This window comes from Oncorhynchus gorbuscha, linkage group LG26, assembly GCF_021184085.1.
Source record: "Oncorhynchus gorbuscha isolate QuinsamMale2020 ecotype Even-year linkage group LG26, OgorEven_v1.0, whole genome shotgun sequence".
Lineage (NCBI taxonomy): Eukaryota > Metazoa > Chordata > Actinopteri > Salmoniformes > Salmonidae > Oncorhynchus > Oncorhynchus gorbuscha.
Window position 1 is genome coordinate 17,489,894 of NC_060198.1, and position 72,089 is coordinate 17,561,982.

At 42.7% G+C, this 72,089-nt stretch overlaps 2 protein-coding genes and 2 long non-coding RNA genes across 6 annotated transcripts; 3 read left to right on the forward strand and 1 right to left on the reverse strand.

The window, feature by feature from the left end:
* Positions 1-2,012: 2,012 nt before the first annotated feature.
* On the forward strand, positions 2,013-5,051 carry LOC124015823 (zinc finger protein 189-like). Its single transcript, XM_046331313.1, has 2 exons — positions 2,013-2,564; positions 4,001-5,051. Exons 1-2 carry the CDS (start codon positions 2,225-2,227, stop codon positions 4,306-4,308), a joined length of 648 nt encoding a protein of 215 aa, XP_046187269.1. The 5' UTR covers positions 2,013-2,224; the 3' UTR covers positions 4,309-5,051.
* A 21,539-nt stretch (positions 5,052-26,590) lies between these two features.
* Positions 26,591-29,596, reverse strand: LOC124015839. The gene is made up of 2 exons (XR_006835228.1): positions 28,288-29,596; positions 26,591-26,797 (listed from the first exon to the last, which is right to left on the reverse strand). It is a non-coding gene; the product is annotated as an uncharacterized LOC124015839 (long non-coding RNA).
* Positions 29,597-36,401: 6,805 nt separating this feature from the next.
* Positions 36,402-38,108, forward strand: LOC124015851. Its single transcript, XR_006835240.1, has 3 exons — positions 36,402-36,426; positions 36,748-36,850; positions 37,985-38,108. It is a non-coding gene; the product is annotated as an uncharacterized LOC124015851 (long non-coding RNA).
* Positions 38,109-49,246: 11,138 nt separating this feature from the next.
* On the forward strand, positions 49,247-64,322 carry LOC124015810 (gastrula zinc finger protein XlCGF17.1-like). 3 transcript variants are annotated; one of them, XM_046331295.1, is made up of 3 exons: positions 49,247-50,452; positions 60,804-61,424; positions 61,739-63,488. In XM_046331295.1, the coding sequence occupies exons 1-3, from the start codon at positions 50,167-50,169 to the stop codon at positions 61,810-61,812; spliced, it is 981 nt and encodes a 326-aa protein (XP_046187251.1). In that variant the 5' UTR covers positions 49,247-50,166; the 3' UTR covers positions 61,813-63,488. The 3 variants fall into 3 exon arrangements, with proteins under 3 accessions (XP_046187251.1, XP_046187250.1, XP_046187252.1); XM_046331294.1 differs by having other exon boundaries at positions 60,804-61,497; positions 61,728-63,486; XM_046331296.1 differs by lacking the exons at positions 60,804-61,424; positions 61,739-63,488 and adding an exon at positions 63,551-64,322.
* The last annotated feature ends 7,767 nt before the right edge of the window (positions 64,323-72,089 follow it).

The following is a 72,089-nucleotide window of genomic DNA, read 5'->3' on the forward strand; positions in this document are numbered from 1 at the left end:
CATCACACCTGCCCAGACCCAGTAGAACACACCCCCATCTCCATTAACTACATCACACCTGCCCGACCCAGTAGAACACAGCCCCATTTCCAGCGCCCGCATCAGCACCATTTTATTTCTCTCCGACACTTTCAACTTTTAGATAAAAAGAATTTGACCTTTCCGTTGTTAACACAACGGAGGATTGTTTGATTTCCAGGCTTTAATTAAGTATAATATTTAAGATGATCGACGAGAAAAGTATCGTCCAACTCTGGGGTATCTCACTGCACACTCAAATGCCATGTCCTGAAATATGCAGACAGACAGATTAAAAGTAATTTTACATTGTATAATTGTACTTCTGACAGACAACTTTCTAACTCCGCCCATAACTTTATGACGTCATAACATTCCCAGAAGGATTGTTGAGTCATTGTTAGTTTTACACTGAAGAGATAACTCTGCCGTTGTGCTGTAGAATTGTATAATAAGGGACTATCATTTGTCCCAACATCACTGGCCACAGACATTGATGCAGTTAAAGACTTCCAAAAGTTTTTCTGCAGTTTGAGATCGACTGAGTTTTAAAATATTTTTTACACCTGCCAATGTAAATCCATTGAACGAGACAAGTTACCAGACAGGACATATTGCTAATGCTCTTCCCAACAATAATCTGAATGACAATTAACTTGTGGGCGGTGGTGGTGATGACGTCCTATTGGATGACATCGTCTATCGGGATTCCCCCAAAAAGAAGACGCTCTGGATTGATCACTGGAGTCAGATGTGAAGGAGGAGGTCGTTCATCAGGAGTCAGATGTGAAGGAGGAGGTTGATCAACTGGAGTCAGATGTGAAGGAGGAGGTTGATCAACTGGAGTCAGGTGTGAAGGAGGAGGTTGATCATCAGGAGTCAGATGTGAAGGAGGTTGATCATCATGAGGCTGATGTGAAGGAGGAGGTTGATCATCAGGCGTCAGATTTGAAGGAGGAGGTTGATCATCAGGAGTCAGATGTGAAGGAGGAGGTTGATCATCAGGAGTCAGATGTGAAGGAGGAGGTTGATAATCAGGAGTCAGATGTGAAGGAGGAGGTTGATCTTCTGGAGTCAGGTGTGTTGGAGGAGGTTGATCATCAGGAGTCAGATGTGAAGGAGGAGGTGGATCTTCTGGAGTCAGATGTGAAGGAGGAGGTTGATCATCAGTGAACCTCTAGGATTGTGGCTGGGCTGGCATTTAAACTTCCAGCTTGGTCAAATAATTTGATACATTGAATGTTGATATTTTGAACCTGTTATATATGTGTACCTCCTGTTTCATGAAGGGGTGTCACTAAGTACTGCCCCTATATATACAGTGCATTCGGAAAGTATTCAGACCCCTTCACGTTTTCTACATTTTGTTGTTACTGCTTTATTTGAAAATGTATTAAATAAAACATTTTCCTCATCAATCCACACACAATACCCCATAATGACATCACAATACCGCATAATGACAAAGCAAAAACAGGTTTTTATAAATGATAAATTAAATAAGGACAATTCTATGTGACCCCAAACTTTTGAAAGGTAGTGTATTGTTACACCATGTAGGAGCAGTATAGACCTAGTCTGTTCATTATATACATCTACATGATTTATTGTTACATCATGTAGGAGCAGTATAGACCTAGTCTGTTCATTATATACATCTACATTATGTATTGTTACACCATGTAGGAGCAGTATAGACCTACAGTAGCTAGCTACTTATTTAGATGTTGTTTGACTTAATGAAACTGCCTTAAATGAGCTCTAGTAAACATTTTTTTATTCACACTAATCATTCAACACATTCCATTCTTTGTATGTCTCAAAATAATAGTATTATTTAATTAAATCCATTTAAAAGGAATCTTTGACTGAAAATAAAATATGATCCTCAACTGCGTTTCCCCTCCAGTCAGCAGGCGGCGATGTGCGTCTTTCTGGCGACACCTGCCAGCGTGACGTATAATCTCGTGGACGGTTCTTCAGAAATAGCTGGTCAACCACCTTGGTAGCTTGCAAGCCAACATAGCCGAAAGATTCAAGCTAATTATACGCTTTCGGTGTTTATTAGATACTGTGTTTTAGACACACTTCTGTCGTATCTAACCTATTTAATTTCATATTACGTTATTTTTTATTAGTCAGCTATAGTAGCTGGCTGGTTAAGTTAGCACTAGCCACTAATGCTAGCTAGCTAACATCCCTGACCATGAGCTCCCTGAACTACTCCCCTCCTGTTAAAGAAGAGGAGGTCTGCTGGACGGAGAAAGAAGCTCTGGGGCTGAACATTGTTGTGAAAGAGGAGAAGGAAGAGGAGGATGTCACAGTTAAAAAAGAAGTAGAGGTTGAGGCTGTTACAGTGAAAGAAGAAGAGAAAGACGTTACTGTGAAAGAAGAGAAAGACACGTTAAGAGTGAAAGAGGAGGAGGATGTTACTGTAAAAGAAGAGGAGAAAGAGGAGGATGCCGTTTTTGGAGTGAAGATGGAAGGGGAGATTACTGTCACATTGAAAGATGAAGAGGTGGAGATAGGAGATCTGATTAACACCAGTAAGTACCGCCTTAAATTTGTTTTTAACTTTGGATATTCGGAGTTGGCCCGTCAATACCTCTTCAACGGAGGGCCCTAGTATGAAGTCTAGAATCAGACGACGTAGAGAGTAAGCTACCCCTTGTTTTCTCCTTTCCGTTTCCAAAAAGTGACTTAACATATATATTTGAGAAGGGTCTATCTGCTGACCGCAGACTGGGGGGCACGGCATGTAGTGATTTTCGTGTGGTGCTGTTTTAATACACACCGAGCCCCCCAATAGTGCCATGCGAGAGTTGGGTTGGCTACACCAAAGATTGTGGATATACTGACAAGATGTCTCTCTGCCCTAACAAGGGGAGTCATTGTCCACAAAGTGGCCAAGCGGGTTGTCTAGCTCCCACCTATCCTTTCTTTGGATTGGTGGATACATGTTCTTATTGTACTTCAACCGCCTGTATTCAATGGAGAGAGATGCTAAGCTACTAGCATGAATATGCATAGTGATCTGGAGGCAACTCCTATAATGTTTTTATCAGAGTTGCCGGGGTGGCAGATAGCCTAGTGATTCTACCGTTGGGCCAGTAACAGAAAGGTTGCAAGATCGAATCCCCGAGCTGACAAGGTAAAAATCTGTCGTTCTGCCCCTGAACAAGGCAGGTAACCCACTGTTCCTAAACCGTCATTGAAATTAAGAATTTGTTCTTGACTGATTTGCCTAGTAAAATAAAGGTTTAAAAAAATGTTACGTAACAACTGTGGGAGAAAGATGTACATATAGGGAGGAACATAATACTGTAACACAAGAGAAAGATACACTTAGAGTGCATTTGCCATTCTGGTAAAATGCATTGTCTATTTTATAGGACAGGAGGCCAGAGTAAGGCCGTGAGAGCATAGGACAGCTGGACAAACCAAGGTCAGAGGGACATACAAAGGAGGGGGTCAGCCACATGACCAACTGATGGACTATAGACATAGGCCATATATTTTTAGGACATGAAGATGCTGAAGGAATGTCAGAAGAGACACATAGTCTACGAGTCCTAATAAGGACAGACATCAGGAGATCTGCATGGAGGAATGGGCCAAAATACCAGCAACAGTGTGTGAAAACCTTACAGAAAACATTTGACCTCTGTCATTGCCAACAAAGGGTATATAACAAAGTATTGAGATAAACTTTTGTTATTGACCAAATACTTATTTTACACCATAATTTGCAGAAAAATTAATTAAAAATCCCACAATGTGATTTTCTGGATTTTTTAAATCATTTTGTCTGTCATAGTTGAAGTGTACCTATGATGAAAATTACAGGCCTCTCATCTTTTTAAGTGGGAGAACTTGCACAATTTGAACTTTTTTGCCCCACTGTATACGTTTCACAAGTTTGGCCACACAGTACAGCACAGTAGACAACTAAGTAACTAGATAATCTGTTTGTCTTTGACAGGAGAGAAACCAGACTCTCCCTCTGACAACGGAAAGAGTCCTTCAGGGAAATCAGACCCAGAGACGCCCAAAGCAAAAGGAGGACATCACTGCTCCCACTGTGGAAAGAGTTTTACCAAGAAAGGGAACCTGCACAGGCATGAGAGGACACACACAGGAGAAAAACCTTTCCAATGCTCCCAGTGTGGAAAGAGTTTTAGCGAATTAGGTTACCTATTAATACATAAGAGAATCCACTCTGGCGAGATCCACTTACTTCTCCAAATATGGAATGACTTTTTCCAGGTTAGGGAGTCTGAAATCACATGAGAGAATACACACGGGAGAAAATCATTTTCAATGTTCCCACTGTGGAAAGAATTTTACCCAGTTAGGGAACCTAAATCGGCACAAGAGGACACACACAGGAGAGAAGCATTATCACTGTTCCCAGTGTGGAAAGAGTTTTAGGGGTTTAGTGAGCTTGAAACACCATGAGAGGACACACACAGGAACAAAGCCTTACCAATGCTCCCTGTGTGGAAAGAGTTTTACCCAGTTAAAAGTCCATGAAATTACATGGAGGAATACATACAGGAGAGAAGCCTTATCAATGTTCCCAGTGTGGAAAGAATTTAATGGGTTTAGTGAACTTGAAACAGCATGAGAGGATACACCCACAAGAAAAGCCCTACCAATTTTACCAAGTTAGGGGGTCTGACAAGGCATGAGAGGACACACACAGGAGGGGATAAGACCTACCACTGCTCCCACTGTGGAAAGAGATTTAACCGGTTAGGGCATCTGAATAAGCATGAAAGAATACATACACAGGAAGAGAAGACATACCACTGCTCTCAATGTGGAAAGATATTTTCCCAGTCAGAGGACCTGAAATCACATGAGAGAATAGAGAGACTGTGTTCTGACTTGTGTTTTTGACTGAGAATTTGTGTTTTTGTTTGTCACATTAAATCATATTGTTTAAATGAAAATCTGATCAAGAAAATAGGCCTGTTTTTGTTTTTTCATCTTGATCATGTCTAAAATCAAATGAAATATTTTAAAATGTGTATTTTGTTTTCATTATGAGTTTTGATTGATTGTGTACAAGTATAAACCCTCTGATGTTGTTCATGATATGATTTGGATATTGCTAAATGTAAATTATTATATAGCTCAGTTGGTAGAGCATGGCGCTTGTAACGCCAGGGTAGTTAGTGGGTTCGATCCCCGGGACCACCCATACGTAGAATGTATGCACACATGACTGTAAGTCGCTTTGGATAAAAGCTTCTGCTAAATGGCATATATTATTATATTATTATATTAAGTAGCCTTGGCTTGTAGCTGTTTCTGTAATGTGAGGCAGCTTGATGTACAAGTACATCACCTGGACAAGACAATAGTTTATTAATTTATTATAAAGATTATTGAATTTTGCTTTTCTTCACTCCAACCTTGAATTTGATTTGATATATGATTTGGATAATGCTAAATTACTTTGATTTGATACAGCTGCAGCCAAATATATTGGCACCCTTACACTAAGAAATAAATCCCTATTTCTTCTCAAATCAGTTGAAATTGATGGTGGCCTGGTACCACTACTATACTGTGATGGTCTCCACACCTTGTTATTGTACTAGCTCCACTACTATACTATGATGGTCTCCACACCTTGTTATTGTACTAGCTCCACTACTATACTATGATGGTCTCCACATCTTGTCATCAAATGTATCTTTATAAAGCCCTTTTTACATCAACCGATGTCACAAAGTGATGTACAGAAACTCAGCCTAAAATCCCAAACAGCAATGCAGATATAGATGCACGGTGGCGCCCCATTTAAGGTTCCACCAGCCGCCTGTAGTTGGGAGGTAGTTCTGTAGTTGTATCTAGCCAGACTAGAAGGGTTCATGTAGATTGTTGGTAGAGAGGTAGTTCTGTAGTTGTATACAGCCAGACTGGAAGGGTTCATGTAGATTGTTGGTAGAGAGGTAGTTCTGTAGTATCGAGCCAGACTAGAAGGGTTCATGCAGCTTTTTCAAGGTTGGTTTGATGGAGGCAGTTTTAAGGGAATTATTCACAGTGCCTGAATTAAGAAAGTGTTTAGTGATTTATGATTGTATGAGTCCTGTGGGAACAGGGTCCAAGGGGCAGGTAGTTGACCTCATATTATGGACCATTTCAGAGACAGATGTTGGGGTTTTCAATGAGAATGTGGTGAAACTGCAGCTGGGAGGCTCAGTATGAAGCAGGGGGGCAGGTCTGAATAAAGGGGTAGATTGTACAGTGAAGCTGCAGCTGGGAGGCTCAGTGTGAAGCAGAGAGACAGGTCTGAATCAAGGGGTAGATTGGACAGTGAAGTAAATGCTCTTTATTGTGGATGTGGTGATTTGAAAAATGGTTGAACTAATTTCTTTACTACGTAAAATATATTTCTGGGGCTCCCGTCACCATTTGAAATGAGATTGGTGAAGTACAACTTGTGTGCAGTGTTCAGTGCCACTTTGTATGCAGTCTGGTGATATACCAGGGACTGGGGATGCAGTTAGGTTTGTATGCAGTCTAATGATACACCAGGGACTGGGGATGCAATTAGGTTTGTATGCATTCTGGTGATGTACCAGGGCCTGGGGATGCAGTTAGGTTTGTATGCAGTCTGGTGATGTACCAGGGCCTGGGGATCCACAGTTAGGTTTGTATGCAGTCTGGTGATGTGCCAGGGCCTGGGGATGCACAGTTAGGTTTGTATGCAGTCTGGTGATGTGCCAGGGTTTGTATGCAGTCTGGTGATGTGCCAGGGCCTGGGGATGCACAGTTAGGTTTGTATGCAGTCTGGTGATGTGCCAGGGCCTGGGGATGCACAGTTAGGTTTGTATGCAGTCTGGTGATGTACCAGGGCCTGGGGATGCACAGTTAGGTTTGTATGCAGTCTGATGATATACCAGGGAATGGGGATGCAGTTACGTTTGAATGCAGTCTGATGATATACCAGGGACTGGGGATGCATAGTTAGCTTTGTTTTCCTCTAGGTCTTCTCCAGTTTGCTCCCAGCAGCATTCATAGAACGTAGATCACTGTTAAACTAGGCTGCAGAGAGTTTGTTTGACTGAATGAATATGACATTGCCTTAAATGCAGCATTAGATGTAAAGTTTACATTCTCATTCATTACAAATCTTCACCAATCAACACATGCTTTCATTTCAACGTATCAATATAATATTATTTAATGAAATACATTTTTAAAATACCTTTTTTTTGTCATACTTCTGTTCTATAGCTAGTTGCCCCATTTATTTTCATATTTACGTTGTTAGTCAGGCAGATGTTTTAAATTTGCCTATTGCTAGGCTATTCGCTAATGCTAACTAGCTAGCTAACATCCCGACCATGAGTTCACTAAGCTACTCCTCCTGATAAAGAAGAGGTCTGCTGGACGGAGAAAGAAACTCTGGTGAAAGAGGCGGAGGAAGAGAAGGACGTTACAATACAAAAACAAGTAGAGGGCGAGGCTGTTACTGTGAAAGAAGAAGAGAAAGACGTTTCAGTGAAAGAAGAGGAAGACGTGTTCAGAGTGAAAGAGGACTAAGAAGATGTTCCAATAAAAGAAGAGGGGGAGGAACAGGGGAAGATAACTCACATCGAAAGAGGAGGAGGAGGCGACAAAGGATCTAATTAACAACCGTAAGTACTATCTTGGAAACGGGCACAAACTGTCTGCAGTTGTCTAACTAATGCAGGCTTAAACTGTAAGTCCTGCTCTTTATTATGTTGTTTATAATGTAGGAATTGATGAAGCTAAACTGTAACGTGTGTATACCATCAAAGAGCGGGCCACCAACAAAACGCATTAATCATGCATCCAATATATTATTTTAGTTAAATACTGTAGTCCACAATATCTATTATTATAGTGGTCTCTACAGCTTAAAAACGTCCCTAATAAATCAGATTTGTCATCAAATGTTTTTGGGTGCTTACACTTATTTTACAGATACCTACCAATACAAATCAATACACACACAAGTCCCCAAAATAACAAGAAAGAAATTGAGAAATATCAGAATGTTGTCGGACTCCGGAATATAAATATTTAAGCCTCCCAAGTGGGGCAGCAGTCTAAGGCACTGCAGCTCAGTGCAAGAGGCAATCCCTGGTTCTAATCCAGGCTGTATGACAAGCAGCTGTGATCGGGAGTCCCATAGGGCGGCGCACAATGTTCAAGTTATGTGAGGGTTTGGCCGGCCGGGACGTCCTTGTCCCATCGCGCTCTAGCGATTCCTTGTGGCGGCCGGGCCCATGTACGCCGACTTTGGTCGCCAGCTGGACGGTGTTTCCTCTGACACATTGGTGTGTCTGGCCTCCGGGTTATACAAGCAGTGTGTCAAGAAGTGCAGTGCGGCTTGGCAGAGTTGTGTTTCAGAGGATGCATGGCTCTCGACCTTCGCCTCTTCGAGTCCGTAGGCGAGTTGCAATTGGATTTCATGACATAGCTAGCTAACAGCCATGGAGGAGGGTGAAAGGATAGCAGACCCAACTGTCAGTGAGAGAGGAGGCTATTCTGGATAGGGCAGGTACTTTTGTGTAGTTCTTGTCCCTAGAAGTGAGGACGGAGATAATAGTAACATAATATTCAGTGTGGTGTAATTTGACTATAATGAAGTATGTTTCTTGTGAGGTTTTCTGTCCTCAGATAAAGAGCTCTATGAAAGCCAGTCTACATATGAAGAGGTCACAATGAAGAGCAGAGGTTCTCAGTCCTGGGGACTCAGAGGCACATTGTTGTTTTTGCCTCAGCACTGCACAGCTGATTCAAATGATCAACTCACCATCAAGCTTCAAGTGGTATTTATGTATTCATTTGTGGTGCTATCCTTGATATTTACATTTAAGTCATTTAGCAGACGCTCTTATCCAGCGCGACTTACAAATTGGTGCATTCACCTTATGACATCCAGTGGAACAGTCACTTTACAATAGTGCATCTAAATCTTAAAGGGGGGGGGGTGAGAGGGAATACTTATCCTATCCTAGGTATTCCTTAAAGAGGTGGGGTTTCAGGTGTCTCCGGAAGGTGGTGATTGACTCCGCTGTCCTGGCGTCGTGAGGGAGTTTGTTCCACCATTGGGGGGCCAGAGCAGCGAACAGTTTTGACTGGGCTGATATGACCCTGGTATTGCCACATGCTACACATGCACATATGTGTGCCCATGCATCTATCAATCCAATGTTATCATGGATATTATACTTTAGTAATCCACAATGACCTGGTGATGTAACTGTTGGAGGAATTAAATTTCTCTGTTCTAATACCCAATTAAAATTAAACACTCTGTCAATTCATAAGAATTTGTAAGACCCTTATTTTATAGAAATGGACAGAGCCCGTCATAAAGTCAAATAGCAGCCTTTATTCACGAGAGTACTGCTCCTTACACATTTTACCACAGGTTATAAACTGAAAATGACGTCAGCGTTTTCCAAATGTTCCGTCTCTTCTTGACACTGGTAGAAAGGCTCTATAGTTCCCAAGCCTTCCCTCCTCGCCTAGAGCCAAGGTCAGCCAGTGTAGATAAGCATTCTAGTCAGTCTGGAAATATAGTTAATTCATTTCTACCAAGGAACAGACAGTCATTGTTCTAAACTTGACCACATTCCCACACATTATATTCAGTACTGGGATCAAGAAAGAAAACTCATAAACATACAGAATAGTATTCTGATTAGTACATATACTGTAACATAATAGTATTCTGATTAGTCAGTCCTGATTGAAATGTATACATCATTAGTCATCATTGATTAAAAAAATCCCTTAACAGTAACAGTTTAATAATTACATTGTCTTCCATATTCCTACAGATACCTTGTAACTGGAGATTCCTTCTAAACGATTGCCTACAGTTAACGTGTAGGGCGCTGCACAGTTGGGTGACCAGGGTCATCTGGGACTGCCTCCTGGAGCAATTCAGGTGTGTGAAGGCTACCTGTGTCCTGCGTAACTTCATGAGGATGAACACGAGGACCAGGAGGGGATCTGCAGCTCGCCACCGTGTGCCAGAGGAGAAGTCTGCTGCTCTGCAGAATGTTTCAAGGATGGGGTCCAACAACACAGCAAGAGAGGCAATCGTGTGCTGGAGATCTTCACCTCCTACTTCTTCAAAGAGGGTGTTGTTCCCTGGCAACACCATAGACTAGACTATGCACAACCAAAAGCTCTTTTAAGAGCCATTCACATTGCAGTAAAAGTATTGTTCCATTTACTTAGCTATGTCAACTGCAGTTATTCAATTCACAGTGTTTCTCCCTTTGATTTCTACTTCTCATGTGAGGGTGCTGTTTAGGTAAGGGTGTGATGTCTGTGCAAAAACAAAACAGGCTATTTTAAATCACTAATATTGAAAAAATGTAGAACAATTAGACACCCTATAACCGACACCTACACACTCATGTATCAATCTGATTGATGGATTGTGTTGTGCAGTAAGCAGGTTCAGATGTATAACTGTGGCCCCTTCCACCTTCAAAGAATAGGCAAGAGGGCCAACCGTGGAGAATACTAAGACACTTAATTATTTCTATAACTAAGCTATATTGTTTTGTCCTTGTGTGTCCGTTCATGTTTTTCAGTATAAAAGTACTCTGCAGCCACTTAGTGTGGTGTGGACACCAGGTGAGGCCACACACAGATTCCTGTTGAACACTGTCGCTTTAACAACCTTATTTTCTCAATAACAGTCTCTCTCCTTCACTTCATCCCTCTCTCCCCTCCTCCCTAAATATTCTAGGTTATATCAGCTGTGTCTGTGAACCCCTCCTCTATCTGAACTGGCTACATAGAGGGCACAGCATGATCAGAGGTGAGAGGTCACTTGGTCAGGACAACAGGAAGTATTATTAAAGATATGCTTTACATTGAAATACAGATAGAGATGCAGTAGTCCCAGATCCAAGGTCAGTTTTGCATTTCATCTCCTGATTGATGACTAATAATGTTAGAATAAAATAAAATAAAAACACAAGACTTAGAGCATATTTATCTCTCCATATGTCTCTAGTCTGCAGATATGTTTTGATGTGAGAAAGGAAGCCAACCCCCAGTCCCATCATCGCCACATCACCTGCTTTTAAGATAACCTTTGGGCCGACTAGAGACATTATTATGTAATTGTGATTTATTTTAAATTGTTATTTCACCTTTATTTAACCAGGTAGGCTAGTTGAGAACAAGTTCTCATTTGCAACTGCGTCCTGGCCAAGATAAAGCATAGCAGTGTGAACAGACAACACAGAGTTACACATGGAGTAAACAATTAACAAGTCAATAACACAGTAGGAAAAAAGAGTCTATATACATTGTGTGCAAAAGGCATGAGGAGGTAGACAAATAATTACAATTTTGCAGATTAACACTGGAGTGATAAATGATCAGATGGTCATGTACAGGTAGAGATATTGGTATGAAAAAGAGCAGAAAAGTAAGTAAATATAAACAGTACGGGGAGGAGGTAGGTAAAATTGGGTGGGCTATTTACCGATAGACTATGTACAGCTGCAGCGATCGGTTAGCTGCTCAGATAGCAGATGTTTGAAGTTGGTGAGGGAGATAAAAGTCTCCAACTTCAGCGATTTTTGCAATTCGTTCCAGTCACAGGCAGCAGAGAACTGGAACGAAAGGCGGCCAAATGAGGTGTTGGCTTTAGGGATGATCAGTGAGATACACTTGCTGGAGCGCGTGCTACAGGTGGATGTTGCCATCGTGACCAGTGAACTGAGATAAGGCAGAGCTTTACCTAGCATGGATTTGTAGATGACCTGGAGCCAGTGGGCCTGGCAACGAATATGTAGTGAGGGCCAGCCAACTAGAGCATACAGGTCGTAGTGGTGGGTGGTATAAGGTGCTTTAGTAACAAACCGGATGGCACTGTGATAAACTGCATCCAGTTTGCTGAGTAGAGTATTGGAAGCTATTTTGTAGATGACATTGCCGAAGTCGAGGATCGGTAGGATAGTCAGTTTTACTAGGGTAAGTTTGGCGGCGTGAGTGAAGGAGGCTTTGTTGCGGAATAGAAAGCCGACTCTAGATTTGATTTTAGATTGGAGATGTTTGGTATGAGTCTGGAAGGAGAGTTTACAGTCTAGCCAGACACCTAGGTACTTATAGATGTCCACATATTCTAGGTCGGAACCATCCAGGGTGGTAATGCTAGACGGGCGTGCTGTTGAAAAGCATGCATTTGGTTTTACTAGCGTTTAAGAGCAGTTGGAGGCCACGGAAGGAGTGTTGTATGGCATTGAAGCTTGTTTGGAGGTTAGATAGCACAGTGTCCAAGGACGGGCCGGAAGTATACAGAATGGTGTCGTCTGCGTATAGGTGGATCAGGGAATCGCCCGCAGCAAGAGCAACATCATTGATATATACAGAGAAAAGAGTCGGCCCGAGAATTGAACCCTATGGCACCCCCATAGAGACTGCCAGAAGACCGGACAGCATGCCCTCCGATTTGACACACTGAACTCTGTCTGCAAAGTAGTTGGTGAACCAGGCAAGGCAGTCATCAGAAAAACCGAGGCTACTGAGTCTGCCGATAAGAATATGGTGATTGACAGAGTCGAAAGCCTTGGCAAGGTCGATGAAGATGGCTGCACAGTACTGTCTTTTATCGATGGCGGTTATGATATCGTTTAGTACCTTGAGCGTGGCAGAGGTGCACCCGTGACCGGCTCGGAAACCAGATTGCACAGCGGAGAAGGTACGGTGGGGTTCAAGATGGTCAGTGACCTGTTTGTTGACTTGGCTTTCGAAGACCTTAGATAGGCAGGGCAGGATAGATATAGGTCTGTAACAGTTTGGGTCCAGGGTGTCTCCCCCTTTGAAGAGGGGGATGACTGCGGCAGCTTTCCAATCCTTGGGGATCTCAGACGATATGAAAGAGAGGTTGAACAGGCTGGTAATAGGGGTTGCGACAATGGCAGCGGATAGTTTCAGAAATAGAGGGTCCAGATTGTCAAGCCCAGCTGATTTGTACGGGTCCAGGTTTTGCAGCACTTTCAGAACATCTGCTATCTGGATTTGGGTAAAGGAGAACCTGGAGATGCTTGGGCGAGTAGCTGCAGGGGGGGCTGTTGGCCGAGGTTGGAGTAGTCAGAGTCAGGAGGAAGGCATGGCCAGCCGTTGAGAAATGCTTGTTGAAGTTTTCGATAATCATGGATTTATCGGTGGTGACAGTGTTACCTAGCCTCAGTGCAGTGGGCAGCTGGGAGGAGGTGCTCTTGTTCTCCATGGACTTCAGTGTCCCAGAACATTTTGGAGTTAGAGCTACAGGATGCAAATCTCTGCCTGAAGAAGCTGGCCTTTGCTTTCCTGACTGACTGCGTGTATTGGTTCCTGACTTCCCTGAACAGTTGCATATCGCTGGGACTATGAGAGAATATTTAGGTAGCACTGTGATTCATTAATCATGTGCTACTGTAACGGATGTGAAACGGCTAGCGAGTTAGGGGTGGTGCGCGCTAAATAGCGTTTCAATCGGTGATGTCACTTGCTCTGAGACCTTGAAGTAGTGGTTCCCCTTGCCCTGCAAGGGCCTTGGCTTTTGTGGAGCGATGGGTAACGATGCTTCGTGGGTGACTGTTGTTGATGTGTGCTGAGGGTCCATGGTTCGCACCTGGGTATGGGCGAGGGGACGGACTAAAGTTATACTGTTACACTGCCTTACCTCTTTCCCTTTCTGTCTTTAACACCTCTCTCACCACGTCATGTATATACGACTTGCATCCTTGGTACAACATGATGTTATATTCTACTCAATCCATAGGCTTTATTAATGTCATTCAGGCTGTTTTGAAGTTGATACAACTGGCTATGATAGCTGAGGTTCATAGCTAGGTTCTGAACTAATATGTATACCAAACGTTTGGGTCCATACACAGATCGGCGAGATAGCTTGCTTCACATCCATAGGCATACAGGTATTTTAAATAATAAACTGCACAATAAACAAGAACATAGTTAGCTACGTTATTTCATCTATCTGCATGGCAAATATCAGAAAGGCAAGCTTACCCAATTGTACATTAAATTTGCAGTAAATTCTTCAGCTAGCTAGATTCTATATATCCACTGTTTCACAAAAGGACAGCCTGGTTTGCTGGTTGTTTCAGGAGTCCCCAAAACAACCAGAAGTTCCATTTTAAACTCATGTCACAACACCCATTATGCCAGCTGGCTAATGTTAGCTAGTCTCCTAGCTGATTAATGTTAGCTAGTCAGCTAGCTGGCTAATGTTAGCTACGCAGCTAGCTGGCTAATGTTAGCTAGTCAGCTAGCTTGTTGAATCGCGATTATCGTAAATGAAAAAATAAAAATAATTGTTTGTCTCTACATTAACTAACATTCCTGTCAACTGTACATGTTTCTGCACGATTCGTTATGACCTTATAATCCCTTACATTTGCCTCTCCTAGTATTTCTGTCCGCCATCTTTGCTGAAGAAAGTCGAACAGTCACAAGTGCAGCAGCAGCCTAGGCAGTTTAAGATTCGATGGAATGGTTGACGAAAAAAATTAATCACAGAAAAAATGTATTGACTGATATTGATTTATTTGGGGGGGCTAATAAATATTTTACTTTTAGTGACGTCCCTGATTCCTACCCTTTAATTTTTTGTCCGAAAATAAAATAAACATTTTACTCAACTGCATTACCCACTCCAGTCAGCAGATGCCGGTGTGCGACTTTAAGGCCATGCTGCTCGTGTGAGGTATAATCTAGTGGACGGAACATTTCTTTCAACAGCAGCAACGGTTAGTCAGACACCTCGTTAGCTTGCTAGACAAAATAGCTGAACCAATAAAGCTCTTTAGACACTTTGGCCACTGTGATTTAACCCCCCTTCTGTCGTCTAGTTAGTTATCCGATTTAATTTCATGTTTACGGTGTTGTTGTTATTAGTCAGCTCGCGGGCGGGTTAAGTTAGCATTAGCCTAGCTAACATCCCCGACCATGCGGTCACTAAGCTACTCTCCTTCTGCTAAAGAAGAGGAGGATATCACAGTAAAACAAGAAGTAGAGGGTGAGGCAGTTACTGGTTGGTTAAGGTTAAGTTAGCATTAGCGAAAGAAAGAAGAGGAAGACGCGTTCAGATTGAAAGAGGAGGAGGATGTTACAGTAAAAGAAGAGGAGGATGCAGTTTATGGAGTGGAAGAGGAGATGACTGTTACATCGAAAAAGGAAGAAGAGGAGGAACCTCGATACCTGGGCCCGGTTTCCCAAACGCATTTTAAGGCATCTAATGGTTCTAACGGTGAATTTAGCCATAAGATGGTTTTGAGAAACCATTCCCTGATGAACACTAGTAAGTACTGTCTTAACTATAGAGGCACAAACTCTGCAGTTGTTGAACTGATGTTTGGTGTTAAAGCGGAAATCTGCAATTGCTACATCCATATTGTGAATTTATTTATAAAATTTATATAATTTATTTATAGCCATTGATTCTTTAAGAATATAACACATGCCTAATGAGCTTAGTTCAATTGTTTTTTTACTATAATGTTTAGAAACAATGTAAATCAACACTGTATCGTCTCAACATGTTTAAAACTATAATGTTTATATCATGGTTGGTCAGTCCTTGCATCCATAGGTCTGTCTGTCTGTAGGTAATTATCCAAAACAGTGGTGGAATGACAGATTTGTTATTGTTTCAACTGCAGATTGCTGGGTTGTTTTGGTTTTTTAAACAGCAACAAAATGGCTGCCCAGAGACCTGGTTTGGTAAACAGCTGAGGATGGGGGAAGGAGAAGTGTAACCACTCTCAAATTCATAGAGAAGGATATTGTAGAAACTGTAACACAACACCTAGTGACCTCGTCAAGAAGTTCAGACATCTTGGCGTAACAGTTATAAGGTGTTGATTTGACAGTTGCTGGACCCAGGTTTAAGTTCAGCTCAGTGTTACCCCCAGAATTCACTACAGTATGAATACAAGGACTGGCCATGCATCAGGTCATAATGATAGTTTAACCAGGTGTCTAGGATATATAGTATATTCTAGAATTGCCCATTTAGATTTCCTGTGGGGGTCAAATTATTAGAGCTGTTGATAAGTCATTGTATAATATTTTTTTTAAATCATGCCCTTACATTAAAGGCAAGACATACCTAGATTCAATTACATTCATGAATTGGTTTGAAACCTTTCTTTTAAACCCTTCTCAAAGTTGGTGCCTTGACGGATTTGTAAAAAATGGTTTGTTATTTAATTAAATGTAGGTGAGCAAGTCAGTTAACTTGTTATGGCTGCAATCCCACTAACGGGATAAGTGTCATCAACAACCGCTGAATACCATAGCGCTACATTCAATAAATATTACTATAAATATTTATATTCATAAAATCACAAGTGCAAAATAGGAAAACACAGCTTAGCCTTTTGTTAATCCACCTGTCGTGTCAGATTTTGAAATTATGCTTTACAGCGAAAGCAATCCAAGCGTTTGTGTACATTATTAATCGCACGACAATACATTAAGTACACTTAGCATCAGGTAGCTTGGTCATGAAAATCAGAAAAGCAATCAAATTAATTGTTTACTTTGATCTTTGGATGTTTTCACTCACGAGACTCCCAGTTACACAACAAATGTTCCTGTTGTTCCATAAAGATTATTTTTACATCCAAAATACCTCTGTTTGTTTGCCGCATTATGTTCAGAAATCCACAGGAAAGAGCGGTCACGACAACGCAGACAAAAATACAAAAAAGTTTCCATAATGTCCACAGAGACATGTCTGGCGTTTTTATAATCATTCCTCCGGTTGTTTTTAAAATATATTAATCGATAATATATCAACCGCAAATGTCTTTCACAGTAGGAGAGGGTTAAGCAATACCTATCCAAACTATGTTGTGCGAGCAAAACTCATGTGACCACTTGAAACTATGTCTGAAGACTGTTGACACCTTGAGGAAGCGATAGGAAAAGGAATCTGGTTCATATCCCTTTAAATCCAGCAAAGGGAGGCCATGGACCATGGAGTTTTCTAAATAGAAGCCACTTCCTGTTTTGATTTTCCTCAGGGTTTCACCTGCAATGTCAGTTCTGTTATACTTACAGACAATATTTTGACAGTTTTGGAAACTTTAGAATGTTTTCTATTCAATACTAATAAAAATATGCATATATTAGCAACTGAGAATGAGGAGCTGGCCGTTTACAATGGGCACCATTTCATCCAAGCTACTCAATACTGCCCCTGCAGCCATAAAAAGTTAAGAACAAATTCTTATTTACAATGACTGCTGACGCTGGGCCAGTTTTGCGCCACCATATGGGACTCCCAATCACGACCGGTTGTGATACAGTCTGGATTTGAACCAGGGTGTTTGTAGTGACACCTCAAGCACAGAGATGCAGTGTCTGCTGTGCCACTCAGGAGCCCCAGAATCATGTTCCAGTGCTGTCCCCAACTAAAATACATATTGGTTATCTGAGTCATCTGTTCTTTCTACCAATTGCCCCATGTGTTTTTATAAAATCTATATGTACTGAACTTGTCTGATGCTTTAAGCACGCCGTTTGATTAAATAAATTATACACACAAATGACTAGAGGGAGCCAGTCATCAACACAACCCGACCAGAGGGAGCGGGCCGTCAACATAACCCGACCAGGGGGGGCGGGCCGTCAACATAATCCGACCAGGGGGGGCGGGCCGTCAACATAATCCGACCAGGGGGGGCGGGCCGTCAACATAACCCGACCAGAGGGAGCAGGCCGTCAACATAACCCGACCAGAGGGGGCGGGCCGTCAACATAACCCGACGAGGGGGCGGGCCGTCAACATAACCCGACCAGAGGGGGCGGACCGTCAACATAATCCGACCAGAGGGAGCCCCCCTCAGCTGCTGGACTTCGTAAATTCTGCCATTCTGCTCCTGAAGTTTTCAGTAATAGACTGCACCAGCAGTCGGCACCCTTTTCCAGTTGGAGTGCCAATTTATCTGATTTCTACCAATCTGTGTGCCAGTTATGATTTTCCTATGCACATTTTCGTGGAACAGTTTAATTTAAATTAAAATAGTATCTCAAAATCATTGTCTGTTATAAATCTACATTCTATCTAAATCTAAATTAAAATGATACAAATCTAAAAGTAACTTTTCTTGCCATTTCTAACTATGTAAAAACATAAAGCCAACAAATTGGCTGCACATGGCCTGTCTACAACAAACTTGAAACATTGTATTAACTATCAACTGGGTCCTCCGAAACTTGCAACTTTGTATAGAATATTCTGGGCCCTCAGTTTCCCGCACCAGTGAGTTCTGGACAGACACAGCTGTAGGCTATTTGTGAAAAGGAAAAGAAGTAATCAGGTATTTTATGACATTTCCACTGGATCAGAGCATTACATTTTCCCCTTTTATGCTGAGTGGTTATCGAAAGGGCGAGAGCTGGAAATATTTTATGAAAATGCTCTGTGGAACTATTGTCATTTGCAATTGATTTTAATAAGACTTAGTTTACTTGCTGTTTGAGGTGAAGAAAAATTAACTTGAGAAGCTCCACAACTCATTAGTGGTGGTGCATTAAGACAATCAGAAATACTATCAGACATCCCCAAATGGGCACATTTATAGGCCTACATTTGTGTGCATGCCAGGTAGACTAGTCCTACTACTATATGCGTAATCAGTTGTGCGTCCTTACTCAACATTGACAGGAGTGTTTCAAACAAAATACAATGAATAAATTGACAAAACTGAACCATCTTGTAGGGTCAGGTCTGGGTGGTCTGCCAGGGGCCAGGGGCCGTTTCATTTAGTATCCGTTTGGGTCGGTTGGGGGATGATTGTATTTCACCATAGTATGTTGTACCGAAGTTGACCGACTGAAGGGGAGTGTAACTTTGATTATAATTACACTTCCCTGAAGGTGGGAAACGAGGTACAACACCTGTTTGTTCCCACCCTTTCCTGGGTCGGTGAAGAGCGGTATTAAATTGAAGGAATAAATCCTAGCCTCACTCTCATCACCTGTGGAAGGCGGGGCTTCCAGCGAGGCGTGGATTTGACCTTGTTTCCCTCCTTCAGGGAACAGTAGTTATAGTCATAACGTTACACTTGTCATATGATGAACTTCAACTAATATAAGGGATCTTGCTGTCGGACAGTTTTTGTATTCTGAAATGTACTCGAACTATGTATCATTTAGTGGCTCCTTATGTTACGCTGGGAAAACAGTTTTCATGGGCACAGAAATACGGAATAATTTGGTGGTTTTAACAGAGTCATCTTGTATTCCAAGATGGCGTAGCACTAAGAACTGTTTGTTTTTAATGTTTTTTGTTGTGTATATATTGCAATAAATTTCAATCTTTTTCCATTTTTAAATTAAATATACCTTCCAGCCACCCGCCTGACCCAATGTAATACGGATCTGCATTTTTTAAAAACCTTATAGCTAGAACCTCCATCAGAAGCTAACCAGCCAATTGGCTACTAGCTTTTTAGCTTTTTAGTCATTGTTAGCCACTGCCACGGCCTTTACCTTTTTAGCTTCAACACCAGCCGCTTTTAGCCTGGATAATACCTGCCAGTCTGCACAGCGCGATATCAACCCTGAGCATATCGGGACTGATTTTCTCCACTACATCACCGTATTCCTGCCTTAAGCTCTGGACCATTACACCGGATAATCGCAGCCAGCAAGCTGCCACAGAGTAGCCCAGCCTCGAAGCTAGCCTTGAGCCAGGCCCATCCCCCGGTCTGCTCAGTGGACCCTATGATCACCGCCCACCTTTCGGAAAAGCTGACCACGACTCCATTTTGTTGCTCCCTGCCTACAGACAGAAACTAAAACAAGAAGCTCCCACGCTGAGGTCTGTTCAACGCTGGTCAGACCAATCTGATTCCACACTCCAAGACTGCTTCCATCACGTGGACTGGGATATGTTTCGTATTGCGTCAGACAACAACATTGACGAAAACGCTGATTCGGTGAGCGAGTTCATTAGAACGTGCGTTGAAGATGTCGTTCCCATAGCAACGATTAAAACATTCCCAAACCAGAAACCATGGATTGATGGCAGCATTCGCGTGAAACTGAAAGCCCGAGCCACACTTTTTAATTGGGGCAAGGTGACCGGAAACATGACCGAATACAAACAGTGTAACTATTCCCTCAGCAAGGCAATCAAACAAGCTAAGCGTCAGTATAGAGACAAAGTAGAATCTCAATTCAACGGCTCAGACACAAGAGGTATGTGGCAGGGTCTACAGTCAATCACGGATTACAAAAAGAAAACCAGCCCAGTCACGGACCAGGATGTCTTGCTCCTAGGCAGACTAAATATTTTTTTGCCCGCTTTGAGGACAATACAGTGCCACTGACACGGCCCGCAACTAAAACATGCGGACTCTCCTTCACTGCAGCCGACGTGAGGAAAACATTTAAACGTGTCAACCCTCGCAAGGCTGCAGGCCCAGACGGCATCCCCAGCCGCGCCCTCAGAGCATGCGCAGACCAGCTGGCTGGTGTGTTTACGGACATATTCAATCAATCCCTATCCCAGTCTGTTGTTCCCACATGCTTCAAGAGGGCCACCATTGTTCCTGTTCCCAAGAAAGCTAAGGTAACTGAGCTAAACGACTACCGCCCCGTAGCACTCACTTCCGTCATCATGAAGTGCTTTGAGAGACTAGTCAAGGACCATATCACCTCCACCATACCTGACGCCCTAGACCCACTCCAATTTGCTTACCGCCCAAATAGGTCCACAGACGATGCAATCTCAACCACACTGCCCTAACTCATCTGGACAAGAGGAATACCTATGTGAGAATGCTGTTCATCGACTACAGCTCGTCATTTAACACCATAGTGCCCTCCAAGCTCGACCCCGCCCTGGGTCTCGACCCCGCCCTGTGCAACTGGGTACTGGACTTCCTGACGGGCCGCCCCCAGGTGGTGAGGGGTAGGCAACAACATTTCCACCCCGCTGATCCTCAACACTGGGGCCCCACAAGGGTGCGTTCTGAGCCCTCTCCTGTACTCCCTGTTCACCCACGACTGCATGGCCACGCACGCCTCCAACTCAATCATCAAGTTTGCGGACGACACAACAGTGGTAGGCTTGATTACCAACAATGACGAGACGGCCTACAGGGAGGAGGTGAGGGCCCTCGGAGTGTGGTGTCAGGAAAATAACCTCACACTCAACGTCAACAAAACTAAGGAGATGATTGTGGACTTCAGGAAACAGCAGAGGGAACACCCCCCTCTCCACATTGATGTGACAGTAGTGGAGAGGGTAGTAAGTTTTAAGTTCCTCGGCGTACACATAACAGACAAACTGAATTGGTCCACCCACACAGACAGCATCGTGAAGAAGGCGCAGCAGCACCTCTTCAACCTCAGGAGGCTGAAGAAATTTGGCTTGTCACCAAAAGCACTCACAAACTTCTACAGATGCACAATCGAGAGCATCCTGTCGGGCTGTATCACCGCCTGGTATGGCAACTGCTCCGCCCACAACCGTAAGGCTCTCCAGAGGGTAGTGAGGTCTGCACAACGCATCACCGGGGGAAAACTACCTGCCCTCCAGGACACCTACACCACCCGATGTCACAGGAAGGTCATAAAGATCATCAAGGACAACAACCACCTGAGCCACTGCCTGTTCACCCGCTATCATCCAGAAGGCGAGGTCAGTACAGGTGCATCAAAGCTGGGACCGAGAGACTGAAAAACAGCTTCTATCTCAAGGCCATCAGACTGTTAAACAGCCACCACTAACATTGAGTGGCTGCTGCCAACACACTGACCCAACTCCAGCCACTTTAATAATGGGAATTGATGGGAAATGATGTAAAATATATCACTAGCCACTTTAAACAATGCTACCTAATATAATGTTTACATACGCTACATTATTCATCTCATATGTATATATATATATATATACTGTACTCTATATCATCTACTGCATCTTTATGTAATACATGTATCACTAGCCACTTTAACTATGCCACTTTGTTTACATACTCATCTCATATGTATATACTGCACTCAATACCATCTACTGTATCTTGCCTATGCCGCTCTGTACCATCACTCACTCATATATCTTATACATATTCTTATCCCCTTACACTTGTGTCTATAAGGTAGTAGTTTTGGAATTGTTAGCTAGATTACTTGCTGGTTATTACTGTATTGTCGGAACTAGAAGCACAAGCATTTCGCTACACTCGCATTAACATCTGCTAACCATGTGTATGTGACAAATAACATTTGATTTGATTTGATTTGGAGATACCACAGGGTTCAATTCTCGGACCGACTCTTCTCTGTATATACCAACAATGTTGCTCTTGCTGCGGGTGATTCCTTGATCCACCTCTACGCAGACGACACCATTCTGTATACATCTGGCCCTTCTTTGGATATTGTGTTAACAAACCTCTGTCGTGGAAATTTCCTCTATTTACCAAATAATGGGAGCAAACCGCACACACACGTCAGAGTTAGTTATAAAAGTCCATCTTTAATTATATGAGCTCTTATCACAATCCTGTGACTCTCAGATAAATTCAGTGTCTCCCAGTGGATTCTCTGAGAGCCCCTTTACAATGCAACTGAGTTCCTTTAATAGCAAAGACACACATAGTCAGACAGCATAGACATAATTAATCGTTCAGCTTTGTCTCCTTTCCCAAACCCCAGAACCATAAACCAAATCCTCCATATCAACAGGAATATATCAAATTGTCATTTATATACAACCCACTCTAAATTCAAACTCCTGGATAAACTCACGGAGAGGAGAGTGACCCTACAGGTCAACAAAGAGGGAGCATATAATGATTCCACCCTCCTTTCCCCCCCATGAGAAGAGTAGGGAGTCACTGCCACACCGAAAAGATATGTTTAAACATGATGACCCCTTGACCTCTCCCCTCTCTGTGGCCCATGCAACTTAGTCCTGACATAGAACAGATAACTGCCAATGGCCACCACTATAGTACAACAAAATACATTCTTATGAGAAGTAACTTACACACATTTGATGAATATTAAACATCTTACAAATGTTACCAACAAATTCTGATAATTCCTCGACACCTCCAAACGAGCTTCAATGCCATACAACACGCTAGTAAAACTAAATGCATGCTCTTCAATCGAACTTGTATATACATTTTTCTATTGTGTTATTGACTGTATGTTTTTTTTATCCCACGTGTAACTCGGTGGTGTTGTTTTTGTCGCACTGCTTTATCTTGGCCAAGTCGCAGTTGTAAATGAGAACTTGTTCTCAACTAGCCTTTCTACTTGCACATCATCTGCACATCTATCTCTACCTGGTTAAATAAAGGTTAAAAAAATATATATATCTTAACTTTACGATATGAGAGTCACCTTAACTTTATTGACAACACCCAAATAGATTCTGTCATTTACACGGTTCTTCAATAATTTCACATCATTCTTAATACAGTAGCTGTTTTGTTAGTCACATGTTCAACTATCATCAGCTGATCCAGGAAATCATTTTTTGAATGCCAGTCGAATTTTAACATTGCAGTAGGAGTATTTTAAGGAATTTCATAATGTAGAACCCTAAGCGTTTGCCTCATTCAATTGATTTCAGCGTGATCTAGATATTAGCCTTGGGAAAAATCCAGGCTCTGAATTGAAAGAGTACTATTTATGCGATTTAACAAAAAGTGACTAACACAAAAAGAGCTGTGTTACACTTATCATGTTGGTGACCCACTTGAATCAAAATACAACACTTCAAAATGTAGCTGGCTGTTTTCTACAAATTGTCCTCTAGTGATGTACACATTATTCCCAGATTCCGTGTGGTTTTTGAGCTGTTAGTTTTGGCAGGACGTGCAACCTCATCTCCCTCCTTTCGCACAATTGATTTCAACATGATATCGATGACATAAGTGTTGTTCCTTTTTTCAGCGACCCCTATATTTAAATGCATCACTCCAAAATGTAACTGACTGTCTTCTGCAGGTTGTCCTCTAACCAGTGAGGTTAAATACATCTCCCATTTCCATGTGTTTTTTTAGTTGTGTTGGTTTCAACATCACGAACAACCTGATTTCCCACCTGATTGATATCAGTGATTTATTGCTACTTGTCAAAACAACAGCGTTTTTGGTGCTTGTGCAGTTTATAAGGTGCTTGTGTAAGTAATATGATTATTGTGGCAGATGTTTGTGTATGTCTGTCATGCCTTGGTCATTGTATTTTGTGTTTTTGTTATTATGTTTGGGTAGGCCAGGGTGTGACATGGGTTTATATGTTGTTTTTCGTATTGGGGTTTGTAGTATTTGGGATCGCGGCTGATTAGGGGTGTTGTATAGGCTTGGCTGCCTGAGGCAATTCTCAATCAGTCAGGTGATTCTCGTTGTCTCTGATTGGGAACCGTATTTAGGCAGCCTGAGTTTCGCTTTGTATTTCGTGGGTGTTTGTTCCTGTATCTGTGTTGTAGTCACCAGATAGGCTGTAATTAGTTTCACGTTCCGTTCTGTTATTTTTGTAGTTAGTATCAGTTATTTCATGTACCGCGTTCTTTCATTAAAGTCATGAGTAACCAACACGCTGCATTTCGGTCCGACTCTCTTCTTTCAACAGACGAACGCCGTTACAGAAACACCCACCACTCACGGACCGAGCAGTGTGTAAACTGGCAGGAGCTAAAGGAGGACGTTATGGACGGTAGAGGCATGGAGTATACGACGTGGGAAGAAATCGACAGGTGGGCGGCCGACCCAGAGAGAGTGCAGGAGCCCGCCTGGGATTCGCTTCAGCAGTGCGAAGAGGGCTACAGGCGAATTGAGTCAATGAAAAATACACGCCGTCTAAAACGGAGAGGCGCTGGAATAAACAGGCAGCGAAAGCTGGAGCAGCAAAAGGAGGACAAATTATTCGGAGAATGGACATGGGAAGACGTGTTGGATGGTAAAGGTTGTTACACTTGGGAGGAGATATTGGCCGGAAGAGATCGCCTCCCATGGGAACAGGTGGAGGCACTAAGGAGAGCAGAGGCAGCCGGAGATAGGAGCCGACGATGCGAGGGAACACAGTTGGCAAGGAAACCTGAAAAGCAGCCCCAAAAAATTATTGGGGGGAGGCTAGAAGGGAGTATGTTTATGCCAGGTAGGAGACCTGCGCAAACTCCCTGTGCTCACCGTTGGGCTAGAGAGACCAGGCAGGCACTGTGTTATGCTATGGAGCGCACAGTGTTTTCAATGCGGGAGCATAGCCCGGTGCGGCACATACCAGCCCTTCCTATTGGCCGGGCTAGAGTGGGCATCGAGCCAGGTAAGCTTGGGCAGGCTCGGTGCTCAAGAGCTCCAGTGCGCCTGCACGGTCCGGTCTATCCAGAGCCACCTCTACACACCAGTCCTCCGGTAGCAGCTCCCCGCACCAGGCTTCCTGTGCGTGTCCTCGATCCAGTACCACCAGTTCCAGCACCACGCACCAGGCCTCCAGTGCGCCTCGCCTGTTCAGCGCAGCCAGCGCTTTTCTCCTCTCCTGCGCTGTCGGAGTCTCCCGCCTGTTTAGCACAGCCAGAGCCTTTCTCCTCTCCTGCGCTGCCGGAGTCTCCCGTCTTCCCAGCGCCACCAGTGCTCCCAGTCTGCCCAGCGCCGCCAGTGCTCCCAGTCTGCCCAGCGCCGCCAGTGCCGCCAGTCAGCCCAGTGCCGCCAGACAACCAGTCTCTTCCAGATCTGCCAGTGATAGAGGAATTTTTAATTCCCTTATGTTTTATTGCCAAAACCAATTAAATTCGCACTCATTTCTAATTCATGATAAGTTGTAAGTTTATCATTTGCATGAATTAGCAAGAGACCAGTCTTAAAAAACAAGTTCAGCATTTATTCTCGATGAGTACTCACCCAAAATACAAAGAACATTACATTTTAAAACTGAAGAAGACATAAAATGACGTCATCAGTTACACCCCCTCTCCCAGTCTTACAATGGCGTAGTATTCGGTCCTGGAGATAGTTTCACTCCCCTCATAAACTACATTCCAACCTGCCTAAAGGATATACTTCTCTCTGCTAATGGAATCCAACCAAAACATTCTTATCTGTTTGAAGTACTATCTTATCTCTGCTTTAAAACTTTCCCAGGAGACACAGACACAATTAATTTCTGCTTACATTTTCAGTAACAGTACAATTAAGAACCCATACTTTTCAAATCATAACATAATAGTATTAGCATGAATGGTTCTAATCATTAAAGTATACATAATTGATCATCTAAACTATATTTTCCTCTATCAATCCTCCCTTTGATCAAATATTATACATTCAATTCTACATCTAGTTTTATTTAATCATAAAAAATGAAAGTATAAACGAACTTAACTAACCTTTTTATAGAGGTTTATCAGATGATCATATGAATAGACACATAATCAACAAATCAATTATAAATGTTTATCCAACTCTCCACATTTCATTAATCAATTCTAACCTTAACTCCAACTGTTTTTAAACCTACATCAGAATCATAACTCTTCCTTCCGGAATTCTTTTTTGTTTTTGTTTTTACAATCTTTATCAAAAAACAGTTTAATCGTTGAAACAAATTACAATCTAATTCCCCTTCATCTCAACACTATTCTCATCAAACATAAATTCCCCACAAATGACAGATCCGGATTCGTCCACTTCCTCCCTTAGACATGCCTCCAGTCCTCCACAGGTCAGAATCTGGAATCGGCGTTGGGTCATTGATCTTTCCAGAGTCCTGGAAACAAGGCCTCGCACACAGGGAATTAGACAACAGCCGCATAAAATTAATAGTCATACAGGTTGATACAGCCCAAAACACCACATTTTTCCATAAATACTGTCTACCCAATTTAGTTCAGAGAAGTATCCACCCCAGAGTTTCTGCCAACCCGTGAGCCAGGGTGGTCAAACCAGCTGAGGCTTCGGGCACTGATTCGTCCGGAGCCGTGCTACCTGGGATGTAAGACATGGTCCTGATTATCACGCCCACTTCCTCCTTTTATCTAATGCAATTCTATTCTGTCAGGTCTTCCAGCTGGTTGCTTCAGTCTGTTCTACAAAACCTTTAACAACACCTTTGGTATTCCTGCTAAAGCGCTGTTGATTACCATAACTATAATTACACACCTCGTGGAATCCCAATGTTATCAATATATACTGTCGTCAAAAGAACCAGATGGAGCATCTCTCTCGTTTTGGCTAACTTCACGTCTTGGTGTTGTATGAGTGTAAAAGGCATTCCTAAATGTACTAGAGCGCATAGCCCAGTCCAATCAGTCGGTAATACCGACCACAAATTCATTCCCCCGCACAACCACCAGATGTCAGCCCTGGCCACCTTCAACATTTTGAAATCTCCAGAGTTCAACCAGCCTGTCAAATCAGACATGGTCTCGTCAGTGGTAATATTCTCTGTCTTATTGCAGGTACCAACTTCCCCCACGTATTTCCCGTGTGTACGGTATCTGGCAAAACAGTAATATTCTCCTCTCGTCACGGTAAAGGGAGGAAGTCTTGATTTAAATGGAACCTGGGGATATAAATAGTGTAAATCAATACAGCTATCATTACTTGGCATTCCTGCTTTCATGAACAGCTTTACCATACATGCCATTCCCTTACTATACTTTACCTGGTCCCAAATTGAGTGTATGGGTTTACATAGCCATCCCTTTCAGTGTGAGCTATGACCTGGCTCCACGACTTACACGGTGATTTACACAAATACTTCCCATAGAGTCCCATGGTTCTAGACTGCCAAGGGGTGAATCACCCCAATTGATCTACACAAAATTCTACTGAGAGATCCTTGCCCAATTCCACCCTCACTTCCTTACTATTTTGTTTCAGTGACCTTCAGAGAATCTTAGGTAACATCCCATTTCCCTCATCTAGCACATGAGTCAAATTATCCTCTTTGGCACTTTCCGGGGGATCATGGTGAATCAGGAATATGGCCCCCACAATAAAACAGCTCAGGACGGTCAGTGCACACGTGAAGCCCCACCCTCTCCCCGAGAACATATCAACAGCCAGAGGCCAAGCCATCACTTCACTTCTATGAACGCTCACAGCTGGGGAAAGGTCAGGTATAGGGAATCTTCAGAAGGAGTTTGACCCCCGTTCCATATGGGTCACGGTTTCTCTCCTTCCCCTGTGGCCGCTCGACAGTGCCAGTATGACTCACCCCCTTACAATGTGTGACATGTACCCAGGTAGCTCTTTCGGCTATTCTCACCGCGAAGGCAGTCACCAGTAGTACTTGGAATGGTCCCTCCCACCGAGGCTGCTTCCAGTTTTTTTTCTTCAATGATTGGATCCAGATCCAGTCTCCTGGTTGAATCTCGTGTGCCACCTCCCTCTAATTCTCCTGCTGGGCATAAAACTTTTGACATACGTGTTTGATTAATGAACAACCTCCTCATGTGTCCCACCATACTGCTTTCTATTTCTAATCGCCCTAATTGGGGCATTCTATAGGGTCTACCAAAAACCTTCTCAAATGGAGATAGCCCCTCCCTATCAGGGGTTATTCTAATAGTCATTAACACTATGGGCAGGCATTTTATCCCGTTCATTCCAGTACTTAGGTGTGTTTTCCTTAATCAACCTTTTACCGATCGATTCATGTTCTCGATAAGGCCAGCGCTTTGGGGGTGATAAGAACTATGTTTCTTCATATTTATATCCAATTTCTGACCTATATGCTCAATTACTTCTGGTAATCCAAATCGCGGAATTATCTCCTGACATAATGCTCTAGCCACTGTTTCTGCGTCTGCTGAGGATGTAGGAAACACTTCTACCCATTTGGTATATTTATCAATTATTGTTAAACACCACTTCTTGTTTTCACTCTTAGTTAATTCAATATAGTACACCGTGAGCAAAAGTTTTTAAAATAGTTAGTTATTCCATATGCTACAAAGTGCTGTTTAACCATTCTTACCATCCCCCCTGTTGATACATGGCTTTGCTCATGTATCAATACAGCAGCATATTTAAACAGTGACTTAGGTAAAACAGGTAGATTCCCTTTATGCCAAATACCTCTATCTACAGCTCCCATTCTGACCCATTTAGAAACTTATTTACCCACTATGTTATCTTTGCTCTTCCTGCACCCCCCTCTAACTTCTCTGCTCTCCCACCTTCAAGGTCTCTGCGGTGCGTGGGAGGGCTCCTCTGTATGTTTCTCATGTTTTCCAAATTTGAACTACATGGGAACTACAAACCCATGGACCCTCTTTTAGAAAAAAAATGTCTATGAGCGGCTTTTCTCCAAATTCCTTAATCAATCTATCTTAATCCCAACAATAATCCTAACTCCTCATAGATGTCCTATATTCCTGTTAAATATAATACTATTTAAAAACGTATAATCTAATAGATGCTAACCATATTAAAAATCATTCCTACACTAACAAGCCCTCTCCTTGGGGACCCTCAGTATTCTATCAGACAATAACATGGGTTTAATATGTGCTGCAAAGTGTGGAATAAAACTTTGGTCCTGGAAAACAGAGTAAAGCAGAACAAAGCATTCTTATAACCCATCTGGTCCTCTCAGCTATTCTTATCCAGCATCAGGTGGGCACCATGCCACCCTTCACGACAGGGAGAACAAACATACATGGGTCATCCTCAGTCAGTAAATAATACAGGAATTAGGGTCAGAAATCCAGTAACCACCATACCGGTATACTTACCAAACCAGTCTCCCAACCAGGGTGTACAGTCAGACTCCTCTACCCCCGCCATGGTCCTCATCTCAGCAGATAGTGCATCAAGTCCATTTAAGGCCCTTAGATATACTACCATCTGGACTGGTGTTATTAGGGATATACGTACAACATTGTTCACTGAACATTTTGTAGACTCCCCCCTGACTAGCAAGAAGCATATTCTAAGCAAGTCCATTCTGTATAAGACAGCCACAAATTGTCCCTACCATCAAAACCAGTCTCCGTGCCTCATTGATCAATAGCTGAATAGTCTAACATTAATTACCTGAATGGGATTTTTAGCATAGTGGTGACAGGTTTGGTCCAGGGGTGATAGAGGAGTGTGTCTGGCCCCGGTCCGTCTGAGACCTCCGGTTTTGGCAGTACCTTAATAGAAAACACACCCACCGTGTCTGTCCCGGTCCTTTGTAGTCCGGGGGTGCAAGTGCCTGCATCAGAGAGCTTAATAGTTTTGATGGTTAGTAGGATTTCATCACCTTTACAAAGTTCAACAGTGCTCCCAGGTTTCCCCCATATTATGGAAAGCCTATCCACCTTTGTGGGATCCCCTTTCTCCAGTCCCAAAACTGTCCCAAGTTGGTTATCATACGGACACCCTCCCCTATTACACAGGTAATGTCTCCCGTCTTTTGACACTCCTGTAACCGAGTGTTAAAACCAAACAAAAATATCTCAATTTCTTCCCTGCCCTGTTGGCTCTAAATATGTTATCTTCCACTATTTATTCTCAATGATAAATATGACTTTCTCTCTGTTACAATACCAAATCCCTAATTGCCCATTCAAAAAACTTCACAGCTAATGTTATAAGACAGAATCCTGAACCACTTTCTCATTTGCGGTTCAAACAGTAATTCTAACCCTCAACCAAAACTGCTTCATTTCTAATGAATTTACCTTAATACTAGTAACTCAATATGACCCCATTCATTATACAAATGACTCTCCCCGAGGCTGATCAGACCTTGGGAGCCAGTCATGATAAGGTCAAAAGGTCATACCATATTAGGCATAAAGAACCCTTTATCTTTTGAATAGAAATAGTCACCTGTATAATTCAAACCCATAAAAACATCTCATAAGGTTCCATATGTGAGCCTGCCTCTAAAATACCCTTGCACTAAACAAACAGTTCTAACAGTTGTTCCATGTGTATAATTTGCAGACCTTTTTAAAGCTTATCTCTCCCCAAAATTATAATCCCAGGAGGCCTCTAAAGTGAGCCACCTCACCCCTAACTATCATTCCCTAATGCTATTTCGAATCAGAAACTCAATAGGTGAACTATAACTAAACCTAATGATAATTCCCCTTTGACTCAAATCATTAATCATAAGTTTTAAACATCGTCTACGGATATGTTTACTTAAATGACCATGCTACCTTTAGATACAATTAACCCGATAACATTATTATCCAATGAATTACTTTTTCTCTCTGCCGCAAATGTCATACATTTCACAGTGTAAGGAATTCGTAATTTAATCCCCGATATTTAATAAATATGCATTCGCATTCTCTCATGGCTCCTTTAATTTACTTATCTTGGGTAACTTTCATCCGTTCCGGAACAAAGAGTTCTACCTAAACTCGCCAGAAAACACTGTTCAACTAAGTTAAATCAAACCCCAAAATTGACTATAACCAATAACCAAATAAACAAAAACTTTTATCTCAACTTCTGAAAGGTTTACTCGAAGCCTCGATACACACTCTAATAGCCATACAGTTTGCTCCGTTATTGCCAGTTTTCTGGTGACAAAAGTGTCGCGCTAGTGACGTCATCATCAAGCGCTCAATCTGCCAATTCGTAGCGACTTCAAATGAATTGTAAATAATTCTTGTTCGATTAACCAAACCTAATTTTTCACATCTGTTCAAATCCTGAATTATAATTTACCACCCCAACCAATCATCTCCAAATTCGCCAATTTTATAAAAGCTTTTTGATGGGCATAAATCATAATTGTCTCTTTGTTATCATTTAGAATCCATTTTGCTCTAAATACCTGTCTCGTCTTTGACTTAGTATTTTAATTACAACTCTATTCCCAATACGTTATTCACTTGTCTAATTACAACTCAGACCACTGTGATTACCGTGCACTGTCCCTTTAAGATAAGACTTTTCCTTTGTTCCCCGCAATGAGAACGGAAACCAGATCGTTTTTAGAATACGTTACTTTTTTGTTCAAATTCACTGGCGTTACCTTAACCAAACATCAATAATCATAAAAACAATCACAACTTCTTACGATTAAACTATTCTTACCTAATGTATAGTCAAAAGCGTTGCACTATATAGCCCCATTTGAGTGTCTAGCAATTCCGTTGCTTGGCTATAGACACAAATCTGCCCGCCTTTGTAAAATATATATTCCCTATTCCGATTGAGTTCAGTTTTAAATTATAATCAGAGTAAACCCAACCGAACTTCTCAATTTAATTTACCCTAACATTTAACGTACCCTGTTTTTGTGTTAAACTTCTCATGTCAATTGATTCATAAATAGCCATAACGTCCAGGCAGGCTGGAATTGTATTGTATCTCTCCGTTATCCCCTCCATTTAACTTTAGGTAACTCTCTCTCTTCTATGATACATCTATTTAATTACGACTCCCATCGAAATATGAGCGAAATTGTTTCGCCGTTTTTTTAACGACTTCTTTTATCAATTCTATCTAGAACACATAATATCTGTTCAGTTATATCTTTTGCAAACACTGGCGACCGTATTTTTCAGGCAAAACATGCAAATAGGTCAATTACGATCTAAAATCAATTTTAGTTAAACGGGAACCGAACCGTGGATTACCGTTGGTGAGACGGCCGCGCTCACCACTCCCCTACCAGCACAATGGATTTTGACTGAGACTCTCGCAAATATACCCATTTTCACAGTTAATTGTATTTGTTACTCCGACATCTAGACAACAGAAAATAGCCCAAATTTAAACAGCCAACGTTTTCTCTCAGTTTAGGATTCTCATTAATCTCGCTCCCTTTGTATGTGTTTTAGAAGGGGTTCTAACTTTTCGACATCTAGGCGTCCATCAAAACCATACCTTTTTCCCATTTAGGACAGAAATCTACATTCCTTCTATCTTTCTGTTTCATATAACGGTAATCTTCCGTCTTTGCAGAAAGCAGTTTAGAAGTGTTACTACCCATTATAAATCCTTGCCGTTCTTTTGTAGCTATGGTATCTAATCACTTATCTATGCCTTTCTATATAATTTTAAATTCTATGTGTGTGCAGTTCTATAAATTTGTAATTTACCGTTACTTAGTTACTTCTAGTTACTATCCTGTCTGCCTATGTGGTGTTCCTTTAAAAATAATCAGTATGTATTTTCCATCTCGGTCGGGTGCGTTTCTCATGATTTAAATTTAGCTCTTTTATGGATATCTTACCAATAGCTTTGACTTTTGAAACAAACATTAGGTCTAGCCTTACAACCATAAACCCAGGGTTTGTAAAGCCCTAGTATTTTCCGGTTGTGTCAGAGGGCTTTTAAAGAACGCTAATAATCGTTATCTCACGCCGCTAATTGTTATATTTCCCTCTCGCATTAGATTTAAGTTACCCTCTCCCCCTTATTCGGCTAAACAATCCTTCCTTTTTGGCGTAATCTCTCATGATTAAGTTTAGCTCTTTTATGGAAATCTTACCAATAGCTTTGACTTTTGAAACAAACATTAGGTCTAACCTTACAACCATAAACCCAGGGTTTGTAAAGCCCTAGTATTTTCCGGTTGTGTCAGAGGGCTTTTAAAGAACGCTAATAATCGTTATCTCACGCCACTATTTGTTAAACTTCCCTCTCGCCTGGAACTGTCATGTCTAAAGAATGGCTTTTATCTCATTTCTTTAGATTTAAGTTTCCCTCTCCTCTTTTATGGAAATCCTACCAATAGCTTTGACTTTTGAAACAAACATTAGGTCTAACCTTACAACCATAAACCCAGGGTTTGTAAAGCCCTAGTATTTTCCGGTTGTGTCAGAGGGCTTTTAAAGAACGCTAATAATCGTTATCTCACGCCACTATTTGTTAAACTTCCCTCTCGCCTGGAACTGTCATGTCTAAAGAATGGCTTTTATCTCATTTCTTTAGATTTAAGTTTCCCTCTCCTCCTTATTTGGATATTTCCCGTAGTATTAGTTGAATAGGGACGGTGATCAATACTGCCACTATTCACATGACCAATCCAGTTATCTTGCGCTTGCAGTCAGTCTCTCTACGCCCAGTATTTGTACAAGTTCACCGTCCTATCCCCCAGTACCTATTTTAATATCCCGTCTTAATCTCGGGCGTTTTTACCTCTCATGATTAAGTTTAGTTTATTTACGGTAGTGCACATTACCACAGGTTATTTTCGAACCTGCTTCAGTGTATATCGGTTATACAAAACCCAGTGTATGAAGGTCATACAAACCCTGTGGGAATAGCAAGGCCCCTATTATTGATGATTTCTGAAAATTTCAGAACATCAATTAAAGAGCTCAAATCCCCCCAGAATCGAGAATAAAAAATACTGACCTTATCGCCGACTGGGAAAGCAATGTTCGTTGTATCTAGTCACTCTCTCTGTCCTCTGTGATAATACGCAGGCCTGTTTATGTTTTAACCTCAATTCAGAGGTCAGGTCTTTAGTAAAACGAGTCAAACTCGTCCGTGCACGATTTTCAGCGTATTACCTTCAGATAACAGATAAAGATATTTAGATCCGGCTCGAAGGACCAAATTGATAGAGGAATTTTTAATTCCCTTATGTTTTATTGCCAAAACCAATTAAATTCGCACTCATTTCTAATTCATGATAAGTTGTAAGTTTATCATTTGCATGAATTAGCAAGAGACCAGTCTTAAAAAACAAGTTCAGCATTTATTCTCGATGAGTACTCACCCAAAATACAAAGAACATTACATTTTAAAACTGAAGAAGACATAAAATGACGTCATCAGTTACACCCCCTCTCCCAGTCTTACAATGGCGTAGTATTCGGTCCTGGAGATAGTTTCACTCCCCTCATAAACTACATTCCAACCTGCCTAAAGGATATACTTCTCTCTGCTAATGGAATCCAACCAAAACATTCTTATCTGTTTGAAGTACTATCTTATCTCTGCTTTAAAACTTTCCCAGGAGACACAGACACAATTAATTTCTGCTTACATTTTCAGTAACAGTACAATTAAGAACCCATACTTTTCAAATCATAACATAATAGTATTAGCATGAATGGTTCTAATCATTAAAGTATACATAATTGATCATCTAAACTATATTTTCCTCTATCAGCCAGACAACCAGTCTCTTCCAGATCTGCCAGACAACCAGTCTCTTCCAGATCTGCCCGACAACCAGTCTCTTCCAGATCTGCCCGACAACCAGTCTCTTCCAGATCTGCCCGACAACCAGTCTCTTCCAGTTCCGCCAGCCAGCCAGGATTTACCGGAGCCTACTACCTGCCTGAGCTTCATCTCAGTACTGGGCTTCCTCTCAGTACTGGGCTTCCCCTCAGTTCCGGGCTGCCCCTCAGTTCCGAGCTGCCTCTGTCCCGAGCTGCCCCTCTGTCCCGAGCTGCCCCTCTGTCCCGAGCTGCCCCTCTGTCCCGAGCTGCCCCTCTGTCCCGAGATGCCCCTCAGTTATGTGGGGATCTGGGTGAGGACTATTAGGCCATGGTCGGCGGAGAGGGTGGATTATCCCAGGATGCGAAGGGGAGGAACAAGGACATTAATGGAGTGGGGTCCACGTCCCGAGCCAGAACCGCCACCATGGACAGACGCCCACCCGGACCCTCCCTATGCTCTTGAGGTGCGTCCGGGAGTCCGCACCTTAGGGGGGGTTCTGTCACGCCTTGGTCATTGTATTTTGTGTTTTTGTTATTATGTTTGGGTAGGCCAGGGTGTGACATGGGTTTATATGTTGTTTTTCGTATTGGGGTTTGTAGTATTTGGGATTGCGGCTGATTAGGGTTGTTGTATAGGCTTGGCTGCCTGAGGCGATTCTCAATCAGTCAGGTGATTCTCGTTGTCTCTGATTGGGAACCGTATTTAGGCAGCCTGAGTTTCGCTTTGTATTTCGTGGGTGTTTGTTCCTGTCGCTGTGTTGTAGTCACCAGATAGGCTCTAATTAGTTTCACGTTCCGTTCTGTTGTTTTTGTAGTTAGTATCAGTTATTTCATGTACCGTGTTCTTTCATTAAAGTCATGAGTAACCAACACGCTGCATTTCGGTCCGACTCTCTTCTTTCAACAGACGAACGCCGTTACAATGTCGTACATTTTATGTTTAGGTTTTCAATCTTGCTTGCTTTCTAGGTGACCAAATACTTATTTTCCACCATAATTTGCAAATAAATTCATTAAAAATCCTACAATGTGATTTTCTGGATTTTTTTTCTCATTTTGTCTGTCATAGTTGAAGTGTACCTATGATGAAAATTATAGGCCTCTCATCTTTTTAAGTGGGAGAACTTGCACAATTGGTGGCTTACTAAATACTTTTTTCCCCACTGTATATAATGTGTTGATGCTTGTAAGATTATTCTTTGACACATTTTCTCTTCCTTTGAAATTCTTATAGGACAGAACATGGACACAATGCAATTGGGATCAACAAGAAGGTACAGATATGTGGTAGGACAGCTGCATTTGAAGTGTACATTTAACCTACATAGCAGTCAATACAAACTGAAATCTATTAGCATACAAATGTGTCAAATGATCTTCTCAGAAATGAATCAAGTCCATGGAATGGATATAGACAAAAAGATAATTCAAGGACTATCAGAGGTATAGAGGCAAGGCATGGGGAGGACATCATCCTGCTATTTTGACAGTCCCTTAAGGACAATACAGAAGAAGTATTTGCACTTATTCCTTCCTTTTCTCGAATGTATTTTGTAATAAAATTAGCAAGTGTATTAAGATCTTTACTTTACTAGGACTGGAGACCACAGCAGCGATCCTGCTCTTGGGTTCTTATGGACGTGGTACCGAAGTGGGGACCACAATCAGCGGAAATGTTCAAGAGCGCCACCCATAGAGGTTGATAAACCTCAAACTTTCATTAAAATTGACATACAATATACTGAATTAAAACTACACTCGTTGTGAATCTATCCACCAAGTCAGATTTGTAAAATGCTTTTCGGCAAAAGCATGAGAAGCTATTATCTGATACCATGCACCCTCAAAATACTGCAACGTCACCTAACACGGCAGATTTTGTGTTAGCCGTCGCAAACCAAAACGCTGAAATAAAATATAAAACATTCATTACCTTTGACGGGCTTCTTTCTTGGCACTCCTAGATGTCCCATAAACATCATTTAGGGTCTTTTTTTCGATTACATCGGTCCATATATAGCCTAGATATCGATCTAAGAATACTGTGTGATAAACGGAAAAAATAGCGTTTCATAACGTAACGTCATTTTTTTAAATTCAAAAAGTCTACGATAAACTTTCTCAAAACACTTCGATATACTTTTGTAATGCAACTTCAGGTATTAGTACACGTTAATAAGCGATAAAATTCATCAGGAGGCGATGTAAAATCTTTAGCTCTCCGTGTAGAAAAACATGTCTGAAAAGAGGTCGACCAATCATCCCGTCGGAGACAGCAGGGAAGGAGTTCCCTTGTTTGGGTTAGACCAAGAATCAATTGCGAATCAAATGACATGACTCTAGACACCCTGTGGAAGCTGTAGGCAATGTAAACTCGGCTCTATTTAATTCGGTTCACTTTGAACAATGCCTTGAAGTCGCGGAAGGATAAATTTTTCCATTTTCAGTGAACAGATTTCCTTGCACTTTCCGATGAAACGCCCGTTCTGTTATAGCCACAGCCGTGAGTTAAACAGTTTTAGAAACGTCTGAGTGTTTTCTATCCACACATACTAATCATATGCATATACTATATTCCTGGCATGAATAGCAGGGCGCTGAAATGTTGCGCGATTTTTAACAAAAAGCTGAGAAAATTCGCAACATCCTTAACAGGTTTTAAAGAGGATGGGCAAGTGGCCTTTATGTCCGTGTTAAGGTCTGCCTATGCACAAATCATCTGCTTCTTCATAAACATTGGTGTTCATGCTTATATAAAACTACAGCTTAACATTTGTTATGTTCTTTTTTAATTGTATGTGTATTAATCTTTTCTTACTTTTGTTGACACAGATTTCACCGCTCTTCACTACTTTATTGCACATCGTTGGAAATCCATTTCACCAGCAGAGTGAAATCCCGCTGGCCTGTGATGGGGAGAACATCCACACCCTCGAGGACGTCCCCATGGGACTTTGGGCTCTGCTATGGCTGTATTTTTATTTCCCCTTGAATTTCCCAAAAATGTCAGAAAAACAATTAAGTTACTGTGTTCTGGGGAGAAGAGAAGTTGGGGTGAAGTTACCAGGGCCGGTCATAAAGATGGCAAACTTCATAACATAACTACAGTGCCTTGCGAAAGTATTCGGCCCCCTTGAACTTTGCGACCTTTTGCCACATTTCAGGCTTCAAACATAAAGATATAAAACTGTATTTTTCTGTGAAGAATCAACAACAAGTGGGACACAATCATGAAATGGAACGACATTTATTGGATATTTCAAACTTTTTTAACAAATCAAAAACTGACAAATTGGGCGTGCAAAATTATTCAGCCCCCTTAAGTTAATACTTTGTAGCGCCACCTTTTGCTGCGATAACAGCTGTAAGTTGCTTGGGGTATGTCTCTATCAGTTTTGCACATCGAGAGACTGACATTTTTTCCCATTCCTCCTTGCAAAACAGCTCGAGCTCAGTGAGGTTGGATGGAGAGCATTTGTGAACAGCAGTTTTCAGTTCTTTCCACAGATTCTCGATTGGATTCAGGTCTGGACTTTGACTTGGCCATTCTAACACCTGGATATGTTTATTTTTGAAGCATTCCATTGTAGATTTTGCTTTATGTTTTGGATCATTGTCTTGTTGGAAGACAAATCTCCATCCCAGTCTCAGGTCTTTTGCAGACTCCATCAGGTTTTCTTCCAGAATGGTCCTGTATTTGGCTCCATCCATCTTCCCATCAATTTTAACCATCTTCCCTGTCCCTGCTGAAGAAAAGCAGGCCCAAACCATGATGCTGCCACCACCATGTTTGACAGTCCCCACTGTTGTGTTCAGGGTGATGTGCTGTGTTGCTTTTATGCCAAACATAACGTTTTGCATTGTTGCCAAAAAGTTCAATTTTGGTTTCATCTGACCAGAGCTTTCTTCTTGAGTGATCATGGGCCTCTTGGCTGCATCTCTGATCAGTCTTCTCCTTGTATAAGTTGAAAGTTTAGAGGGATGGCCAGGTCTTGGTAGATTTGCAGTGGTCTGATACTCCTTCCATTTCAATATTATCGCTTGCACAGTGCTCCTTGAAGAATGATGTTTAAAGCTTGGGAAATCTTTTTGTATCCAAATCCGGCTTTAAACTTCTTCACAACAGTATCTCGGACCTGCCTGGTGTGTTCCTTGTTCTTCATGATGCTCTCTGCGCTTTTAACGGACCTCTGAGACTATCACAGTGCAGGTGCATTTATACGGAGACTTGATTACACACAGGTGGATTGTATTTATCATCATTAGTCCTTTAGGTCAACATTGGATCATTCAGAGATCCTCACTGAACTTCTGGAGAGTTTGCTGCACTGAAAGTAAAGGGGCTGAATAATTTTGTACGCCCAATTTTTCCGTTTTTGATTTGTTAAAAAAGTTTGAAATATCCAATAAATGTCATTCCACTTCATGATTGTGTCCCACTTTTTGTTGATTCTTCACAAAAAATACAGTTTTATATCTTTGTTTTAAGCCTGAAATGTGGCAAAAGGTCGCAAAGTTCAAGTGGGCTGAATACTTGGATACGATATACACACCAATGCTGAAAGTCTGTATTTAGCATAAAGTCTACAATATTGTTAGTTGACCTATTATTCATTTTCATTGTAAATCTTTATTATTATTATTATTTGTAAATGTCTTGAAAAGCACTATACAAAGTAAATGTATTATTTATTATGGTCTGACATGTCTGCAGAAATGTTGCAAATTTGTAAATTGTTTTGTAAATATGAATTTTCATTTGTGGTGCCACTAAATAAACAATTAATAATTTAAATGAATATTGTCGATATTGTTATTATTATTAAAATATGTTTTATTATGGAGCGAGGGTGGACAGGGAGTTTAAAAAATGAACCCCAAAAGGTTCTAAGAGGAACCATGATAAGGGGTTCTTCAAATAACTTTTAGGGGTTCCCCCACAGTTTCAATGTGAAGAACCCCTAAAGGATACTCCAGGAACCTTTACTTTTTAGAGTGTATATTGATAAAAGTCACCTTGTCCGAGAGACATTTACATAGTTATACACAGCCCAATTTGGGATGACTATTTTGGGGCAAAATAGCGACCACAACAGACAGACCTGATATCGCCCCATAATTTGACGTCCTTGGGCGTCACGTGCTGAGTGGGAATGACCAAAGTTATTCTATTTAGCTTCACTTTGTATTACATTTTTACACAATAATAAATGTTTATGATGCCACATCGCCCGTTTTTAAAGGGAGTCTTTGGTTTTTAGGGGTAGACGCTTTTTAGCTTTTTGTCTGAAAGTATTTTCTCAACTGCGATACCAACTCCAGTCAGCAGATGGCGATGTGCGTCTTTCAGGTGATTCTGCCACTGTGACGTATAATCTAGTGGACAGGACGCTTCTTACATTTACATTTACATTTAAGTCATTTGGCAGACGCTCTTATCCAGAGCGACTTACAACAGCTAGTGAGACACCTTGGTTCACTCTAACTTTATGGAAAAAGGTTTATTCAATAAATCTAGCAACTCCTCTCATACTGGGAAGACCCACACAGGCCTTAAGGGCAGTTTTATTTCAAACGGAGAAAATCCAATAAGCTACATCGTTAGGGTAAGTTAACCTAAAGTGGACACACTCCAACTGCCCAGACTTTGTAGACTGTTTAATAATGCTTAAACCTTACCTTTATCAAATTATCCATTAAAGATAACTCAAAACCTATGTTCGTCCACATATGGGTTGTTTAAAATGTATCTAATTATATTCCCAGTATTACTTTATCAAATCTATAGTAATCTATTATAGACACATACAATTCATCATATTTTCATATATTCACAGAATCCATATAAAACGTAAGAAATTCAGGTACTCACTGCAACCATTCCATTTGCTTTTTCAAGGACGCTACGAAGCAGCTCTCCAAACATACTCCCAGCGGAATTCCTCAAAAATATGCGTTTCTTTCCTGGAAAATGACTGGAATTCAACGGTTCTCTAACCTCCCAGAGACCTATGCAAAATCAAGCCTCCCAGGAACTATAGACCTTCCGCTGCTTTCTAAAATATCATCCCCCTCAACACCACCCTGTGATATTCTATGATGGCAGTGAAGGAACGGAACTCTAAGATAACGTTATATCAAAGCTTATTATCCACATGTATATCATCTGATTAAGCATATCTCTATATGAGGAACTATAGATCTCTGTGAGGAATTATAGATCTCTGTGAGGAACTATAGATCTCTGTGAGGAACTATAGATCTCCGAGTGTAACGGCTCTCGTTGGAGGTAGAAAGAGTAGATCAAGGCGCAGCGTGGAAAGTGTTCATGATTTTAATTTAAAAAACACTCAAACATAATAACAAAATAGAAAATGAAAACGCACATTTCTGTCAGGCAACAGTAACTAAACCTATAGGAGAGGGTCCGGTTAGGCATCTACTCTCGGTGGAGGCTCCGGTGCGGGATGCAGACCCCACTCCACTTGAGGCTCCCCCCACTTTGGTGGCGCATCTGGTGCAGGTATCGTCGCTGGGGCCTCCGGACCGTATATCGTCGTCGGGGACTCCAGGCTCGGAACCCCACCTGTAAGCTCCGGACTGAGGACCCCCGCTGGAGGCTCCTTTCCCTGGATCGTCACTGCAGGCCACGGGCCATGGATCATCACTTCAGGCTCCATGCCAAGGATCATCATGAATGTAATAAAGTATTATAACATAATCTTGCTTTTACAGTGTCCACTGAAAGTTGACTAGTAACAACAACTGGGGCATAAAAGTCACCCACCATGAGACCCACTAAATCTGCCCAAGAATAGGCAAACAAAAGAAAAACCCACACCAAACTTAAGGAAGCAAACCAAAAAGGTGGATCAACTAAAGGTGTTGACTCTCCACATCTATCAAGACAACTGGAGCACTGAGCCAGATACTCTTAAATAGAACCTGGACCAGCTCAGGTCGGGTTATGTTGACGACCGGCTCCCTCTAATCATTTGTGTGTCTTATTTATTTAATCAAACAGCATGCTTAAAGCATCAGACAAGTTCAGTACATATAGATTTTCTAAAAACACATGGGGCGATTGGTAGAAAGAACAGATGACTCTTGGTTGACCAAGATGTATTTTAGTTGGGGACAGCACTGGAACATGATTCTGGGGCTCCCGAGTGGCACAGCAGACACTGCATCTCAGTGCTTGAGGTGTCACTACAGACACCCTGGTTCAAATCCAGGCTGTATCACAACCGGCCTTGATTGGCAGTCCCATAGGGCGGCGCACAATTGGCCCAGCGTCGTCCAGGGTAGGCAGTCATTGTAAATAAGAATTTGTTCTTAACTGACTTGCCTAGTTCAATAACGGTTACATTTAAATAAATAAAAAATTGTATTTCATGACAAACCGTCAAGGCACCAACTTTGAGAAGGGTTTAAAACAAAGGTTTCAAACCAATTCATGAATGTAATTGAATCTAGGTATGTCTTGCCTTTAATGTAATGGCATGAAAAAAACGTGGCTGAATATTATACAATGACCTATCAACAGCTCTAATAATTTGACCTCCACAGGATATCTAGACTGGCAATTATAAAATATACTATATATCCTAGAAACCCGGTTAAAATATCATTATGACATCATGGATGGATTCTAGAATATACTATATAGCCTAGAAACCTGGTTAAACTATCAGTATGACATCATGGTAAACTATCATTATGACATCATGGATGGATTCTAGAATATACTATATAGCCTAGAAACGTGGTTAAACTATCATTATGACATCATGGATGAATTCTAGAATATACTATATAGCCTAGAAACCTGGTTAAACTATCATTTTGACATCATGGATGAATTCTAGAATATACTATATAGCCTAGAAACCTGGTTAATTCTTGATGCTACCCATCCCGGATCCGGGATCGTGACTACAAGCTCAAGCTCATTAGCATAACGCAAAATGCAAAAAATATTCTTAGAAATATTTAACCTCCACACATTAACAAGTCCAATAGCTCAAATGAAAGATAAACACCTTGTTCATCTACCCAGCGAGTCAGATTTCTAAAATGTTTTACGGCGAAAACACACCACATATTTATATTACACCACCACCGAAACAAAGACAAGAGGCAGCCATTTTGTCCCAGAAAATATAAAATTATAAAAGCAGGATTAAAAAATAAATCATTCACTAACCTTTTGAAAATCTTCATCAGATGACAGTAATAGGACATGGTACAAGGTACATTTATGTTTTTTTCAATAATATGCCATTTATATCCATAAATCTCTGTTTACAATGACGACATTTTCAAAAAATGCTACTCAAATGTCCGGAGAAATGATGCTAGCTCCGACAGATAACATCAGAAAACAAGCAATACACATGACTAAATATACATGTTCTACATATAGTTACAAAGATACACTTCTTCTTAATGCAACCGCTGTGTTACATTTATTTTTAACGTTACAGAATTCGTTCACTAGGCTATAATATGAGACGGCGCTCAGATATTAGCAGTATGTCTCCTCTACGTTTGGAGTCAACAGAAACCCAAAATAACCACATAAATATTCCCTTACCTTTGATGTTCTTCGATCAGAAGACGTGGAAGGAGTCATACTTACCCAATACATCGTTTGATTTCAAGTTGTGTGTCTCTGTATTAGCATATGCTAACAGCTTCAGCTGAAATGCACCCAAAATGACTTCTGGTCCCGCACTCTTGCGCATTATGACATCATGGATGAATTCTAGAATATACTATATAGCCTAGAAACCTGGTCAAACTATCATTATGAGATCATGGATGGCCAGTCCTTGTATTCATAGTGTCGTGAAATCAGGGGGTAGCCCTGAGCTGAACTCAAACCTGGGTCCAGCGACTGTCAAGTCAACACCTTGTGACTGTTACGCCAATTTGTCTGAACTTCTTGACGAGGTCGCTAGGTGTTGGGTTGCGGTTTCTACAATAGCTTTCTCTATTAATTTGAGAGTGGCTACACTTCTCCTTCCCCCATCCATCAGCTGTTTACCAAACCAAGTCTCTGGGCAGCCATTTTGTTGCTGTTTAAAAAACCCACACAACCCAGCAATCTGCAGTTCAAACAATAACAAATCTGTCATTCCACCACTGTTTTGGCAATAAGATGATTATGGGGTTGGAGAAATGTAACTACAGACAGACAGACCTATGGATGCAAGGACTGACCATCCATGATATCAACATTATAGTTTTAACCATGTTGAGGCTATACAGTGTTGATTTACATTGTTTCTAAACATTAGAGTAAAAACAGCTTATTTGGGGATCTGATGGGGTACAACAGTTAAACTAAGCTCATGAAGCATGTGTTATATTCTTCAAGAATCAATGCTATAAATAAATAATTTAAAAGTCACAATATGGATGTAGCAATTGCAGATTTCCCCTTTAACACCACACATCAGTTCAACAACTGCAGAGTTTGTGCCTCTGTTTCTAAGACAGTACTTACGAGTGTTAATCAGGGCCCTGTTTCCCAAAACCATTTTACGGTTAAGTTTACCGTTAGAACCATTGGATGCGTTAAAAGATGCATTTGGGAAATCGGGCCCAGATATCCAGTTTCCTCCTCTTCTTCCTCATTTTTCAATGTAACAGTCATCTCCCCCTCCTCCTCTTTCACTCCATAAACTGCATCCTCCTCTTTCTCTTCCTCCTCTCCTTTTACTGTAACATCCTCCTCCTCTTTCACTCTGAATGCGTCTTTTTCTTCTTTCACAGTCACGGCCTCACACTTTACTTCTTGTTTTACTGTGATATCCTCCTCTTCTTTAGAAGGAGAGTAGCTTAGTGACCGCATGGTCGGAGATGTTAGCTAGCTAGGCTAATGCTAACTTAACCAGACCGCTAGCTGACTAATAACAACAACAAAGTAAATATGAAATAAAATCGGATAACTAACTAGACGACAGAAGTGGGTTTTAAACACAGTGGCTGATATACACGAAAGCGCTGTTGAAAGAAGCGTTCCGTCCACTAGTTTATACGTCACACCAACAGCATCACCTTACATTCCCAGACCGCTATCTGCTGACTGGAGTGTGTAACGCAGTTGAGTAAAATGCACAATACTCCCCGTAGCCCGGCAAGTGCAGCGGAGTGGAACAGACCGCACTGGGATGTGCTGGCAAACCGGGGACACCGTGCATAGGGCTGGTGCCATATTACCCGGGCAGAGGAGACGCACGGGAGACCAGATACGCTGAGCCGGCTTCATTGCTCCTGGCTCGATGCCCATTCTAGCCCGGCCGATACGAGGAGCTGCGATGTAGCGCACCGGGCTATGCCTACATGTTTCAAGCAGACCACCATAGTCCCTGTGCCGAAGAATGCGAAGGTAACCTTCAAAAATGACTACTGATCCACAGTTGACGCAATCTCAATCGCACTCCACTCTGCCCTTTCCCACCTGGACAAAAGGAACACCCATGTGAGAATGCTGTTCATTGACCACAGCTCAGCATTCCACACCATAGTGCCCACAAAGCTCATCACTAAGCTAAGGACCCTAGAACTAAATACCTCCCTCTGCAACTGGATCATGGACTTCCTGACGGGCCACCCGCAGGTGGTAAGGGTAGGCAACAACACATCTGCCACGCTGATCCTCAACACCGGGGCCCCTCAGGGGTGCGTGTTCAGTCCCCTCCTGTACTCCGTGTTCACCCACGACTGCGCTGCCAAGCACGACTCCAACACCATCATTAAGTTTGCTGATGACACGACAGTGGTAGGCCTGTTCACAGACAACGATGAGAAAGCCTATAGGGAGGAGGTCAGAGACCTGGCAATGTGGTGCCAGGACAACAACCTCCCCCTTAATGTGAGCAAGACAAAGGAGATGATTGTGGACTACAGGAAAAGGTGGGCCGAACGGGCCCCCATTAACATCGACACTACACCAACAAACTATCATGGTCCAAACACACCAAGACAGTTGTGAAGAGGGCAGGACAACACCTTTTCCCCCTCAGGAGACTGAAAAGATTTGACATGGGTCCACAGATCCTAAAATAGTTCTACAGCTGCACCATCGAGAGCATGTTGACCGGTTGCATCCTCGCCTGGTATGGCAACAGCTCGGCTTCAGACCGTCAGGCGCTGCAGTTGGTAGTGCGTACGGCCTAATACTTCACTGGGGTCAATCTTCCTGTCATAAAGGACCTATATACTAGGCAGTGTCAGAGGAAGCTATAAGACTGCTGAACAAGTAATCAAATGGCCATCTGGACTATTTAGATTGACCCCCCAACTCATTTTTTTACGCTTCTGCTACTCGCTGTTTATTATCTATGCAGTCATTTTACTCCTACCTACATGTAAATATTATCTCAATTACCTCAACTAACACTGACTCCGTACCAGTATCCCCTGTATATAGCCTCATTACTAACCTGTACCCCCGCACATTGACTCAGTACCGGTACCCCCTGTATATAGATTCGTTATTGTTATTTTTTTGTGTTACTTTTTATTTCATTGTTTACTTTAGTTTAATTAGTCAATATTTTCTATTTCTTGAACTGCATGGTTGGCTAAGGACTTGTCAGTAAGCATTTCACGGTAAGATCTACACCTATTGTATTCAGCGAATGTGACAAATTGATAGAGGAATTCTAAATTCCTTTATGTTTTATTGCCAAAATCTATTTCACACTCGTTTCTAATTCATTAATGAGGTGTAAGTTCATTAATTATGCATGAAGTAGATCGAGACCAGTCTTAAAAGCCAGGTAAGAGCGTTTAATTCTAGAGAGTACTGAAGAATACACATTTTTCCACAGGTTATAAACTGAACATGACATCATCAGTTTCCCACCCTCTCTCCGATTCTCACAAGAGCCCATTGTTTATTAGGTCTGGAACATCTCCCAGACATTTCTTATCTGTCTGAAAAGCTATAGTATCCCTTCCCCTTTAACTTTCGAAGAGACGCAGACAATTAATTCGTTGTGCTTATATTTTCAGTAACAGCTCAACCAATAACTTTTACTTTTCATACCATAACATAATAGTATTAGAATAAATGGTTCTAATCAATAATGTATACATAATTAATCATCTCAACCACAATTTCCTCTAACACAAATACAATTTGATTTGACTAGTTTGGTATTGGTTCGACATTGCAGCCGACAGTGCAGGCGACTGCCTTATTATTTATAAATCAGTTTAGCCAGTAAACCTTTTCCCGCAATGCAGCATGGATTTGATGCTCTGGAACACGGCCAGTGGTTTAGTAAATGACAGAGACGCTACGCTGAGCACGCTCTATGGGGTGTGGAACATCATCTATAATAATGACATAAAGGCTTCGCTGTGCACGCTCTACAGGGTGTGGAACACCATCTATAATAATGACATAAAGGCTAGGCTGTGCACGCTCTACGTTGTGTGGAATATCATCTATAATAATGACACAAAGGCTACGCTGTGCACGCTCTACGGGGTGTGGAACATCATCTATAATAATTACATAAAGGCTACGCTGCGCACGCTCTACGTTGTGTGGAACACCATCTATAATAATGACATAAAGGCTGCGCTGTGTACGCTCTACATTGTGTGGAATATCATCTATAATAATGACACAAAGGCTACGCTGTGCACGCTCTGCGGGGTGTGGAACATCATCTATAATAATGACATAAAGAATACGCTGTGCACGCTCTACGTTGTGTGGAACACCATCTATAATAAGTTGGCTGTTCTACATTCTGTGTTGCTCAAAGCCTTGAGTAATGAACCTATTTTTGACACAATTGGCTGGTAAGTCACCCTTTGCCTTGATGACAGCTTTGCATACTCTTGGCATAATCTCAACGAGCTTCATGAGGTAGTCACTTGGAATTCATTTCAATTAACAGGTGTGCCTAGTAAAATGTTAATTTGTGGAAATTCTTTCCTTCTTGATGTGTTTGAGCCAATCAGTTGTGTTGTGACAAGGTATGGGTGGCTCTCATGAGGATTGCCACAGGAAAGGATGACCCAGAGATACATCTGCTGCAGAAGATACTTTCATTAGAGTTAACTGCACCTCAGATTGCAGCCCAAATAAATGCTTCATACAGTTCAAGTAACAGACACATCTCAACATCAACTGTTCAGAGACTGGTTGAGTTGCTGGATGCAAAAACACTGTTTACAAAATCTTTGTTATTAAAGAACAAGAAGGCTTACGCACTGTTTATAAAACATGTGCTTTTCTTTAAAAAACAATGACATTTCTAAGTAACCCCAAACATTTGAAAGGTAGTATACATATACATGATGTATTTTACACCATGTAGGAGCAGTATAGACCTAATCTGTTCATTATATGCATCTACATGATGTATTGTTACACCATGTAGGAGCAGTATAGACCTAATCTGTTCATTATATGCATCTACATGATGTATTGTTACACCATGTAGGAGCAGTATAGACCTAGTCTGTTCATTATATACATCTACATTATGTATTGTTACACCATGTAGGATCAGTATAGACCTAGTCTGTTCATTATATACATCTACATGATGTATTGTTACTCCATGTAGGAGCAGTATAGACCTAGTCTGTTCATTATATACATCTACATGATGTATTGTTACTCCATGTAGGAGCAGTATAGACCTAGTCTGTTCATTATATACATCTACATGATGTATTGTTACTCCATGTAGGAGCAGTATAGACATAGTCTGTTCATTATATACATCTACATGATGTATGTATTGTTACACCATGTAGGAGCAGTATAGACCGACAGTAGCTGGCTACTTATTTAGAATGACCGAATGAAACTGCCTTAAATGTGCTGTAGTAGACATTTTTTATTCGCACTAATCAATCAACACATTCCTGTCTTTGTATGTCTCAATATAATAGTATTATTTAATTAAATCCATTTAAAATAATCTTTATCTGAAAATAAAATATGATCCTCAACTGCGTTTCCCCTCCAGTCAGCAGACGGCGATGTGCGTCTTTCAGGCGATGCTGCCAGCGTGACGTATAATCTAGTGGACGGTTCTTCTGAAACAGCTCGTCAACAACCTCGGTAGCTTGATAGCCAACATAGCCGAAAGATTCAAGCTATTTATACGCTTTCGGTGTATATTAGCTACTGTGTTTTAGACACAGTTGTTGGTGTTTCATACTGGAGAGGGAATGCAAAACAACGACGCTGGACAGAGTGGAATCAGGTGTATCAAAAAGGCTGTTTATTGGTCAAAGATATCTTGTCCTGCCGTTTATCGTGCACGGACCTAAGGAATGTGACTCCTGTGAGGAGTCAGAATAGTTAGGCTGCTCAGCCAGAGTTTACAGCAGAATAATGTAGGTGGAGTCTCGTCGTGTTGATCTTCTGACTGGTCCTGAAGAGTTGGAGGCGGGCCTTGCTCTAGCCAGAGCGGGCCCCCTTGGTGCACAGCAAAGTCCATTGCTCTTGGCACCCGACCAGTAGGGGGGGTAGAGTGTGTGTGTACAGTGCTTCATGAAATGTGCGTGTGTCAAGGAAACGTGGATATTGGTAATGTCTGCTTTAGGCTCAGGTGTTTCTGTCTTTGCAGGAGTGCATGCTGGGTTCAATGCCAGCGAGATAGCTTGGCACTTCTAAGCTCGTTAGTGTTGCAGGATGCTCTTTGTAGTTTTACAGGGGAGTAATATTTGCGTGATGGCAGCTGTGTGTCCTTCGGATAATCATGTTATTGCACACAGGCTCTAGACTTGGCTGAAGACACTGGGCCCAGAGTTATCTGAGGGCATCCGGTTTAACCAGAGCTTTGGTCTGCTAGTAACGCTTTATATTAGATTATTTATATAACACAGTTCTGTCGTATCTACTTGTTAACCTATTTAATTTAATATTAACTTTACATTATTTTGTATTAGTCAGCTATAGTAGCTGGCTGGTTAAGTTAGCATTAGCCTAGTCGCTAATGATATCTAGCTAGCTAACATCCCCGAACATGAGCTCCCTAAACATCTCCCCTCCTGTTAAAGAAGAGGAGGTCTGCTGGACGGAGAAAGAAGCTCTGGGGCTGAACATTGTCGTGAAAGAGGAGAAGGAAGAAGAGGATGTCACAGTAAAACAAGAAGTAGAGGGTGAGGCTGTTACTGTGAAAAAAGAAGAGAAAGACATTATAGTGAAAGAAGAGAAAGAGGAGGATGTCGTTTTTGGAGTGAAGATGGAAGGGGAGATTACTGTCACATTGAAAGATGAAGAGGTGGAGATAGGAGATCTGATTAACACCAGTAAGTACCGCCTTAAATGTGTTATTAATGTTGGATATCTGGAGGTGGCCTGTCAATACCTCTTCAACGGAGGGCTCTAGGATGATGACTGATATGTCTAGAATCAGACGACGTAGAGAACAAGCTACCCCTTGTTTTCTCCGTCCCGTTTCCAAAAAGTTACTTAACATATATATTTGAGAAGGGTCTATCTGCTGGTCGCAGACTGGGGAGCACGGCATGTAGTGATGATTTACTACACACCGTGCCCCCCAATAGTGCCATGCGAGAGTTGGGTTGGCTACACCAAAGATTATGGATATACTGAGAAGATGTCTCTCTGCCCTAAAAAGGGGAGTCGTTGTCCACAAAGCGGCCATGTGGGTTGTCTATCTCCCACATATCCTTTCTTTGGATTGGTGGTTACATCTTATTATTGTAATATATTGTTTATATTCTACGAGGGTTGTTGACGTCAACCGCCTGTATTCAATGGAGAAAGATGCTACGTTACTAGCATGAATATTCATAGCGATCTGATGACAACTCCTATAGTGTTTTTATCAGAGTTGTCGGTATGTCACGTGTCCACATAACAACTTAATCATTATGAAACTTCTGTTAGATCAAGTAAACCTCACGTAGCAAATGAGCCATTAATTTTGTTTTTGGCCAAATTCGACACTTTCCACATTGGGTTGACAATTTTTTCCACTTGGATATAACCTACTGTAACCTACTGGCATGACCTAGAGAGTTACAACCTACTGTAACCTACTGGCATGACCTAGAGATAAAACCTACTGTAACCTACTGGCATGACCTAGAGATAAAACCTACTGTACCCTACTGGCATGACCTAGAGCAGGGGTGTCAAAGTCAAATGGACGGAGGGCCAAATAAAAAATGTAGCTACAAGCCGAGGGCCGGACTGTTCGAATGTTCATTGAAAATTTTTTAAATGACGCATATAGTCTAGTGAACCTAATTGAACCTACTGAAAACCTAACAAATATATTCCAATATGATCAGATAAATAAAGCAATATTTTCTTATGGCTCTGTCAGTAATCTTTAATTTTCAACAGACACAAAAGACAAATTTCCTTTATATAAAAATCCCCATAACATGAACATTAAATGAAAGAAACCGGTATTCAAGGCACCATCAGTAGCCTATATTTTCTATTTTAGCAAAAGTGGGCTAAATTTACTTCAAAGAAAAAAACAATAATAGCAATTTTCTATCATCCACTCAACTGAAATATTTTTAAAATATAATTGGATTGAAATACAATAAAATAAAGTGCAAAAATCTATTAATCAAAAACAACACTTTGTTTAAGGAGAAGTAACATGCAGTGAAAACAAATATTAAACTTTAACTTTTAAACTTGAACTGAGTAAAAACTCTAAATATGTGATTGCACAGTAATGTTCACTTGTTTGAGGTTGAGGGTGATACTTGGTGGTGTCCCATCTTTTCCACAAGTTCATCAATGTTCGGGGTAAGGCTCTGAGCTGAGGAAATCCTCAGAATTGAGTGGAGGTGTTCAGCAGTAAGTCGACTTCTGTGTGATGTTTTGTTCAAGTTCATCAAAGAAAACAGTTGTTCACACAGGTATGTGCTGCCAAACATAGACAACGTTTGAGCAGCCTGGATGCGCAGCTGGGGCATTGTGTCGGGGAGGAAACGGGCGAACTCCGCAGCACCCACTGCCGCATATTTTGCCCTCAGTGCATCATTGCATTGGAGGTCAATCAACTCCATTTGGAGGTTTGGTGGTGAGCTTTCCACGTCAACAGCAAATGGGTTACCGAGCAGTTCCAACCTGCTTTTTTGTGCTTCAAAGTCAGCAAATCGGCGTCGAAAGTCAGCGGCAAGCATACCTATTTTATCAGCCAACTGTGCGCTCGGGAACGCACTGGTAGAGAGCTTCTCTTTCATGGTCTGGCAGCTGGGAAAGTGGCTCAAATTTTCTTTCCGCATCTGCGTCTCCCACAGAGTCAGTTTGGTTTTAAATGCCTTCACTGTACTGTACATATCAGAGATGACACGATCCCGACCCTGCAGCTGCAAGTTCATTGCATTCAGATGACTCGTAATGTCACACAGAAAAGCCATTTCACACAGAAACATTTCGTCTCGGAGTTGTGTTGTGTCTTTCCCTTTGCTGTCCAAGAACAGACAAATCTCCTCACGAAGCTCGAAACATCTTTGAAGCACCTTTCCCTGGCTTAGCCATCGCACCTCTGTGTGATAAGGCAAATCACCATGCTCCGTTTCTAACTCCGTCAGAAATGCCTTGAACTGGCGGTGATTCAAACCTTTGGCTCTGATAAAGTTAACTGTGCGCGTGATGATGCTCATTACATGCTCCATTTTCAAGGCTTTACCGCACAACGCTTCCTGGTGTATGATACAATGATAAGCTGTCAGCTCACCTGTCGCGTTTTCCTCTTGCATCTTTTCCCGTATCTTTGTCACCAGTCCGCTCCTGTGTCCACACATCGCAGGTGCTCCGTCGGTTGTCAAACCCACGAGTTTTTCCCAAGGCAGCTCCATCTCATTTACACATCTTGACACCTCTTCATACAAATCATGCCCCGTAGTTGTGCCATGCATAGGACGTAAAGCCAAAAACTCCTCTGTCACGCTTAGGCTGGAGTCCACTCCGCGGATGAAAATTGACAACTGGGCAATGTCAGAAATGTCGGTGCTCTCATCCACAGCCAAGGAATATGCAATGAAATCTTTTCCCTTTTTCACAAGCTGCTCTTTTAGATTGATGGACAACTGGTCTACTCTCTCGGCAATGGTGTTTCTGCTCAGACTCACATTTAAAAAGAGTTGCCTTTTTTCTGGGCAAACTTCGTCACAAACTTTAATCATGCAGTTTTTGATGAAATCCCCTCCGTAAATGGCCGGGCTGATTTAGCGATCTCTTCTGCCAAAATAAAACTGGCCTTGACAGCAGCCTGGCCTTGTGATTTGGCTTTTTTGAACAGAGCCTGTCGAGATTTGAGGCCTCGTTTTAATTCCTCTGCCTTTTGTAGCCTTTGTTCCATGTCCATATTCTTGTTGTTGTCCGCGTGTTTCGTTTCATAATGTCGTCTCAGATTATACTCTTTCAGTACCGCCACACTTTCTCCACACAGAAGACACACAGGTTTTCCAGCTACCTCCGTGAACAAATACTCCGACTCCCACCTTGTTTGAAACCCCGGTTCTCAGTGTCCACCTTCCGTTTTGCCATTTTTGATGGGTATCTGAAAGTTAATTTTACTGTGATGCTGACAACTGCTGTGCCAATAAATATTGAAATGAAGCAGCCTACTGCTCGGTGCGTCACCGTTGCATTGTGGGAAATGTAGTATTGGTGCGTGTAAAAGATCTGCGGGCTGCCGGCTTGCTGCGGTCTGCGGGCCGGTTCTAATAATAAATCAAGATCATCCCAGGGGCCGTAAAAAACCTTCTCGCGGGCCGGATGTGGCCCGCGGGCCTTGACTCTGACATATGTGACCTAGAGAGATACAACCTACTGTAACCTACTGGCAAGACCTAGAGAGATACAACCTACTGTAGCCTACTGGCTTGACCTAAAATTCCTGTATTTTAAAATAATATTTGACATAATATTGATCATTTGTATCTTCCTATCCACATATGGGATCCCTCTCCTTTGTTATCCTCTCTACACCAATAACATAACTGTACAATAACATAACTACATAACTACTACAATAACATAACTACCAATAACTACTGTGGAACTCCCAATCACAGCTGGATGTGATACTGCCTGGAACCAGGGATTCGAACCAGGGACTTCCACTAAGATGCAGTGGCTTAGACCGCTGCTTCCGCGTGTGTGTTAACTATTAGAATGCTGTACTAGAATGCTTAAAGGGCAGCAACAATTTTAAATATCTGTTTCGTTTTTTTGGGGCAAGGAAGATATTAGCCAATAATGTAATATCGGTGCATCCCTTTATTCTAAAATTGATTCTATTATTTTTAAAAATCCTCATCAATCTACACACAATACCCCATAATGCCATCACAATACCACATAATGCCGTCACAATACCACATAATGCCGTCACAATTCCCCATAATGCCAAAGCAAACACGGGTTTAGATTTTTTGCAAATGTATTAAAACTATTCCCCAGGATAACTAGTCTGAGTAATGTTAGATCCCAGGATAACTAGAGTAATGTAAGTTTCAGATAGTTTAAACCATTTAACCCATAAGAAGGTTTAAATAACATGAAGGGCTTCCCCAGTGTAGTACTGTAGAAACACCCTCCAACATGAAGGGCTTCCCCAGTATAGTACTGTAGAAACACCCTCCAACATGAAGGGCTTCCCCAGTATAGTACTGTAGAAACACCAACATAAAGGACTTCCCCAGTATAGTACTGTTTTAAGGTCATACCAAGGATAATTAGGCTTTCTGATTTTGAATTGTAAGACTCCTTGAAGTATCAAACAAAAATATTCAAAATGTATGTCAAATTATTAGGCCATACTGCTATAACCCATAGGAACACATTGGATAACATTCACAACATGGAACAACAGTAACCATAGTAACACATTGGATAACATTCACAACATGGAACAACAGTAACCATAGTAACATTGTTTCTCCCAAAACATCTAAAGGAAGTTTGTTCTGAAGTGTCTGGTTTCCTCATTAGCAGGGAGGAGTTTCTACAACCAGATATACAACATCCATAACTAGTGGTTTCCTCATTACCCGATATACTACATCCATAACTATCGGGTTCCTCATTAGCAGATATACTACATCCATAACTATCGGGTTCCTCATTAGCAGATATACTACATCATAACTAGTGGTTTCCTCATTACCAGATATACTCCATCCATAACTAGCGGTTTCCTCATTACCAGATATACTCCATCCATAACTAGTGGTTTCCTCATTACCAGATATACTCAGTGGCGGGCCTGGGCCTTCAGTGAGGTCCTACACAGTCCCACCTGAATTAATCCACCTCTTATTACCATCATTATGATGCCATGGCTCTAGACACTATACATTTAGACAGAAACGCAGTATAACCAGGCGTTGCGTCACCTTGAAATTGACATTTTTATTCAGAGAATTGCAGGGGAAGAGTACAATACAATACAGTACAGTTCAACTAATAGGCAAGAACATAGTCGTGTGCAACAGAGTTATATTAGTATTCTTCTTCAATCCATTTCTGGTCCACGAACTTTGAGCTTTAAATCCCCCCCGAAAAAATACAGTCCCTGTTTACCCAAAAACATGACACAATCAATGAGTCTTTTCAATATTTCCCTATTTTTCTTCACCTTTTCATTGTGCAGCTCCGTTGCCCTAAGTGCTTGTTCGTTGAGCAGTAGATCCACTCGGGTGTCCCCAAAAGTTTTCAAAAGCACCATTGCTTGTAAGTGGCCAGCCGTACTTTGGTGTCTCGTTGCTGCCTTGGTTAGACAACTCAAGTTTGGAAAGCCAGTGTGGCTCCAAACACCAAATCGATCACTTGCATTCCCAGCAGTACAGTTTGCAGTGCTTCTCGGAGCCTGTGAGCCATTGATAGCGCTCGTAGTTGGAACTTTGAAAGTGGCGAACAAACCCCTTTCCCGCCTGTGACAGGCTTTGTAGTGTCGGCGTCGGGCGACCTCTCCTTACAATGTCTAACTTTTCTTGAAAAGTTTGTCTTGAGAATGGCGTTAAATTATATCCTCAACCAAATCCATATCTTCTCCTCCTTCCGCCATTGTGGGTTGAAAAAACAGCTTAGTAGTATGCATATTAATTTGTTTATCGAATTCAGTTTCCTAGTTCTGAGGTTCTGCATAGACCTGCCCATAGGACTTGCCTCTCAATATTGGTAATCCAAACAAAAGAAGTGCACGCACTACGCCTGCTTGCTGGCTCCTGTGTAACACTGGCGCCCGCACTGTTTATTCTGAAGGCCTGGGGGCAGATTTTAGACCCCTGGCAACACATGATGGCTGAATATGATTGGATAAAAGATCTAACATAAAGACCAGCCCTCCAAAACTCAACTTGGGGCTGGAAGCAGTGCAACCGAGAGGAAAGCTATGAAATCAAGAGTATAACTCTTACTCTGGGGAATAATTGAATACATATTTGTGGGAAAATATATTTAAAAATATATATATATTCTGATGGTGTTTAGGCCAGCAGAGAAGACCTTGCTGGCCCTGACGGCCCACCACTGGATATACTACATCCATAACTAGTGGTTTCCTCATTACCAGATATACTACATCCATAACTAGTTGTTTCCTCATTAGCAGATATACTACATCCATAACTAGTGGTTTCCTCATTACCAGATATACTCCATCCATAACTAGTGGTTTCCTCAATACCAGATATACCACATCCATAACTAGTGGTTTCCTCATTACCAGATATACCACATCCATAACTAGTGGTTTCCTCATTACCAGATATACTACATCCATAACTAGCTGTTTCCTCATTACCAGATATACTACATCCATAGCTAGTCGTTTCCTCGTTACCAGATATACTTAATCCATAACTAGTGGTTTCCACATTACCAGATATACTGCATCCATAACTAGCGGTTTACATTTACATTTACATTTAAGTCATTTAGCAGACGCTCTTATCCAGAGCGACTTACAAATTGGTGCATTCACCTTATGACATCCAGTGGAACAACCACTTTACAATAGTGCATCTAAATATTTTAAGGGGGGGGTGAGAAGGATTACTTTATCCTATCCTAGGTATTCCTTAAAGAGGTGGGGTTTCAGGTGTCTCCGGAAGGTGGTGATTGACTCCGCTGTCCTGGCGTCGTGAGGGAGTTTGTTCCACCATTGGGGAGCCAGAGCAGCGAACAGTTTTGACTGAGCTGAGCGGGAACTGTACTTCCTCAGTGGTAGGGAGGCGAGCAGGCCAGAGGTGGATGAACGCAGTGCCCTTATTTGGGTGTAGGGCCTGATCAGAGCCTGGAGGTACTGAGGTGCCGTTCCCCTCACAGCTCCGTAGGCAAGCACCATGGTCTTGTAGCGGATGCGAGCTTCAACTGGAAGCCAGTGGAGAGAGCGGAGGAGCGGGGTGACGTGAGAGAACTTGGGAAGGTTGAACACTAGACGGGCTGCGGCGTTCTGGATGAGTTGTAGGGGTTTAATGGCACAGGCAGGGAGCCCAGCCAACAGCGAGTTGCAGTAATCCAGACGGGAGATGACAAGTGCCTGGATTAGGACCTGCGCCGCTTCCTGTGTGAGGCAGGGTCGTACTCTGCGGATGTTGTAGAGCATGAACCTACAGGAACGGGCCACCGCCTTGATGTTAGTTGAGAACGACAGTTTGTTGTCCAGGATCACGCCAAGGTTCTTAGCGCTCTGGGAGGAGGACACAATGGAGTTGTCAACCGTGATGGCGAGATCATGGAACGGGCAGTCCTTCCCCGGGAGGAAGAGCAGCTCCGTCTTGCCGAAGTTCAGCTTGAGGTGGTGATCCGTCATCCACACTGATATGTCTGCCAGACATGCAGAGATGCGATTCGCCACCTGGTCATCAGAAGGGGGAAAGGAGAAGATTAATTGTGTGTCGTCTGCATAGCAATGATAGGAGAGACCATGTGAGGTTATGACAGAGCCAAGTGACTTGGTGTATAGCGAGAATAGGAGAGGGCCTAGAACAGAGCCCTGGGGGACACCAGTGGTGAGAGCGCGTGGTGAGGAGACAGATTCTCGCCACGCCACCTGGTAGGAGCGACCTGTCAGGTAGGACGCAATCCAAGCGTGGGCCGCGCCGGAGATGCCCAACTCGGAGAGGGTGGAGAGGAGGATCTGATGGTTCACAGTATCGAAGGCAGCCGATAGGTCTAGAAGGATGAGAGCAGAGGAGAGAGAGTTAGCTTTAGCGGTGCGGAGCGCCTCCGTGATACAGAGAAGAGCAGTCTCAGTTGAATGACTAGTCTTGAAACCTGACTGATTTGGATCAAGAAGGTCATTCTGAGAGAGATAGCGGGAGAGCTGACCAAGGACGGCACGTTCAAGAGTTTTGGAGAGAAAAGAAAGAAGGGATACTGGTCTGTAGTTGTTGACATCGGAGGGATCGAGTGTAGGTTTTTTCAGAAGGGGTGCAACTCTCGCTCTCTTGAAGACGGAAGGGACGTAGCCAGCGGTCAGGGATAAGTTGATGAGCGAGGTGAGGTAAGGGAGAAGGTCTCCGGAAATGGTCTGGAGAAGAGAGGAGGGGATAGGGTCGAGCGGGCAGGTTGTTGGGCGGCCGGCCGTCACAAGACGCGAGATTTCATCTGGAGAGAGAGGGGAGAAAGAGGTCAGAGCACAGGGTAGGGCAGTGTGAGCAGAACCAGCGGTGTTGTTTGACTTAGCAAACGAGGATCGGATGTCGTCGATCTTCTTTTCAAAATGGTTGACGAAGTCATCTGCAGAGAGGGAGGAGGGGGGAGGAGGATTCAGGAGGGAGGAGAATGTGGCAAAGAGCTTCCTAGGGTTAGAGGCAGATGCTTGGAATTTAGAGTGGTAGAAAGTGGCTTTAGCAGCAGAGACAGAGGAGGAAAATGTAGAGAGGAGGGAGTGAAAGGATGCCAGGTCCGCAGGGAGGCGAGTTTTCCTCCATTTCCGCTCGGCCTTCCGGAGCCCTGTTCTGTGAGCTCGCATTGAGTCGTCAAGCCACGGAGCGGGAGGGGAGGACCGAGCCGGCCTGGAAGATAGGGGACATAGAGAGTCAAAGGATGCAGAAAGGGAGGAGAGGAGGGTTGAGGAGGCAGAATCAGGAGATAGGTTGGAGAAGGTTTGAGCAGAGGGAAGAGATGATAGGATGGAAGAGGAGAGAGTAGCGGGGGAGAGAGAGCGAAGGTTGGGACGGCGCGATACCATCCGAGTAGGGGCAGTGTGGGAAGTGTTGGATGAGAGCGAGAGGGAAAAGGATACAAGGTAGTGGTCGGAGACTTGGAGGGGAGTTGCAATGAGGTTAGTGGAAGAACAGCATCTAGTAAAGATGAGGTCGAGCGTATTGCCTGCCTTGTGAGTAGGGGGGGAAGGTGAGAGGGTGAGGTCAAAAGAGGAGAGGAGTGGAAAGAAGGAGGCAGAGAGGAATGAGTCAAAGTTAGACGTGGGGAGGTTAAAGTCGCCCAGAACTGTGAGAGGTGAGCCGTCCTCAGGAAAGGAGCTTATCAAGGCATCAAGCTCATTGATGAACTCTCCGAGGGGACCTGGAGGGCGATAAATGATAAGGATGTTAAGCTTGAAAGGGCTGGTAACTGTGACAGCATGAAATTCAAAGGAGGCGATAGACAGATGGGTAAGGGGAGAAAGAGAGAATGACCACATGGGAGAGATAAGGATCCCTATGCCACCACCCCGCTGACCAGAAGCTCTCGGGGTGTGCGAGAACACGTGGGCGGACGAAGAGAGAGCAGTAGGAGTAGCAGTGTTATCTGTGGTGATCCATGTTTCTGTCAGTGCCAAGAAGTCGAGGGACTGGAGGGAGGCATAGGCTGAGATGAACTCTGCCTTGTTGGCTGCAGATCGGCAGTTCCAGAGGCTACCGGAGACCTGGAACTCCACGTGGGTCGTGCGCGCTGGGACCACCAGATTAGGGTGGCAGCGGCCACGCGGTGTGGAGCGTTTGTATGGTCTGTGCAGAGAGGAGAGAACAGGGATAGACAGACACATAGGTTTCCTCATTACCAGATATACTACATCCATAACTAGCGGTTTCCTCATTACCAGATATACTACATCCATAACTAGCTGTTTCCTCATTAGCAGGGAGGAGTTTCTCAGCTAAAATATACTACATCCATAACTAGCAGTTTCCTCATTATCAGATATACTACATCCATAACTAGCGGTTTCCTCATTACCAGATATACTACATCCATAACTAGCGGTTTCCTCATTACCAGATATACTACATCCATAACTAGCGGTTTCCTCATTACCAGATATACTACATCCATAACTAGTGGTTTCGTCATTAGCAGGGAGGAGTTTCTGCAACCAAATTGCGTGTGCTTCACCCTCATGCCGCAATTTTAGCAAACACAGAAAGGGGCCTGTATTGGCGACCAAAAGTCGTCTGGCACATTGCTTAGGGTTTCAACAACTTTAATAACTTTATTTTTAGCCTTCTATCATAGATGTTACTACTAATGTGAAAATAAGACTAAATATGACTATTGTTGCTAGTTTTAAGATAATTGTCAAATCATTTTAACCTTAATTATACGTCAATTGTTGTACAACGTCGTGGCTACGCTGTTGGCATCACCTTTTACAGTGGATTTCCACTGCTGTGGGCCTTTAACCATCTGTCTGACTTTTTGTTCACACAGGAGAGAGACGGGACTACCGTGGGTCATCTGGGAAGCCTAAACAACCTCATGATGTTGACGAGGCAGAGAAGAGTCTCTACAGATCAGAACACGTCAAGAAACAGCAGCAGAGATCCACAGGGAAGGGAACTCACTGCTGCTCTGACTGTGGGAAGAGAATCACCTCATCAGGCATTAAAATTCATCAGAGAATCCACACAGGAGAGAAACCTTACGGCTGTGATCAATGTGGGAAGAGTTTTGTTCAATACAGCCATCTGAAGATACACCAGAGAACACACACAGGAGAGAAATCTTATAGCTGTACTCAATGTGGTAAGAGTTTTAGTCATTCAACCAGCCTGATACCACACCAGAGAACACCCACAGGAGATAATCCTTATAGCTGTGATGAATGTGGGAAGATTTTTACTACATCTAGAAATCTGACTCTACACCAGAGCATACACACAAGAGAGAAATCTTTTAGCTGTACTGAATGTGGGGAGAGTTTTAGTCATTCAACCAGCCTGATATCACACCAGAGAACACACACAGGAGAAAAACCTTATAGCTGTGATCAATGTGGGAAGAGATTTACTCAGCTAAGCATCCTGATATCACACCAGAGAACACACACAGGCGAGAGATCTTATAGCTGTTCTCAATGTGGGAAGGGTTTTACTCAGCTAAGCAACCTGATTTCACACCAGAGAACAAAACTGTTTTAATGGTGGAACAAACTCCCTCACGCGCCAGGACAGCGGAGTCAATCACCACCTTCCGCACCTGAAACCCCACCTGAATTTCCTTCTCACCCCCCCCCCCCTTAAAATATTTAGATGCACTATTGTAAAGACTGGATGTCATAAGGTGAATGCACCAATTTGTAAGTCGCTCTGGATAAGAGCGTCTGCTAAATGACTTAAATGTAAATGTAAATGTAACACACACAGGAGAGAAACCCTATAGCTGTGGTCAATGTGGGAAGAGTTTTGCTACATCTGGGCAGCTGACTATACACCAGTGAACACACACAGGAGAGACATCCTGTAGCTGAAATACATGTGGGAAGAGTTTTACTCAGTCCAACAGCCTGGTACAACACCAGAGAACACACACAGGAGAAACCTCTTAGCTTTGACCAGAGATAATCTGATAAAAGATTTCAGATCAAATATCAGAAAGTACATACAGGAAGGAGTTGTTTCATGATATCAATGAATTACTGTCAATGTTTTAACATTGTACTAGGAGTATTTTAATCATGTCACAATGTAGAAGCCTAAATGTTTGCCCCCTTATCAATTGATATCAACATGATATGGATATTAGCGTTCGGGGGAAAAATCCAGGCTCTGAATTGAAAGTTGTGTTGAGTTGTGTTACACTTACCACGTTGGTGACCCACTGCAGTTTATAAGGAGCTTGTTTAAAAAATACAAATAACATGATTATTGTGGCAGATGTTTGTGTATATAGCACATGTTATGTTTAGGTTTTCAATTTATCCCAAACTGTTTCTGCGTATTGGTTATTGATTTGGACACATTAACACTGTTTTGACATCGGGCTTTCCCACCGAGCAGAATGTAATTGAAAGACGTTCAAAAGAAGACTATGCCCGACGTCCAATATACGTTCGGTTGAAAATATGTATTTTGGGGTAATTTCTTTCAATCACTTGAAAATAACTTAATTTCAACTAACTTGCAGGTATCCTAGTGGTTAGAGCGTTGGGCCGTCATTGTAAGCCAGAATTTGTTCTTAACTGACTTATTTACAATGACGGCCTACCAGGGAGCAGTGGGTTAACTGCCTTGTTTAGGTGCAGAATGACAGATTTTTACCTTGTCAGCTTGGGATCCAGTCCAGCAACCTTTCGGTTCCTGTTAAATGAAGGTTGAAATAAATAAATAAATACACATGGACACAGTATAATAAATTGGTCTATAATCAATTTTATTAACCATCTTTCATCACTCCAGTATTTCTTGACAACATTCAATTGCTAATTGTCTTTATTCCACTGAAGACGCATGTCTCAAATCACCTCATATTTCAAACATTCAGCCTGACAAAAGATACATGTTTTATTATTCAATGCCTGACAATTAAGTGAATTATTGCCAATACATATTAACAAAGGGGTGTACATTTGATCACATTTTATTGTGACTGCACGTTTTTCTGTATTGGAGATGGGGTTTTGTTTGGACTCATTCCAAGTGGACTAGAAGCTAGTGAGTTTTTAGGAAGATGAGACTTCTAGAAGCTAGTGAGTTTTAGGATTCTATAGAAAGAAAAATGAGAAAATGGTATATTATTATTTAGAAATGTTTTTTTTTTCTTGTTTTTAATTGTTGACAGCCATTAGACGCCGTGTTTATATTGGTGAAGGTGAAGCATTGTAGTTGATTATAATGTGAAATGGAAGTTTTTGGTGGTAAGCAAACTTGTCCAACAAAAATATAGGATATATTTGTTGTCTTAAGGTGGAAGGTGTTACAGGCTTTGGTTTTCCCATTTATGTTTTTGAGGTTGGACTTTAGCATGTAGGACGAACTGATTGGTGCCACCTCGTTCGTCAGTATGTGTTTCACCTGTGCTGGTTTGTCCATCTCGTTAGTGGGAAGGTGTTTCACCTGAGCTGGTCCAGGTTCTATTTAAGATTGTCTGGCCCAGTACTCCAGTTGTCTTGATAGATGTGGAGAGTCAACAACTTTAGTTGCTCCACCTTTTTCTATTAAAGATGTTTTTCATTTCAGGTTGAAGCTTCTTTCTGAAGAGAGCTTATTTTTTTAAATGAATCAATACAAGCAAACAAGATCGTTTCCGGGTATTGGTATGGCAAATACCTTACGATTTGCCTGGACTGAAAAGGAGATGGAACCGTGGAGTAGAGAGACATTTGGAAGGACCATTTTGATGGGATGCCTCAGGATAGAGGTGAAGGAAGTGCTCTGCCTTCAAGGGAACCCGAATGAGAAGGCTTTCGATGTGACGTTTCACAAAGAAGAAAAACATGAAGTAATGAAGATGGCAAAAGAAGCGGAGAAAACGGGACCCCTGTGCCATTATGCGGTGACCAGCCTGGCGAAGAACAACTTCAGGGTGGTCACCGTAACCATGTACAATCCGCATGTGAAAGATGAAGAGGTGAGGGCCTTTCTGGGAAGGTACATGGACAATGTCTCCTCAGCGAGGTATCTCAGGGACTCCCTGGGTTTCTGGAATGGAAAGAGAGGTTTCCAGGCGTTACTCAGGGAGTCCCCGAAGAGTGTGGATGGCTACCTCCATCCTCCGGCGATGTTCTCCCTGGGGGCTGACAGGGGAACACTATACTATGCACGTCAGCCCCCGTCCTGCAGGCGTTGTATGGCCTATGGCCATATCCTGCCCTCGTGCAGCGCCAAGAGGTGTCGATTTTGTGGGTCGGAAGAGCACGAGGCCAAGGAATGTGACGAGCCCAAGGCTTGCCACGGCTGTGGTTCCAGAGAACACCTGTGGCGTGATTGCCTGGCTCGTCACAGGTCTTACGCGTCTGCAGCTGGGGGGGAGCGGGGGATGGGGGGAGAAAAGAAAGGACGCGTGCGGATTGTACGGATGGCACAGGGGAAAGGACGGAGAAGGACGAAGAAGGGAAGAAGGAAGAGGCGAGAAGAAAGGAGTGAAGATGGAAAGAAGGAGAGAAGAAAAAGAAGGCGGAAGGAGCGGAGAAGAGGGAGAGTGGGACAGTGGTGAGAGAAGGAGTGGAAGAGGGAGCGGTGACAGTGACTGGGACGGAGGGAGGTGTGGAGATGGGGGGGAGGGGGTGGGAGGGGGAGATGGGGGGAAAGGAGTGGGGGTACAGCCTGCCAGGCTTCCTCGAGGTCGAAATGAGGGATTTGGTGGAGGATTTAGCGGGGATGGGACGTTGTGTCTCCCCGCTACCTCCTTCACCAAAGAAGAAAGGGATGAAGAGGGGGAGCTTGGCAGGAAGTGAGAGGGAGGGAGGTGTGGAGGGGGAGGGGGGGCTAAGACAGTGGCGGGGGGGGGGTTTTGTCCTCCCGGTTTGCCTCAGCCCCTTGCATTTTAGTGGATGACCCCAGTGAGGGGTCGGTGGGCTGTTTGCTAGAGGGATCCCAACTCCTGTTTGAGGAGGTGGGGTCCCCTACATGCAGCCCCGAGGCAAGCAGGGAGGGGGGGATGGTGGGTGGGGAGGGAGGACCCAACACACTGCCTGGGTCATGGGTTGGGATGGAGGACGGGGGGGGGGGCGTCAGGAGAGGAGAGGACGTCCCCGCTGGTGGAGATGGAACAGGGGAGCATCGGGTGAGTCTCCTGTTTTTTTCCTTGGTTTTGGGGTTTTTATTTGTTGTTAATAATTAAATGAATAGTTCTGTTTCTTTTTTTAGTCTAAATGTTAGGGGGTTAAGGAATAATGTTAAAAGGAGGGCGGTTTTTTGTTATTTAGAGGGTGTGGGGTTTGATTTCTGTTTTTTACAGGAGGTTCACCTGAGGGATGGTGGGGATGTGTGTAGATGTAAGAGGGAGTGGGATAAGGGGGAATCTTTTTGGGGCATAGGAGGGGTGCACTCAACAGGAGTAGGGATTTTGTGTGGGCATAGAGAGGTTAGAATAGAGAACACTTTTGTAATAATGCAGGGTAGGGTTTTGGGGATAGATGTTAAGTTTAGAGAAGCTAGATATAGGTTAATTGGGGTGTATGGGCCACAGGTGGCGGCAGACAGGAGGGAGATGGTGGACTGTCTGGCGCCCCTGTGTGTTACAATCAGGCACTTGGTGATAGGAGGAGACTTTAATATAGATTTAGGGGTAGGCGGTGATAGCAGTGCAGGTGCCATCTCTGGGCTAATGGCTTGCCAAGGTCTGGTTGATGGTGGCCTGCACACTACTCCAGCAATGGTCGGTCCTACATGGCGCAACTCCAGGGGGGTTCGACTACATTTTTGTATCCAGGTCTTTGGGTCAGTTGTCTGGGCGGCTGTTGCCTGTTTTCTTCACGGATCACGACGGGGTCGTTCCTGCAGGTGGGGACGCCAGTCTGCCTCTTCGGTAGGGGGTACTGGAAGTTAGATCGGGATATACTGGAGGAGCAGGCTTTCGTTGATGCATTTTTTTGTTTCTTTCGGAGGCTTGACGGCCTCCGGTCCATGTGCGAGGGGGTGTTAGAGTGGTGGGATTTAGTTAAGGTGAGGATTAGGGCATTTATAATAGGATATTGTAGAAGGAAAAAAAGGGAGGAAAGGAGGGAGGTGGATCGTATACAAAGGTTAATTGAACTCGAGTATGAGGCAGGCAACCTCGGCGGGTCGATTGACTGGGAGAGATTCGCAGCCCTAAAGGCGCAGCTCAGGAAGCTGCAGGAGCAGAAGGCTCGAGCTTTCCTGATGCGTGCGCATAGTGGCTTTCTAGAACATAATGAGACTTGTTCCGCTATGTTCTTTAAGTCGGTTAGGGCCAGGCAGAGTAGGAAGGTAATGCATGGAGTTAGGGAAGAAAATGGTAGTATAGTAAGTAAACCAGAAGAAATGGTCAGGGTGACAACTGATCATTTCCAAGCTTTATTTAAGGAAAGGGAAATAGATGTAGAGCAGGGAAACGTGTTTTTAGAACACTTGTCCCGGCGGTTGCCAGAGGACATTAGAGACGTGATGGAGGCCCAGATCTCACTAGAAGAGGTTGAGAGCGCTCTTAGGAGGATGGGAAAAGGGAAGGTGCCTGGGATGGATGGGCTGCCGGCTGAGTTTTACCTCAAGTTTTGGGGTATACTTGGACCAGTGGTACTCGAAGTCTTGAAGGCCATCCTTGAGACGGGGGTCCCGGGGGGATCAATGGCTGTTGGTGTGCTGTCACTTCTTTATAAGAAGGGGGAAGCAACTGACCTTGGCAACTGGCGGCCATTGACCATGCTGTGCGTAGATTTTTAGCAGACCGGTTGCGCACAGCCCTTCCCTGCGTCGTCCACGAGGATCAGACGTGCGGGGTAGAGGGCCGCTCTATAAGATGGAACCTACAGTTGATCAGGGATTCCATCGCTTGGGTTGAAGATAGAGGGCTGCCTTTAATGGTAGCAGCGCTAGATCAGGCGAAAGCTTTTGATCGCATGAATAGATATTTTCTATTCAGGGTGTTAGGTAGATTAGGATTTGGGGAGAAGTTTATAGGATGGATCCGTACTTTATATGTCAGAGCGGGGTGTCGAGTTAGTGTAAATAGTCACTTAGGTGACGTTTTTGACCTCTCGTCTGGGGTCAGGCAGGGATGCCCACTCTCGGCTCTCCTCTTCGTTCTGTACATGGAGCCTCTGGGGGCTGCCATTAGGGCAGACACAGGGGTGGAAGGCTTGTTGATCCCTGGAATTGGTGGGCTGCGTGTTAAGATGACGCAGTACGCCGACGACACTTCCTTGCTGTTGTGCAAGGACTCGTGCCTGACAAGGTCCCTTGCCATCTTTGGGGATTTCACCCGAGCGTCGGGAGCCGTTCTGAACCATGCAAAGTCTTCTGTCAAGTTTTTCGGAAGATGGCGCGGTAGAACGGATGTGCCTGGGGGGTTATCTCTCTGTGAAGGGGACCTGAGGATTCTCGGGGTTCATTTTGAGACCTCCGGCTCAGCGACGCTAAACTGGAACATGTGTATCGCAGTGGTACAGAGGAAGCTAGCAATGTGGAAGGCTAGGTATTTGTCTTTTATGGGCAAAGTCCTGGTCCTAAAGGTGGATGTGTTGCCGTCTCTTTTGTATTTGGCGTACATCTACCCATTGCCGGCTTGTCTGAGGAGGCCTCTAGTGAGGCTTGTGTTTCAGTTTATGTGGAGTGGCAGGTGCGAGTGTGTCGCCAGGGCACGCATGATCTGTCCCATCGGGGAGGGAGGTAGGGGGGTACCACATTTCCCCCTCAAGCTGGACTCAATTTTTGTTTCTTTCTTGTTAACGGAGCTTGCTCAGCCAGTGATACACCCGTCCGGTTACCTCCTGCGGGTGTTCTTCTCGTATCAGGCGAGAAGCGTAATGGTGTGGTCTAACGCGGGTCCTCGGGCGGAACAGCTGCCGTGGCACTTTGGTCATGCGGCCAAGTGGCTGCGTGCGCACCCAGAGGTTGAATTTGCCCAAGTAGGTTTAGACCACAGGCACCTGTACGAGGAGGTAAGGCAGGCAGGGAGTCCTGCGCCCGTAGCGGGCATCTCGTCAGTGGTCTGGGAGGGAGTGCAGGCGCGGGGGCTTGGACAACGGACTCAAGGACCTGAATTGGTTGAGCCTTCATAAGCGTTTGCCGGTACTTTCCATCTTGTACCGGTATAGTGTGGTGCGATTCCCCACCTGTCCAAGATCTGTTTGTGGCAGGGAGGAGACTGTGCGCCATGCCTTCTGGGACTGTGCCTGTGCCGGACTAGTATGGGCTAGGGCACGGGTGATGCTAGGTGTGGTTAGGAGGGATTTTGTTTTGACATGGGCTAGGCTAGAGAGAGGCGTAGGGAGAGCAAAGGGAACGGATGGGGACAAATTTCTGCTCTGGCTTCTCATGAGTCTCTTTAAAAAGGGACTGTGGGAAGCCAGGCAGAATTTAGTCAAGACAGGGAGAGATTGGGGGGTGGAAGGGATAGTGAGAAGGGTGGAAGGTGATTTGAGGGGGAGGATGAAGAGGGATGAGAGGAAGTGGGGGAAGCATGCGGAATGGGAGAGGTGGAAAGGGGGTTTAGGGCTGGGAGTGTTAGAGTGAGTTTGGTAAGGGGATAGATTAGGGAAGGGGAGATAGGGAAAGGGTTAGGTATTGGTTAGGTATGACGGGGAGGGACGATGCTCCCCTGAGGTTTGTTTTTGTTTGATGTTTTTGTAAATAGAATTAATTAAGAATGAATGAGAATTATGATTTTGTAATAGTATGAATGGTATTGATTGTAATAAATAATTTTAACCACCTTTTTGGTTTACTTCCTGTTTTGAAGTTTGTTGTGGGTTTTTCTTTTGTTTGTCGCTTCTTGGGCAGATTTAGTGGGTCTCATGGTGGGTGTCTTATGTCCCAGTTGTTGTTACAAGTCAACTTTCAGTGGATACTGAGAGCAAATTTGCAAGATTATTTATAATACTTTTATTGCATCAAATGGTTGTTTTATGCAACAGAATAGAGGGTTCTTATAACTATTGTGTCTGTGTGTTCTACTGAGGATGGGCCTCTGGGAGAAAACACTGACAGGAGATTTACAATGTCTTTTGGGTGATAAAACCTAACGAGACCGGATTCCAGAGCATGAGTTAATGTTTCTGTTCTATATGGTAACAGGGGGAGATGACCACAGGGCCAGACCCTGATCTCTACACAAAGAGTACTGTTTTTACAGCAGATACTGTCTGCTGAAAATTATAAGTATCTTTCATACAAATCTTAATCTTGTGACCCGTTCTATACATCTGTTGTTTATCATGTAGATTGAAAAGGGTATATCTTGGCTATACAAGACCTTTGTGCTTTTGTCTCGTGGCTCTCAACGAATCATCTGGGGGTGATTCGTCGACCAGCCATCATTATTGTAGAACACTCAATTAATTAACTTTATATGTGTGCATTGTATTGACCTGCTCCCTTGTAAGTGAATAAAGATTTAGTTTCAGAATAACTCTGACTTGTGATAAATTTGTCTCCTCATTTGATAAATAAATAAAAATGGTGTACAATAAAAACAACATACATTAAAAATGAATCATAGGTAAACTAACAATATTGTAGACTTGATGCTAAATACTGATTTTTCAGCTTTAGTGTGTATATCGTATCCACTTAGTTATGTTAGGAAGTTTGCCATCTTTATGACCGGCCCTGGTAACTTCAGTGTTTTTCTGACATTTTGGGGGAAATTAAAAATTCAGCCCTAGCAGAGCCCCAAGTCCCATGGGGATGTCCTCATCAAAGGCCAGCGGGATTTCACTCTCGTGGTGAAATGGATTTCCACCGATGTGCAGTAAAGGAGTGAAGAGCGGTGAAATCTGTGCCAACAAAAGTAAGAAAAGATGAATACACATAGAATTAACAAAGAACATAAATGTTCAGCTGTAGTTTTATATAAGCATGCACACCTATGTTTATGAAGAAACAGATGATTGGGGTAGAGGCATACATTGTCACGAACATAAAGGCCACGCGGGTCCTCATTGAAGAGGTTGGGCAAGAGCAGAATCACTGCTGTGGTCTCCAGTCCTAGTAAAGTAAAGCAATGATCTTACTACAGTTACTAATTTGATTTAAAAAATACATTAGAGAAAGGGAAGGAATAAGGGCAATGACCTCTTCTGTACTGCCCTTCAGGGACTGTCAAAATAGCAGGATGATATCCTCACCCCTGCCTCGCCTCTCCCTCTGATTGTCCTTTATTTCTCTTTTTGTATATATCCATTCCATGGACTTGATTCATTTCTGAGAAGATCTGAAAAGATAATATGCACACATTTGTATCCTAATAGATTTCAGTTTGTATTGACTGCTATGTAGGTTAAATGTACACTTCAAATGCAGCTGTCCTACAACATATCTGTACCTTCTTCTTGATCCCAATTGCATTGTGTCCATGTTCTGTCCTATAAGACTTTCAAAGGAAGATAAAATGTGTCAAATAATAGTCTTACAAGCATGAATATATACATATATATATATTAAATACATATTGAAAGATAACTATTGGAAGATAAATGGCATCAACATACAATTGAATTCAAAATAGAAGAACATATTGGAGAAAGCACTAGCCAATACAGTACTGCCATACAGTAACTACTGCCATACAGGCCTAATATCACATTTCAAGATATCTTTGTACACAAATTGTTCAATATTTTATCACTTGAAAGATTATACGCAACATTTTTGCTGCGTGGCAATACTGTGTTTGGATTCTGACGGGCATTTATACAAAAGAGGTAGTCTAGACACTGTATTAATACCATCATGCATTTGAATCCCATCTACAGCTTCCATCTAAGATATTCATTTCCCTCCACAAGGGGGCGTACATGTAACATTTCCAAAATGGGATAGTATTGTCCATGTAACGTTTCCAAAATGGGATAGTATTGTACATGTAACGTTTCCAAAATGGTATAGTATTGTCAATGTAACGTTTCTAAAATGGGATAGTATTGTCCATGTAATGTTTCCAAAATGGGATAGCATTGTACATGTAACGTTATGACCCCTTGTGTGTTAATAGTATTGCATGCTTTAGCAGGCTATATAAAGAGGAAGATCTCCATTGACGATTCAGTTCGTTGTAACATCTCGTCTGGACAGGTCACCGTTGTTCGTTAGTTAGTTAATGTTAGCTAGTTTATTCTCACAATAGTGAGAACGGCTCTAGATTGTAAGCTTACATTAATGAAGTGTAAAGCCATGTTGGCTTTATGGAAACGATATACAATATATGGGAAAGAATATAGTTCAGGGAAATAATCCAAACCTGGTTGTGCCTAGTTAGGACATAACGTTATCTAGCTAGATAACGGTACTGTACTCTAGCTCATACAACGCCGACGGTCAAACCCGGCTATCTAATATTTACCTTAATTAACTATAGTAACGTTATGGCAGCTATTCACAGAAAAACATAATTGTCTTCGTTATTCATTATTAGTATGTTATATTATTATTATATAAATTATTTCGAGACATACTCAGAGCCAAACATCAACCCAAACTTAACCTTTTTATCTTGTTGTCGCATCCAAACTTGTCACCATCGTTTTCAGTTGTAATTGCGAAGTTCCCGGAAGAAGTCCAGCAACAACGGAGGTTCCTCGATGAACCCACCTTCTAACAAGTTATTTGAAGAACCTTTTGGGGCTGTTTTCATTGACCAAGAACCCTACGGTTCTTAGGGGATCAGAGAACAATTCAGAGAACAATTCCAGTTGAACCCTTCAGGCCCTACACCCAAACAAGGGCACTGCGTTCATCCACCTCTGGCCTGCTCGCCTCCCTACCACTGAGGAAGTACAGTTCCCGCTCAGCCCAGTCAAAACTGTTCGCTGCTCTGGCCCCCCAATGGTGGAACAAACTCCCTCACGACGCCAGGACAGCGGAGTCAATCACCACCTTCCGGAGACACCTGAAACCCCACCTCTTTAAGGAATACCTAGGATAGGATAAGTAATCCTTCTCACCCCCCCCCTTTAAGATTTAGATGCACTATTGTAAAGTGACTGTTCCACTGGATGTCATAAGGTGAATACACCAATTTGTAAGTCGCTCTGGATAAGAGCGTCTGCTAAATGACTTAAATGTAAATGTAAATGTAGAGTTGTAGTCGGCTCTATTT

Bases quoted from the DNA above. Each gene is read 5' to 3' on its own strand.
- LOC124015823 (XM_046331313.1), top strand. From the start codon at position 2,225: ATGAGCTCCCTGAACTACTCCCCTCCTGTTAAAGAAGAGGAGGTCTGC. The intron at 2,565-4,000 runs GTAAGTACCGCC...TGTCTTTGACAG, and splicing joins AGGAGATCTGATTAACACCA to GAGAGAAACCAGACTCTCCC.
- LOC124015810 (XM_046331294.1), top strand. From the start codon at position 50,167: ATGAGCTCCCTAAACATCTCCCCTCCTGTTAAAGAAGAGGAGGTCTGC. The intron at 50,453-60,803 runs GTAAGTACCGCC...TTGTTCACACAG, and splicing joins AGGAGATCTGATTAACACCA to GAGAGAGACGGGACTACCGT. The intron at 61,498-61,727 runs AACAAAACTGTT...AAATGTAAATGT, and splicing joins AACCTGATTTCACACCAGAG to AACACACACAGGAGAGAAAC.